Here is a 72,089-nt window from a genome sequence, read left to right as displayed (position 1 = left end):
ACAGATTCATCAACTATTCTGGATTTATTCATCACGAGAACTAACCCTAATTTAATTCACAACAACAACCAGTTCTTATCCTCTTGAGCTAATTCAACCAGAGTACTAACATATGCACCTTCGATTCAACATACTAACAAGCTTCTATAAATTTCTCACACGATAACGAACTCAAATCTTTGATTTGGGATCGATAGGAAAAGAAGAGAGGAAGAACTGAGAAGAAGAGGAAAGAAGAAGGAAATTAATTCTTCTTATCGATCGAGAGAAGATAAGACCAACCAAAATTATTATGGCACCCACCCAAATGATATGGGCAGCCAGGTCTATCTAAATAATGAAAAGACTATTTTTCCCTTCATACGTATCTGATGATTACTTCATCATCCGGTATCCGAATGACACGTTCGAGTATCCCATTTTGCATAACTTTTCGAGATCTATATAACGACACTAGGTCTGTATCTAGATTATTTTAGATTATTACTATTAGTTAATATTCATGTTTAACCAATCAAGTCATTAGCGGATAAATCATCTCTTGATCGTCACTAGGCCGGTCAGATAGTTTTGACGTGTTTACTAGTCCTTACAGTTCAATTGCTTAGATCTCATAAAAGTATATAAGACACAATTGAAGCAAAAATGATTTTGATTCACTCGAATCAATTCATGAACACTATAGCCACGGTTTGCAAATATGCATTCCTTAGTTTATATATGTCTTAGTTCACGAATAAACAGTTTTTAGAAAATAACTCACTCAAGTATGCATACCGGTACGCATACTTAAGTACCCGGTTTGAGTTTATTTTCAGTTCACAAACTCCAGCAAAAATTCACGGTATGTGAACTTCCGGCAGTTCGCGTACGGGTACGCGGACTTAGCTCCGGACTTCCTGAACCAGTAAAGTATGCATACTTTAGTTCAAGGAATTTTGGACTTACACAAGTATGAGTTCACATACAATGTTTATATCCATTCAAGGTTATATATTCTAAACTCTCATTTCAATCATTGAAACATTCTTAGAGGATGTTAAATAGAGGTTATTCACACACTATTTTTCATCATAGCGATTTTCAAGATATTGAAATAATCAACATGACTTTTGTCACTTGTAAAGATGAACTTGGCCAAAGCGAAAGCTTACTAACACATATTTCGAGAAATAGATAAGCGAGATAAACTCTGCTCGAAATAGAAAATGTGTATAATCGAAGTCTATTTAGCAATACGACTTTTGTCTCAAAATAGGAGATAGAGTAGATAGATTTTTGAGTGATAGATAAGTTCAATTCTCCACATACCTTTTAGTCGATGGAGTTCCACCAGTTCCTTGAGTAGTTCTTTATCTTTGTATGATTAACGCCGTGGAGTCTAGAGCTCAACTACACTTTGTATCCTAGTCGTAGACTTAGCTAAGAGTAGAGTAGAAATCAAGACTTATAGTTTTCGCAACTAAACTTGACAAACAAGCTTGAGATAGCAACGCTTGCGAGTTCGACCGAGAAGTGCTCTAACAAAGTTGATGTCATCAAATTGCAAAATGAGACGTTTTGTTTCCTGAAGAGTATGGCGGACCGGCTATGGAAAGAACTAACAAATGTTTTCTCGAGGAATGTCATTGATTCCTGAGAGAACACAAAACATGTTGAATCCTTGTTCAAAGTTTGCGTCTCCGCCCACGACAATGAAGGCAAAGTACACATCCGTATTGAATGGGAGCGGAAAGGGTATGACCAGCTGAGTCTAGCCAAGGATGAAGATCTGGAGCAGTTCCCCAAAGCTAAAAGAAGAGACGTACCAAGTATGTCATAATATCTGCATGACAAGGGTAAGGAACAATATGGCGAAGCTTTCTTGGAAAACATGTATCATCAGACCCTTGCAGAAGTTCAGAGAGAGTTGTCCAACGGTCTGCAACCGCGACCGCCCTAACCTTGCTGAAAAGAGAAATACCTGAAGAAAGAGAAATCTACCAAAATATTTATGAAGATGAGAACTGCATAAACAAATAGTACTTGATTCAGCCACCTCATATTGTTGTTACTGATGCAAGACCTTGAAGACAAGCCGCACTTCAACAAAATTTTCAAATTAAACGATCCGCGCCCATATCAGCACCCAATCAAGTCTCGACTCCACCCTCAAAACGAGCTTCATGTCAAAACCTGTAAGAGCTTCCCCGATAACAACCGCTAACACGAGAGAGACCAGACTCGAAATACCCGCGCTTTCCACTCCTGATAAGGAAAGTTATAAAATTGCTGGAAGTTTGGGTGCGAGACAAGGTTGTTCTACTACCGCCTGTCTGTCGCCCGCCAACTGATCAAGATGTGTTAGATTCAAGATATTTCCACTATCACAGGTTCATCCATCATCCTAACAGCGAATCCAATGGTCTGAAGCACATCATCTAATAAAAGATTAATTCAGGATAATTGCACCTAGGAACTGAAGATTCTCCACTTTTTCGCGGGTCGACGTAAAGATATTTTCATGGCCCCAATCATCATCGTCATCGATAGGAGCTTCTTATTTATCGAAAGAATAATGACTCCATCTGAACTATTTCCGGACGTTGCAGTCAACAGAACAATGAGACACTCACCTGGGGACTTCTCAAGTTTTCCGAATCATCAAAAGGGTCTAGGCTGCGATTCAATTTTGGGACGGCCAGGTCCGTGACAACAAAACGAAGGCCTCCTTCATCAACATCAAAGCCACCCAGAATCTCCAACGTACTAGCAAGACTACTTATTATCAAAGCTGCGCAACGGACTTGGATTTGAAGCAATCACCCGGGGAAAATCCAGTTTTGTTTGGAGGCTACGTGAACAAGTAAGTTTCGTCAAACAATCGTATATACAACCAATTGCTTTGAAATCCACTAGGGACTCGATTCATACATCAGTCCTATGCCAACTAAGAAAAAGCTATAAACCCGGTTATTCTAGGAATAATATTGCTTCCTCTAAAGGAAGATACGTATCTAGTTATTGAAACCTTATTGGGTGGCTATTGCAAGCTCGTTGATATTTGTAAGATAAAAGGCGTAGTAATACACGTCACATGACTCAAAATTTTCCATACCTAAGAGAAAGATTACTCTTGAAGCATTTCCAAAACAAAATCTCAAATAAACTCGAAATCCTCACAAAAACAATCATCTACTAATTCAAAACCAGAAAATCATAAAAGAGGCGTCTCTTGCCATTCAAAAAGAACTTAAGAGTAGAAAGTTCAGAAAAATAAAAGCATTCAAGGGAAATCGTCCAACAACGGCTCATTCTTCTTAGAGAAAGCATCCTTCATGTTCTGGAGAGCAGCCTGCTTCAACTTCAACTATTGGGATAACTTCTCGATCTCTACCTCTTGTTGATTAATGAAATCCATGGAGGGAACTTCATTCATTTCAGTTCGCAGCTATGGATTTTGGAAAATCCTTCACAGAACCATGAGGTGTTAAACTCAAATTTCACACACATATCCGGATGGTACTCCCAGTTTGAGACTACTTTTTCAGAAACGGTGTGTCCAGTCACGTTACACATGTCGCTAATTGAAGACAAGGCCTCTTCAAAACGTTTGGATAGTGAAAGACGACTCGTGGATTTCTTGGTCGTGGACATATGCCCATGTTTCTTCCATATTTGGGTATACAACTCCGCATGCTTAGACAACATACTGAATCCTCCAATCAACACATGGTCTGTAAGGGGAGCATCAAATGGAGGTCAAAAGCAGCTCCTACAGTAGAATGCGCAACTAACGCCATGTCGATTTCAGGAAGCTCCATTGAGGCGCTCGCATCTACAGCCATGGACGCAACATTTTCATTCTCCTTGGAAGGAACGACAATTCCCCCCACATCATTATCCATCTCCATCTCGAGATTATCTTCTGGAACAGTCTCGTCCTGCAACATCACTGGTCAATACTTGTTTTATGTTGAAGAACGAATCATTTTAAGTCAGAAAACGTATAGAAGACTTACCAGTTCATCTCCGTCTCGCTGGAGGAGCTAGATTCACTACTACACTTAGAAGTGCTTCCTTCATCACCGTCGGACCCTGAATCTTCTTCTCCTTCATCTTCATCTTCACCTTCGAGAGGCTCAGTATCGCCGGATTTCTCCTCTGGAGGTGCCATGTTTCGGCTGCGCGCAAGTCTGAAAGGCGTTCGCTCTCTCAAGACCCTGGTTTTTAAAGAAAATTTCGGTGAGATGAGTCCAAAATACTCAAATAATTCGGCTAGTCAGAAGGTAACACATACATACCTGCATATTAGAAAAATTAAAAACTACCGGATCTGTCGGAGCCGTTCGAATGCCACTTGCACGAATCTTTGACCAAGTCTCTTTCTCCTGGGGGACTGCACCCACTTTGTTTAGAAACACGATCTCTCACCTGAATCGGATCACCATAGGGTTTCCGTTTACTCGAAGGAAGTGACTTCACAACTGATGTTTTTCTAAGGTCTTGGGAGAAGGCTTGTCGTGCGGAACTGTCACGACTTCCTGCACAAATTGATGAAGATCAAGAATCTCTTCCTGCCAGAATTCCTTATACTTAGGAGTTACCGCTGGTTCCTTCCTGGGAGAAAGAATGGGAGGCTTTTCTTCGTTACGTAAACACTGGTATCTAAAACAGACTTTAAAAAGTCTTCTGGGAGTGTTGACGGACGAAAAATGGAAATCCCTGGTCAAAACCCATCTGACGAGCGGCCCTATCAATATTATAAGAATTCACAGAAATAGTTCCCATGAAAAAAGACGGAACATATCCAGGTATGCAGCTTCGCATGAACACAGTTTCTCCAATACTCATGTCATCTATGTCCGAGTGCAATGTTATACCTGAAGCGGAAGCGAAAGTATTCGGCTGAACTATGGATAGGTGAACTGGGGCCCAAGGACGGAAGTTTATCCTATGCACATTGTCAAAGAAATCAATAAGTTTTAGGCCAGGTTTTTGGCGTCTATTCAACCAGCAGAATATTCTGGCGCCTCCATATATGCTAGAGAATGAAGTTAAAGGATTAGGAGCATAACCCTCGAAGTGTTCCCATAAACATGCCTGGAGAAAATCAATGTGAATATGTAATTTTATCTTCATATATCCATTGGAAGCATACATGTCTGCTGCTAGCTAACCCGGGTGGGAGTACAAGGAACCAAGAAACATGCCGCCTATATGTAGAACCACACCTTGTGACAGCCTAATAGAAATCGTAACAAGCTTCGGTCTTATTTTCTTCGCACCAGAACCATCATCAAAAACATCTCTAGATAGCCGCAGACACAAAAATGCAGCAACACTGAGCGTGTCATTCAATACCTGACCCGGTTTTGGTTCCATAAGATACTATTCAGACATCCACCAAGTGTAGAAGCATTTTTCATCACTTTCCTTCGAGTTATATTATCCTATATTTTTAACTAGAGTAGCATACCACACCTCTTCTTCATCGGATAATTTGAAGTCAAGATTCCCCACGACTGGAAGGTTCAGCAGAATAGCTACACTCTCTAAAGTGATGGTCATTTCATCCCATGTACATATGGCCGTATAGGTGGACATGCACCATCGAGAAATCAAAGTGATCAAACCTGCAGCATCCTTCCTAATATGAAGCGTTGCAGACGCCTTAACAGCTTCTGCGATTTGTGCTTTGATCAGATTGCCCCTGACACGATCATTGCCCAACATATATCTCATCCATCCATCATAAGAGCGCAACGGGTTATGGAAAATTTTAAAATCAACGGGTTATGGCAGATTTTAAAATTATTGGGGGAAGTTATTACATGACGGAATTGACAGAACAACCTTATCACGCTCTCTGGAGACAAAACCTTATTACGCGCTCTGGAGGAATTGACGGAACATCCTCTTCATTCTCCGAATCAGTAAGGTGAGTTATTACATGACCGGTTTGACTCCTGATAGTTGTATAAGGAAATGTGAAGAATTCATCATCTATGTTCGTCATATCTTTGGAGTCATTCATACTTACTGGCTTAGCAGCAGAAACATCTCCAGGTGACATCTTATCCAAACAAGAATTCCTTACGTTACTGTTCACTTTTGAGTAACTACATGAACAGGACGGGAAAAAAGTCACTACTTCATACTTAAGGGAGTCACGCATGTGACTTCTTATCAAAAATTCGATGTAATCACTAATGGTCGAAACTCATGGATGAAGAAATAAGGGATTACACGCTGGCAAGAATGGTGAATAGAGACACATTCACGTTATAAAAAAAATTGGCCGCAGGATGTACACCCACAACATGGCCAAGTAGGGGTTTACACCCACTCGAACACAAAAGTTTTGTCGTGGGAGTTATACCCACGTCCGAAACCTAAAGCTAGGTTTCAAGGAAAAAAAAGGAGAAAAGAGTAGCGCCTACCTCAATTCCATTTACTCGTCCTGCGGTTGATCCTAACTGATGATGATTACTTCGTTACTGATGTTGCTGCTAATGCTCACTAAAATACTAACAAAGAAGGATCATTCATATTACGATGAGTTTTCAAGATCATGGAGGTCATGCCTACAATTAGTTTTTTTTTTTAAAGGCGAAAGATGCACTTACCTTACCGCCGGCAACTGGAACTCTCAGTGATGGAGCTGCTGGTGACGACGTCAAGGATCAACATCTTCTACAAGAAGAGATACGAGAGGTGGACCGAGCGAACAAAAGGAGTGATGTCCCTTTTATACCAAACACGCATTCCAAATCTGATAAGGGAAGGGAACCCTCGTCCGTACACCCAGGGAAACTTGGAAATTGTTTCGGTTGCTGCTAGCTTCCCTGAGTTCGAGTGGAAGATGATGGAGTTTTCCTTGGTCCGTGCACGAGGCGATTTCCTGGGCCCACAACTATCATATTTGCATCCGTTGGCAACATAGTAGCGGCCAGCCGCGCGCTCTTACTTTTGGATTTGACTAAAGCCTCACGGGTAACATCTTCTATCCTTCCCATTAATTTTATTATTCGTCTATCACTATCTAATGCTTACCCCGCAACAATGTCGCTATTATGTGCTAAGCAAGGGACTTAATGTTGACGGTGGTTTTTAGTTCAGGGATAAAAATGTAAAACCCTGTATTTAATGTGCCATCGTTCTGCAAAGAAATAGAGTCATTTATAAGGTATGAGTACCTACGCCTCTTTGCTTACATATGTGTTGAGAAATTGAGTATACTTATATGTGAAATTTATTCAGAATGGTGCATGTAGCAACAATCCCAAATATTCTGTAAATTTTATTAACATCCCATCTGCATTATTTATTAATGCATGGCTTGCCGAGTATTAATTCATGCTATGTTCCGCAGCTGAACTCTTGATATTGACATGAAATGACAATTAATGTTCGCTCGCAGCTGAGTAGCATGAATTTCCCGAAGTGTCGGGATTAGGATGTGCATGGAAATACTCAGTCGGAGGCACACAAGTTACGCTGCCCTCTGAGATAAAAATTAATAATTTTGTATCAATGCGCAAAATTCACCAAAATTGATTGATTTTGTGGAAGCTCGCAAAATTCAATCTTTCTAACCTAATTTTATCAATTTGATAAAAATTAGGTTTTTTGCGGCCTGCGCAATATCTCGAACCCTGTTGGTCGAGACCAAACCTAGGCAAACTATGAAATTGATCCATCATGGAACTAGTAGGATCAAATCCTACCAAAAAATGGGAAATATGAAGAAAGAGGAAACAGTGACCGACTAAAGCCGTGGCAGAAAGGGCTTGGCCGCGCCACTTGGCCGACAAATTTACCTTAACTCGAGCTTCCTTTGGCCAGCGTTCCTTCTTCTATTTTGTTGCCAGCCGGATCCTCTTTACCATCGACTAATCAAATCGCTCTAAATGCGCAACCCACACTCTTAATCAAAGTTGGAAGTTGGCTGGTCGACACACGTAATTCCTTAAGAAATTGAATACAGGCTTCCCATGTCAGTCTTAAAACGATCACGACCGCACGATTTTGCCAACTGATTTAGCAGGCCTAGTTGCCTCCTGACATGACCGTACAAGCTCCGTGGTACACACCGGTGGGCCCACTTATGTCTCAGCCAATTGGAGCCTTCCTAGCTTGCAAGCAAAGCCTCAAACCGATCACTTAAAGTAGGATGGTTGCGCGGCTTAAAGAAACCCTAGTTTATGTTAGCGGCAACACATTACTGTCGCAAAACGATCTCGGACGTCCAACTTGGATAGACAAATCGACCGTCCTAGATCCAATTTTAGTCGGCCAACGAAGTGTCGGTATGCTCACCAGCGACTCGCCTTTAGCTCTGGCCAATTGAATTGCTCCCAGCCTGCAGCTAACGCCTCAAACCGTTAGCTCAAAGTAGTTTGGTCACACGGCTTCAAAAGCCTCAAGGTCGACCAATGGAAACACATAACTGCCGAAAAGTAATCTCGGCCATCCAACTTCGCCAGCCGAATCGACTGGCCTAGATCTGATTTTAGGAAACCAATGAGATGTCGTCATGATAAGCGACCGCCCCTCTCCTATATGGACCAATCGTCCCATCCTCAACCCGCTCGAATAATTCCTGGTAGCTGCCCAAATATGGCCGACCGCGTTCCTTTTAAAACATTGAGTTCCGCGACCAACCAAGACAGGATCTATACAACGATGCTTCATGAACATCGATTATTTTGAGATGCTTTCTTAAAAGCAATGCTTTATATACATCAATTACAAACGATATTTTATAATATCGACTTCACAAATAACTTAATTATTTAACCTAAGAGCATTACATACTATACCTTGCGATAAGTCTCACAACTTCACTTGTGACATATGACCGCCCGTCGCCTAACTTGCGCGTGATTGGTCAAAATAATTAGCCACTCGGCAACTTGCTACATATTTTTTTCACAAAATACTCGATACATCAAACATGTCACAAACTGGGGGATGTTCATCAGGGTATTGGTCTGGCGGTCTACAACGTGCTGCGTGCAACACGCCCATTATAAGAAAGTGTCAGGAAAGGCGGACAATTAATGATGGTAGATAAGTATTGGGAATAAAACCAACCAATCTTCCCCTCATAATAGGGACGTGTTTTTCACCATTCTACACGATCCCCCCTTCTCCATCACACAACTATTTCCACTTCCTATGAGAACGGAGGGTTCGTTTATGACTTATATAAATAGATTTTCAATCTATTTCAACCAACAACAGTGTTATTAACACAAGTATCTAGAAAACACCAAGAACTTACATCTTACATTCTGCAAGCAAGTTCCACAATCTGATATAAGTCATAAAACAACCACCCCTTCATAGTTTATCATTCTGATCTCAACACCTTCTTCGCTTCCCTCTCTAAGATAAATCCTTCTCCTTCATTTTGTGACCGAAGCAAGAATGGAACGACCATTTCTTAATTTAGGCCAGCATTGTACAGATTGATCTCCCGAATCTAAAGTACTCATGTGTAGGATATTTGTTTAGGGTTTAGATTTGTTTCTCGGCGGCACACCCAATTTACCATTTTCAGCAGAATCAATTTTTACCCTACTACAATATTGAAACTAAATTACTTTGTAGTTTCAGTTTTAATATTGGTTATCTAAAGTGGTATGTGAAACCTTCGTGCTTAACTCTTATAGGTTGTTTACAAGTCTTTTAGATTTGTAAGACCCTTTTGGTTTTTCCTTTATTTTCTCAAACCTTTGTCATTTTTTGACTAAAAGAGGGAGAAATATATGGAGTAAACAAGTGATTTTAATCACTTGGAAAGGATAATTGTGCTTAAACATTATATCTAACGAAAGAGTAAAGCATTGACTAAGGGGGAGAAACATATCATATTGCTGTGTAGTAATTCTTACTACAAAAGGGGAATAACAAAGATGTTCGAATTGAATATTTACCTAGATTGCCTTTAGGGGGAGTAAAAGCTTTTGTTATTCAGATGTCAACAACGACATTTATTGATTGAATATATGCAGGTTATTGTGTCGTTGAAACTTGGAATCAAGCGCATGAAGAATGAGTTATTTTGTAATTCGTTTAGCTCTATATGTAATAAGAGTTTTGTCACTAAAATTGACAAAGGGGTATATTGTTAAAGCGTAGCTCGGTTGAACTCACCGAGCGTTGGTATGTTAAGTTTGGTTGTCATATTTTAGTATCAAAACTCATTTAGAGTCGCTTGATTAAATACTAGAGTCAACTTCGTTTAGGTTAGACTAGAAAGTCTAGGAATGGAAACGCTCCTCATGCCCATAGTGGGTTCAATCATTCATTTGATCGAGTCCTTCCTTAATATGAAAGAGTTAGTCTCCATTTGGGGACCACCCATAGACCTTGCTCTTAGCTGTGACCAAAATCATACAATGGTTCCTCTATTATGGACTCTATCTTCAATAATGTGGTATGTTGGGCCTGCTTAGGTAGCTTCTTGCCTGTTTGAAGTACTTTGGTTATTTTGGAGATACTTAGCCACTCATATAAACCCTTTAATCATAGATCTTCAGCCACTTATCTAAACCATGTTGTTAAATCATAGCTTGGTTGAACTCACCAAGCGTTGGTATGTCAAGTTTGGTTGTCATATTTTAGTATCAAATCTCATATAGAGTCGATTGATTAAATACTAGAGTCAACTTCGTTTAGGTTAGACTAGAAAGTCTAGGAATGTTCAGACATACAAGTATTACTCTGAAGACCTGAAGAATGTGAAGAAGTAACGAACTACAACTACGACATCATCCTTCCACTTGAGGTTAGTAATACTGACTTGAACTTGTTTCATTCCTAACGTATCTTTCAAGTCATGCATATTGAAAACATAACTGCAAAGAAGTATATAATGTATATATATATTGTATATATACTCTTGTGATGTGACATGATCATAATAGTATGATCATAGTATTAAGGAATTAGACTACGAAGTATAACGCTTGTCTTTTGAACTTCGTAGATATGACATCGACATGATCTTATATATATTGTTATGATTATGTGAATGGGTTATGGTGAAGATTTTATCCTAGGAAACAATGTTTTACATTTGTTTAAAGTAAGTACATTCATGTACTTGTTTCGTGAATCGAAATGGAAATCAATAGGATTATTGGTCGGGGTATTCATTGCAAATATCTGGATGACCAATGTGTGAGTTAGTAGAACCGATCTTAACTCTGGTTATGTATCTTGGTATAAATAATCACAATGCCTAGACTTATGATTTGGTATGACTGGTTTTGATAATTGGTATAATCAATCTAAAGTAATCACCTTGTGATGGTATAATCGATCCTTGTAATTGGTGTGATCGATCATGAGTGTTGTGTGCCTGATCCTTGTAATTGGTGTAACCGGTCCTGGTAACTAGTGTGACCGATCACAACCAATACCGTGTGTAGATGGAACCGATCCTTGTAACTGGTGTAACCGATCCTAATGACTGGTGTGACCGACCACAAGTGTTTCCTTATTTAGGTATAACCGATTAGTGATTCGTAGAACTGATTGAACCCATGTACGTGATTTGGTATTTGATCAATCACATAGTAGTCTTGGAAAATGGGCGAACCAATTCTAAACTTGTTTGGAAGTGTGGTATTAACGATTCCAAGAATGCAAATCCATGTAAATATGAAACAAGGATTTATAGTGAAAAATGTTAACATACTTTGAACACGAGGAATAACTCTTATCTTTTACTGTTCAAAGATATTCCTTAGTACTCAAGATGATCCCGTGCCGAAATAAATTAAGAATCTTTTAATTAATGCATATTTCTAGAGAATAAAAATTAGTAATGTGCATTTACTAATTGGAGATTTTCTATTGAGAGATTTCGAAAATATTGGATAAGCATTTATTGGAATTAGGAAAACTGAATTTTGCAATTCATTGCATATCTTAAGAATATCTTCGGTTTTGGAATCCTTGGTGTCCAAACATCCTTGGTCTATAAATACCTAAGTTTGTATTTTTGTCAAACTATCTTAAGAGCCAGGAAAACTTCATTTCTTGTTGTTTCTGATGGAGCTGTCTATTCAGACAGGAAAGTATCCTAATTAGGTGAAATCTCTTACGACCGCTCGTTTAAAGACTTCTGTGAGATCGAGAAGCTCTACGAGTATCGTTTGTGGGAAACTAGATAATTGCAGTGTTATTAGTTTTCGGTTGATTTGATTTACTAACGGTTGTTGAAACTTTGATTGCACCTATTTTGTTTATGCATGAGAATCTTATCTTCTAATATAAGATTCACTCAAACTAGATCAGAGTACCGACGAGATATTTATAACTGTTGTTATATTTAAATACATCTGTGATAATACATTGTTAACAGACTCTATTCTCTGTGTGATTGATCACAAGAGATTCAAGTGGTGTTGTGCAGGTTATTGAAGATAAAAGAAGATTTGAAGACGAAGAATATTTCTTATTAGTTTTCTTATCTTGTGATTGTGTGCACAAACCTTGATCGGCTGGGTGTAACCAGAATTAGTTTATCTTTGATAAATCTGATTGATTAGTTGCGTGAGATCGGCATTCTCTATATTTGTCTTTGAGATTTATATTTATTGAGTGTGAATCTATACTTGACTATTTCGGTAGTTTTAGTTAGATTGATCTAACCAGACAAAGGAGTTTATTAGATTAAACATAAGAGACTTTTTCAACGACTCATCTAAATCTTGTCGCAAGATTGATTAAAGTGGTTACTAAACAGATTCTTCCTTTGCTATTTGGAATAAGATCCAAAAATGACTTGCTATTCACGTGCGTCACTCTAGAAGTCAAAGGCGCAGGGATACTGAGGGAACTAAGTAGCTAGGGGTAGTCTACTTGGTCTCAACTATACGAAGTTGGTATTAGATTTTGTATAACGACTTAATTCTGAGAGTATTCAAAACTGGACTAGGTCCCATGGTTTTTCTGCATTTGCGGTTTCCTCGTTAACAAAATCTTGTTGTGTCTTTTACTTTGATTTTCGTATTATAATTGTTTATTATAATAAAATAAATATACACATATACATTAACTTCGCATTACTTGATAGTGATTCTATAGAGTTTGATTATTACCGAACCTATTATCAAGTAACTCACTTTGTTGTTGTATTATCTCGATCTTGTATACACAGTCAATCACACAAGTTATCTTGTTGTTGTATTATCTCGATCTCATATCCATATAAAATCACACGAAGTGTGAACCGAATTGTCGTATTGTCTCGACTCTTTCCATATACGATCACATTTGGTAGAGGACTTATAGGTTGAAACAAAAAGATGTGGTGTATTTGGGTACCCTCGTCTTTTAAAAAAGTTAAACATTCATGCAAGTAACTGAGATAAATTTTAAATTATCCATAGGTACCTTCGTAGTGATAGAAAATATCCACAGAAGAATCGCGCAAAAAATATACCCATCAATCCCAATGAGAATCCTTCAACCAAAACTGGAGGCTTACACCAAAAAGATACAAATATTAACGTCTCATAGTTGTTCTTGTATTTTCATTCAAGAATAGGGATTGTAGGATATGTTACAAGTAAATATCAAAGGAAGATACTTGAAACTTAACTTCCTTGTGTTCTCTTTGGAATTCACTGCTGCTACTAAGATACACCTGAACAACAATTTATTTGAAGGAAACTCAAGAACCAAATTCGAAATATTATATATTGTTAAGGTCAAAATCATTGCCTTTGTTACTCACCATGGTTATTTTAAGTTGGTTTGGTTTTGAACAATGGCGGCGCTGGTCCATATCCCTGTATAGTTAATATAATTAAGGTCTTTTATTTTGGATGTTAAGATATAATTTTTATCCAAAGGGGAAATGGTGATCGCTTGTTGCAAGGCGTCAAAATTATGTTACTTTCTCACTCAATAAAATATAAATGAAGTATGAAGTAAGAAGGAATTCGTTCCGCGGGAGGCTATTATTGTTATTCAATTGCAACTTCTAAAGTAACCAGGGGGATTTTTTATATTATCTAGCAATAAATACTAAATAGAAATCAAAGTAAATAGTTGAAAGTAATCAATCATAGGAATATATTGGTCAAGGGGTTATATCATTCACAAACATGTATTTCTATCAATAACTAGAATTGGTAATTTAATCTCTCATTTACTAAAAGTCCTAGGATATCTTGATCGCAAGAATATCCCGTTAATTTCCTGATTTCATCACAAACACATTAAAAGATGCAATTGTGACCTACAAAATAACCTAAAGTGTAAAAGCACAATTAAGTTTAACTCCCCAAGAACACTAATTTCTATGAAATAAGACTAATCGATGCAAATGATATGCAGCGTGTAGACAATTTAACGTAGGTTATGATTCATATGTGATTATAAAGATGTATCATTACAAGTAATAACCACACTATGATACTTGTAATCAGAAGTTACCAATTTTTACGTATTGAAAACCCTAATCTAGCTTTAGATATGAAGGCAAATCTAATTGATTCCAGACTCAACCAAACACGCATTCAAATCATACAACAATGTAAAACAACAAATTATTGCGACAAAAATATTTCATTGAATAAATATCATGCTTGAGAAATCAACTTACACCCTTGACCATTGATAAATAAGTTAGCTACTCAGAGCTATGTTACAATGGATGATCACAAGTCAACATCATATCTAAAGACAAATCTGAACTACTGCTAATCACTTGATCTAGTTTGAGTGACCTTATGTCAGAAGAGAAGGCTCTCAAGAATAATCAAACTAAGTGCAATCAAGAATTAACAACCGTTAGTCAATCAAATCAATAATTGAAAACTAAAATAACAATGCAATTCTAGTTTCTCATTAGTAGACGCTTCTTGATCCCAAAGAAGTCTTTAAACTAGTGGACGTAAGAGATTTTTCATAATTAGGTTACTCTCCTCTCCAAGATAGTATTACGAGAATACTACTAATCGGCTACAACAGTGACTACGAAATGAAGTGTTTGCCTCAGGATAATTTTGTGAGAATAACAAACTTCACTATTTATAGACCAAGGTAGTTTGGTCACCAAGTAATTTCCATAACCAAAAATATTCTTAAGATATACAATAAAGCACCTAAATTCAGTTTTGTATGATTCTAACCAATATCCAACTGTATGACCCAAATCTCTTGGAAAACTCAATATTAGTGAGCAGTTAACTAATATATCTTTCCAGAGATATGTTTTGCTTGCTTGTAAAACAATACATATAACTTTGACAATCTCAAAAAGATTCTATACTATTTATTTTTGGGATCTCACCTTGAGTACCAAGAAATATCTTTGAACAATTAAAAAATAAGATATCAGCACATGTTCGAATTATCATTATGTCTACATCTTGAATTTCCTATTTTTCAAACCAAATTTCCAAATCACACAAACACTAAAGTGTATGTGACTTGGAGAAATCGGTTTTGCCTATTGGGACCGGTTCTACCATGACTCCTAAAACAAATTAGGATCGATGCTACCTTGACTCCCAATATAGTTAGGGATCGTTTCGACCTTGAATCCCAACATAAGCTAGGATGGTTCTACCTTGATTCCTATATAGGTTAGGTTCGGTCGAACCTTAAGATCTTCAATGAAAATAGGACCATTAATCCTCTTGATTTCCTTTCAACTACGAAACAAGTCCGGACGTCTACTTCCTTAAACTCATGTAATTAAACATAGTTTTCTAGGTATTAAATCAAACCTATGTTCACTATACAATCTAGTAATACGTTAAATTAAAAAATTATATTGATGTCGCAATTACGAAGCTCAAAAGATATACTTCGTAATGCAATATAAAGCACTCATCACTGTTGATATATTTTACCTTGATACTTTGATCACAATATGATGATCAAGTCTATTATACTAGAGTTTCATGCATATAACTTCGCATGTTACATTTTCAATAAAAAACGACTTGAAATCTTACGGTATATAAATACAAACAGGTGAAGCCATGTATTTCTAACCTCAATCGGAAGGATGATGTCATCGTTAATATCGATACGTCTTCGGAATCTTCAGTTCTTCAGAGTAATACTTGTATGTCTCAAAATTTCTAGACTTCCTAGTCTAACCTAACGAAGTTGACTCTAGTAATATAATCAAGCGACTTATGTGATACTAAAATATGACAACCAGCCTTGACATACCAACGCTTGGCGGGTTCAACCGAGCAATGCTCTAACAATCTCCCTCTTTATCAATTTTGGCGACAAAACTCTATTGCATATGGATAATACACGAATTAAAAGATACGGATATTACGCTACATAAAATTCTCTTAACTCATTCTTCATACGCTTTATTCCAAGTTTCAACAACACAATAACCTTCACATATTCTAAGAATAAATATTGTTGTTGACGCATAAAAATAACAAAAGTTTGCTCCCCCTAAAGGAAAGCTAGATAGATATTCATTCCAAACCTATTTGTTATTCCTCTTTTGAAGTATGAAATACTACACAACATGATGATATATATCTCCCCCTTAGTCTATGCTTTACTCTTCTGTTAGATATATACTTTTCAGCGCATATATCCTTTCTCAGTGATTGTAAATCACCAGTATACTCCATATATTTCTCCCCCTTTTTGTCACAAAAATGACAAAGACGTGAATAAATACAAGAGAAAACCGAAAGGATCAAACAAGTTCATAAGAACTCATAAAGCCTATAACAGTTGAGCATGGAGGTCTAACATACTATTTTACATAAGAAGTACTAAAACTTAAACTACCTAAGTAATTTTTTTAACACCTTATCAAGGAAACAATTTCCCGTAGCAATTTTCCTTTTGATTTGGTAATTCATAAAAATATAAGAATTAACTCGACTGCTTATCAGGATCCAATTATTCATAAATAATTGTACCTCATTTAGGCAAAACGAAACTAGGTTAACTAGTTTCTTATCAAGGATCCGACTGGACTTGGACAATCATACCTCGTTTTTATAAGCCTCAATTAAGATTAGAATTAATTTAGTATTTATTATCAGGAATCAATTGGACTAAAACAATTGAACCTCTTTTTGTTAAGCAAAAGCAAGAATAGGCATTTTAAATTATAGTTTTTCTTAACAGGAAAGCGATTAAAAAACATAAACAAATCGTTACCTTACTCTTCGATATGACAAACTAAGATCCGAACCAATCAAGATTCATATCATGAAAGATTATCAAAATAATTCTTCCCCCAGTTTCCACAACCACTCTCCCCATACATGTATGACGTTTAAGCACCAGTTCAATATAGAACTCTCCCCCCGTGAGTTGTTATTCCCTGCAAGACAAAGGAATAGCAAAGAAGACAACCTTTACCAGAGAAAGGTCGAAAAAGTCTTAGATTTTACGTTTCTAATATAACAATCTAAAACCGAAACTCATATGTATACTAAATACACAATTTATGAAACATAAATCGACAATAGTATAATCGTGACTTCACACATGAGTTTAATCAATATCTACTTATGATAATTTGATAAAGCATCCCACATGGTTAGATCCGAAACCTGCTTATATCAAAGAGTCACAATATCATAAGAGATATACATAATATGAAATCGGAAATATTAGGGTTTGTGAAAACCAAAATAATATCTCATAAATCGAAAGGAAAGCAAAAGAAATAATCATTTAGATAAAGCAATACAATCGTAACTATCAGAAGAATGACACAAAGAATTTTAAAAATAAAAATCTAATCATTCATATTATTTGTAGTTTGTTAAATAGACAATGAGGATCCATACAAAGTCTATTCTAGATTTTCGTGAGTCCTCAAGGGAGTGTTGATGACATCACAATCAAACTCAAGATTCAAATTCTTCCACGCATATCCCTTTTCAGTTGTATGATTTTTTATCTCAAGAAGTTGAGATTGAAGATTAAAAAACATTGTTCATGATGATTGATGCTCTTTCTGACAGAAAAGATCTGTATTCTTAGAGAATCTCGCTGAACCTTAAGTTGTTGATCATCTTTCATTTCATTCATAATTGATTCACAATAAAATAGTGCTAGATTAACCGTGGATGATAAACTCTCTTTCATAGGCTTGTCCATTTGATATCAAGTGAATTCCGAGTGGACAAGGTTAGTATAAATATCGAAAATAGGAGGAAAATAAGGAATAATATATTTAGTTTACGGAAACAGAATATATTCAAATCTCTTCTCAAAATATTTTATTCCAACATAAAAGATACATCAATAATAAAATCAATCCCGAAAAATTGGTACCTTGTCCAAATATATACCTCCTCACAAATAAAATGGGAATGGCGAGGATGCATTTTTCCAACACAATTAATTTGTGTTAGGGTGAGAATTCATCTCACCAAAGGTAACCGAAACAACCCGAGTTGTTTTGTTCTTTCTTTTAGTTTTACATGAATCTACAATCTCTTTTCTAGAACTGGTAAATTTATTAAGATCTGACTCTATCTTTTTCATCTTTTTTCAGAGTTTCTTTGTGAATTTATTATTTCGTTTGGAATCCCAACAGAAATTGACAATGTGGTCATTTCATGTACATGTGTTTCCAGTATAACCAATACCACACATGTTCCCAAAATATTTTTGTCCAAAGTGCATAGTCGAGACTTTGCTAGAACTCCCTGAGAGACCTTGTGAATCACCTTTTAAGATGTCAATATCTCTATCTTTTAGAACAATTGTGTTGGAAAGTTTTTCTGCACAATGTTTACCTCTTAAGTTTTATCAGACAAAGATGTTCTTCCATTGTCAACTTCCTTTACCAATTTTTGATTATGTTTGCTTATAGTTTCAAGATTATCTGGACAGTCTTTGGGAAGTTGGTAAGACTCTTCAACAGGATTACTATTAGCTTCGGAAAAAAATGCATCACAATCTGATGTCCTATCATAGATTCTCAGGAAACAAGGGTAGCGTGATATGCTCTATCACTTTTATATGTTCTTTTTCTAGGACAGTTTTTGGTCATATGCCCAAAACCGCGACATTTGAAGCATTGGAATTTCTTTATCATCATCTGATACAACATCTTTCTTATTGTAAAAAGGAGATTTTTTGGATGATGATTTGTTAAAGATCAGTTTATCTCTCTGTAGATGGTGGATTTTCGACAAGGGATAAAATCGTAAAACCATAATTATACAAGCTTCTGATCCAGCAATCAGATGAGTATTGAGGCTCATGTCTCTCATCGAAGCATGAAAGCTCATGCCACAAGAATCTCTGACTGAGAATACTGTCTCTCAGAGCATATATAGATGTGTAGTCTCTCAGCTGAGGCAACGACATATCTCATGAATACTCAGAAATTTCAGTAATTACTTCTGTGAAGAATCGAAATGATTGGACGGCTCATATATGTATTACTCACTAGTATAGAGCACCACGTCTTCAGGACGTTGCAATGTTCCCTGACTTTATAGAATAAACATTCAAATCGAGCGTTCTGCTTCAGCTAGCTCATACCTCGATTTCCGAATAATTATAATGCTTCTAGACAGCGTGCCTGCTAGTATAGAGCCACCAATTAATTATTTCTAGTCGCAAGATTCATCAATTGAATTCCTAGAAAAATACTCTGGATTCCGCATAATATTTCATTACTTCAATTTATGGTTATTCCCAGCAGAATTCCATGGGTTAGTAATAAATATTCAACGTAGGGGCATGTGAGCCACCATTGAGTAATCCCCGAGAAAATGGTGCAAATGTGTTCAGCAATAAATGCACTAACGACCACCTGAATGCACGAACGAACGTTCAATAACACGAAGGAAGGATCAAACCGCGGAGAAAATAATAATAATAAAATACTTAAAGGAGGCGTCTAAGGAACCCAGCCCACCGGTCGGCCGGTCACGCCGCCGTGGTCGGTCCCACGCTTCTCCCTTTATTTTATCATATTTTATTATTTTTCCTTGATCCCATGAAAATCCCTTCAATTTATGAAACTCCTTCATTTCATGGTATTTCCTTCACATTAAGGAATTGTACAAAAATTACATAAAATTAGGAAAGGTGTCACGGGACCGTGGTCGCTAGCCGGCAGGCCCCACACCTTGTAATTCCTTATTTTATTAATTATTTCCATCATCTCATTGAAATTCCTTAATCCTATGAAACTCCTTCGTTTCATGGTATTTCCTTCACATTAAGGAAATTATACAAAAATTACATAAAATTAGGAAAGGTGTCACGGGACCGTGGTCACTAGCCGGCCCTAGCCGTGACCAGTCCCACACCTTGTAATCCATTATTTTATTAATTATTTCCATCATCTCATGGAAATACCTTAATCCTATGAAACTCCTTCGTTTCATGGTATTTCCTTCACATTAAGGAAATTATACAAAAATTAGGAAAGGTGTCACGGGACCGTGGTCAGTAGACGGCCGGCCATGCCATAGCCATGACCGGTCCCACAACTTGTAATTCCTTATTTTATTAATTATTTCCATCATCTCATGGAAATTCCTTAATCTTATGAAACTCCTTCGTTTCATGGTATTTCCTTCATATTAAGGAAATTATACAAAAATTACATAAAATTAGGAAAGGTGTCACGGGACCGTGGTCACTAGCCGGCCGGCCGGCCATGCCCTAGCCGTGACCAGTCCCACACCTTGTAGTTCCTTATTTTAATAATTATTTCCATCATCTCATGGAAATCCCATAATTTCATGATATTTCCTTCAAATCATGAAAATAATATAAAATTAGGGGAGACTCACGGGACTGGTCCCTAGCCGTCCGACCATGCCCAAGCTAGTCCCACACGCCCTTATTTTATTATTATTAATATTATTTGTTTACCTAATCTCATGGAAACTCCTTGATTTCAACAAACTCCTTGATTTCATGATATTTCCCTAAAATCATGAAAATAATATAAAATTAGGAAAAGTGCCATGGGACCGGGATCATTGGCCGTCCGGCCATGCCTTGGCCATAGTTTATCCCATACTGCATGATTCCTTCATTTTATTATTATTTCCTTCATCTTATGAAGTTTCCTCAGTTTCAGCAAAATCCTTGATTTCTTCATATTTTCTCAAAATGTTGCTCAAAAGCACATCAAAAAATATCAAAATTCTCAGGGCTGAGACACGGATACTTTGGCGATGTAAGCATATTACCTTGACCGACCAAGTTTGGATCTTTGGCTTGCAAGGAGCCGGTCCCACACATTTTCACAATTTGACCTTATTTGCACAATTGCACACATTAGGTCCAGAACTCTTCCAAACGACTTCGAATTTCATAAAATGATCGTCAGTTGATCTCGTGACCAACCAGAGCCGGTTTCATGACCCCTTGGTCGGTCCTTCATCTCTTCATAATTTGTTAGGTTTTATCACCTAAGGTTCACACGAACATGATTTGAAAAAATGATTAAACCATCATTTAATCATCTTTTCACCGACTGGTCAATCAAGAGACTTTGGTATTTTGCTCACTCGAGCATCTGGGCGTTACATGGTCGACTCATCATCCCATGTAGCCGGTCCCTTCTTCACTCCGTGGTTGATTTTCAACGAATCATCAATGATCAACAATTGATCAAAATTAGGGTTTTGGATCCAAAGCTCTGCAAAACATAATTCTAAGAAGATTCAAGCACTAATAATTTTATGTTGATCCCATGATCAACATTCTAATTAATTATACTCGGTTCAGTTACCGGTATTTTAAATTAATATTTTATTTGGTCCCGCTACCACTAATTCATCATACGAGCAACATTTGCTCAGATGAGCAATATGTGCTCAGACTAAGGAATGTCAGTTCAACTATCAATAATCAAAAATTCATCAAATGAGCAACATTTGCTCACCTTAACTATCAACAATTTATTCGGCACCTCTGTCTCAACAGACACGTTCAATTCATGAGTCCCAGAACATTTGTTCGACTCAGAAATACAAAGACTCATCGTCTCAGCAATCAACAACTGACTAACTAAAATCACGAGACATCAATCGTGTCACATGGGGGGATATTAACTAGGGTCTTGGTCTGGCGGTCTACAGCACATGTGTTCATACACACGATGAGAATGTGAGCAAGTCGTGCAATCAGTTGGAGGAGTTAGCAAAGTAATGGATGGAAAATCAACCAAGTCTCCGCACCACGAGCAACTGGTTTTAACACGATTTCCACTAACCCACTCTTTGAATCCATCAATTGTCACACTTCATGGGATCAAGGTGTTTACAATTCTAGCAATATAAATAAATCTCTGAATCATGATTGAAAAACAGGCGATAGACAGTCTTTCGTCTACACGAACTCATCGTCTTGGAAATTACTCTCAACTGAGTAAACTCAATCATTCAGAAACTATTTTCACGCAAAATACACAACACACCATAAATCTTCGATCACCATTGATCTCACACATTTCTCAGCTTTCCTCCTACAGATCGACCCATCCCCTCTTGTGATCGAATTGACTCTGGAACGACCATTGTCTTGGTTTAGGCCGGAGTCCTACAGATTTATCTCTCGAACTTAAAGCACTCCCTTCTTGCAGTGCATCTGTATGAGGTTAAGCATTTCGCTAGGTTCAAGGAGTCTCCTCCCCACGGTCGTCTCCTCAATTCCATAAGAACCAGGAAATCGTTTTTCTCCATCTACAGATTGGCGACCACAGTGGGAGATCATTCTTTCAGTTTCAATCTCACATTTTTAAAAGATGGTCGGTCTTAGGTCTACTTCAGAAACTCCAGGTTTTCTTAAATTCTTTCAAATGACAACCTCCTCATGCCCGTTCGAACGACTCTGGTAACGTTCATTATTCTTACTTCACTACTCCTTTTCTCTCTATTGATGCATCCAATGGAGAGATCCCATCATTGTAAGAATTGGCACGAAGACAAGGAATTTTGGCCAGAAACATCAATCGGTTGAAAGAAGCAATCGATAACCTCTTCACCTGCATGGTGGAATTGACGAGGCTCTTGGAAGCAGAAATGGTGGAACGTCCAAACTCTATTGACGCTCCTCAAACCAACAGTTTCACTACTTATGAGAAGCCGGTGGATCAGGAAGTCACACACTTGATTGAAAATCTATGTGAACCCCTGCACTTCTCAAGAGATCAACGTATGAACATGTTCGCTGCACTCAACCAAATATAATCAGACGTGTAACTAACACCGTCATGCCTAATAATTGAAGAAACATCATTGATGTCTGAGCAGTCGATCAACAACATCACATTCGGAGAAGAAGACCGCATGGCATATGAAGGGGATAATCGAGCCTTGTACGTGACTGGTTTTATCAAAGACTCTCAATTCAAAAGAGCTCTTGTCGACACGGGCGCTTCTACAAATATTATTACTATGAAGACTCTCAAAGCGGCCAAGTTCACACGGAATAAAATTGTTCGCCATCCCATCTTGATGACCGGTTTTGAAGGAAGCCAGATCCATATATATAGATATGCATACATAGACTTGAAGGTAGGTCCTATTCAATCAAAGGACAAATTTCACGTGATCGAACAAGAGCCTGATTATCACATTATACTCGGACGACCGTGGCTCCATGACAATAAAGCGGTTCCTTCGACATACCATCAATGCATGAAGGCTCTTCTTAATAAAAAAATTGTTTGTATTGCGGCTTTATCATCTCCTTACTCCCCGGTCTATGACGCTGAATTCCTTGAGTCTCAAAAAGACATCCCCAAACCTCCAAGAAAGATTTACAGTACTCCACTCCCAAGATGGAAGTCCATTGAAGAAGTTGCTGACAAACCATCATCCTCATCAGGTGCTAAGTCAACCAAGTCATCTGCTACACCGATCAAGCGCCATAAGGATCATGTCTCAACTCCGGGATCTAATTTCATAGCCAGTCATGATGCGGAGTGGAGGATCATTTACCGTCGACACAAAGATTAGAAATTAACAGGGGAGAACGATGAGAAGTCTCCCCGCCCCGAGGAATCATATCAGAGTGAACCATTACTCGATGAAGAAGTTAAAGATGCTCCATGATAATTGCAAGACGGTACTGATTCCACCACTGATGATCTCGAAACAATCAACATCGGGACGGAGGATGATACAAGACCAACTTTAATTAGTCTACGTTGTCACCAGAGGAACGGACGGAACTGATAAATCTACTGAAAGAGTATCAGGATGTCTTTGCTTGGACGTACGAAGAAATGCCTGGTCTAGACGAAAAATTAGTTACTCATCATCTGCACATCACTCCTGGCTCCAAAGTTGTCAAACAATCGCCTAGGAAGTTCGGACACGAAGTCGAGGAGCAAATCAAAGTCGAGATTCAGAAACTAATAGCAGCAGGATTCATCAAACCAATTCAGCACCCAACATGGATGGCAAACGTTGTTCCTGTCAAGAAGAAAAATGGTCAAATTAGATGCTGTGTTGATTTCAGGAATCTGAATAAATGTTGTCCGAAGGATGATTTTCCCTTACCCAACATTAATATGCTCGTTGATGCAACCAGTGGTCACGGTATGTTCTCATTCATGGATGGTTACAGTGGATACTAGCAGATCAAGATGTACGAGCATGATGCAAACAAGACCACATTCCGTACTCCTATTGGGAATTTTCACTACACTGTGATGCCCTTTGGATTAAAGAATGTAGGTGCTACTTATCAATGAGCCATGACTGCCATATTCCACGACATGATGCACAAGCAAGTGGAAGACTATGTTGATGATGTGGTGGTGAAGTCGAAGACTCGAGAATCCCACCTTGAAGTTCTGAGACAAGTTTTTGAAAGATGCAGAGAATACAAATTAAATATGAATCCTCTGAAGTGTGCTTTTGGTGTCTCCTCCGGAAAGTTTCTAGGGTTCCTGGTTACTGCATAAGGAATCAAATTCGATCCAGACAAGAAGAAAGCTATTACTACCATGCCTCCTCCACGCACTGTGAAAGAACTCCAAAGTTTTATGGGGAATGTGAATTATATTCGACGCTTAATTCCTGGATTGGCTCAACTCATTGCTTCGTTCACCCCTCTGCTGAAAAAGGGAGCAAGTTTTACATGGACAATCGTCCAACAAGAAGCATTCCAGAAAATACAGCAGATACTGTTATCACCTGATGTCATGAAATCTCCAGTGCAAGGACGGCTACTAATGCTTTACACAGCTTCAAGTGATGTTGATATCGGAGCACTTCTTGCTCAATAAGACGAAGAAGGTATCGAACGTCCGAACTACTACTTCAGCCGTACGATGAGAGACGCTCAACTCCGATACCCAAAAGCTGAAAGAGCATGTCTAGCATTGGTGCATGCAATCCAGAAATTCAGGCACTACTTGCTATCCAACAGAGTCGTGCTCGTTTCCAAAGACGACCCTATAAAGTTTTTACTATCAAAGCCAACCTTGATAGAGAGACCAGCAAAGTGGCTACTTCAGATGTCAGAGTTTGACATAGCTTGTGTACCACCTAAAGCAATCAAAGGTAAAGCAGTTGCAGACTTACTCGCTGCTTTTCCAGGAGAAGATGCAATAATGTTACATGAAGATGTGCCCGGCGAGTTTCCATAGGTCTTATTTATCAAAGAAGAGACGTGGCTTATATACTTTGACGGATCTGCCACCCCTATAAATGACACTGGAGGAGAGGGCGTAATGATAGTATCTCCATCTGGTGAAGTCTCCTCACACTCGTTCAAGTTAGATTTCCATTGCACCAACAATTCAGCAGAATATGAAGCTTTCTTACTAGGTTTGTCTTTTGGCCAAGCAAGCAGGAGCAACACACCTTGAGATAAGGGGAGATTCAAAACTATTGGTCAATCAAATGAATTAAGCATACTATCTCAAAGAGATCACGTCCTGCCCATTCAGAACTGAAGCGCAGCGGATATTAACTCATTTTGCTGATGCAACGATTGTCCATACTGGACGAACTAACAACAGGCATGCTGAATGCCTGGAAACTCTTGCTTCCAAGCTGCAATTCGAAGGAGCGGGTAAAACAATCACAGTACAAAGGCGTGTTGTGTTATTTACCTGGCTTGATCAAGTTGAAGACTTTCAAGAAAACGATTGGCGAGCCCCTATTATTCATGAACTGAGCAGTTCTCTTTCAAAAGGGAAAGTCAGTCTCAAGGAATTAAAGAATTATTTCTTGCTTCATGGAGCGTTATACTATTGAAATCTTGATGGGTCTTTATCACGATGCCTCGGAAACGACGAACCGGTCGAATAACTCAAACGCATACATGAAGAAATCTGCGGACAGACGTTGGTAGTAACACTTTACAGAAAACTTCAAAGGATGGGATACTATTGGCCTTCCATGGAGGCTCAATCAAGAATTTTCCAAAGAGCTTGTCCCAATTTCCAGACGCCTCCTCATCACTTAAAAGCTTTGACAGTCCATCACACATGGGACTGGAGGGAACCTTACATCAAGTACCTTCGGGACAATGAATTTCCGCTGGAAAAGAAAGAAACAATCAAACTCATTCAGAGAGCTAAAAGATTTGTCTTTCTTGATGGAATCTTATATCGCAAAAGCTTCGGTGGGAACTTACTGAGATGCTTAGCTGAGCATGAAATCCCGACAACTTTAAAAGAAATGCATGATGGAGAACATCAAGGAAAAAGGAAATTATTTCTCCAAATTCATGAGAAATATTATTGGCCGACCATGGAAGACGATGCAGTCGTGCACGTTCAGAGGTGTCATCAATGCCAAGTCCATGGTAATCTCATCCACACTCCTTGTATCCCATTGAATTATGTGAATAGTCCATGGCATTTCTATAGTTGGGGACTGGATATCATCAGTAAAATCAATCCAGCATCTTCGAAGCAGCATGAATACATCATCACTGCAACTGAGTATTTCACCAAATGGGTTGAAGCTATTCCTCTTCGAAGTACCACAGGATACACGATTGCATCCTTCATCAAAGAATACATAATATGTAGACTCGGTGTCCCTAAACACATTGTCACCTATAATGGAACTCCTTTTTCCAAAAAGCACGTGACAGAATTGCTCGAGGAATACGGCATCAAACAAGTTTTCTCTACACCGTACTATCCCCAAGGAAACGGACAAGCCAAAGAGCACCAACAAAACTTTGATCTGAATTTTCATCCGAACAATTAATGATAATCCTCGAACGTGACATGAACAATTGCCTATGGATTTATGGGCCTACCGGACTGCACCAATGAGCTCGATCGGAACTTCACCATACTCTCTCGTCTATGGAGCCGACGCCATACTCCCAGCAGAAATCAAAATTCCTTCAGCAAGGATTGCAACAGCTAGTGGAGTACAATGGGATGAAGCCGAAGTGTCCAACTCAAGAATTGCTGAACTGGATATGCTTGAGTCAAGGAGGGCTAAGGCAGAAAAATACGTGGAAGCATACAAACAAAGGATCTCCAGAGATTACAACAAAATGGTAAGACCCCGAACATTCCAAGTAGGAGATTTGGTATTAAAAACGGAAAAACACATTCAACAAGATATGTCTGCTCTCAAGTTCTCTCCAAAATGGGAAGGGTCGTATGTGATCATCAAAGCGATGTCCAACGGATACTACAAAATCTTAGCAGTTAATGGAGGAGTAGAAGGAAATATAATCAACGGAAAATGGCTCAAGGCCTATTACGCCTGATCATCAACAAGTAAATTAATCTTTTATCATCATTCAACACATTTCAAAATGTAATTTATTTTCCTTTAAAGAGCGTGCAAAGTGCTCATTTGTTCATCAAACATTCATTAATTGAACAAAATCTCTTCATACCGTGAGTTATTCTACCTAACCAAAAGAAACCTACAACCCTCTCAAATACCCACTCAGTGCAAACCATCCAACAATGGATAATTCTAATAGAAATCCATGTCAAGCCTCTTCTGAAAGTTTTTAGTCTTCACTTTCAAGTCCTGAACAACTTTCTCAACCCTTGCCGACTCCAAGGCAAGTGCATTATTCTCCTACAAGATAGCAGTTGTAGCAAAAATCGCGTCAGCAGCAGCCGCTACCCTGTCAATTTTGATTATATCAAGACGATGACGAAACCATCCTATGTTGAATTGCAAGGTCTCACAATTCGAAATCATGACATCTCATCTATGCAGCTCATGATTCTTGACGTCCCGAAGATTCATTTTGATCATCTCTTCAATGATTGGTAATAATCCAGCGACGGTAGTCAAGAGGGTCGGCAGAAAGCCTCTCCACATTTCGGTTGTAGCAATGTGCACGTACCTTCTCCAAATCTTTGTGTACAAAGAGGCATGACATTTGGGAATGACGAATCCTCCAATTACCTCGTTGTTCGGGAAAGTATTGGTCATGGGAGTTTCAAACGGAAGTCCAGCTGTTGGGTACTTAGGAGAGAGAACTCTAGTTCCAGTCCCCACGAAATTAGTAGAATTCTCATCAACATGATTTTTGTCATCATCATCAGCTACGGTCACAGACTTCCTATTCTTCCTCTTCCTAACATCGACAACAACATGAACATCAACCTGCGATGAAGAAGTTTTCAATTTCAATAAGGATTGGATAGGGTGATAAAGCTTCAGTCAAGAGGTCATGGAATTACTTACGGATGTTCCGGCTTCACGAGATGACCTGTGCCGGGCAGGAGCCTTAACAGTCCGCTTGGGTCTCAAACCACAAGAAGAAGGATGATTTCTCTGATTATCCTGCAACAAGTTATTTTCTTTGATCAGTCATCCTGATCAAATGGAGATGGAAGAAAACGTTCAACTCATCGATACGGAAACTTCTGCATCATGCTTTTCCCGATGTTCATTTTGAGAAGAAGCACTAATGCTAGACATGGTGATGAGAGGTATGATCGTGATCAAAATTTCTTACGATAATACACAAGGGAAGAAGACGATGTGCCGTTTAAATAGAAAAACCTAAATATTGAAGGTCTGGATACGTATCTTATAGTGGATAGTCAAATCTGTTGTGGTTTTCATTGAAACCCTAATTCTCGAATCAGAGTGTATCTGGTAACATAGAAGAAGTGCGACAATACTGGGGACTGACGGTTCAGGCGTGTTCAACATGGCAATACTGGGGACTGACACTTCGGATGTAACCAACGTCTTCACTCTTAACTGATGATCCGGCAGGCCGTGTGTCTCCTAACCAGCCCGTATAATTGTACTTCGTGGATAATTATTTTCTACATGGATATTGGTCCATCCTACTCAGCTGGGGTGTGAAGAAGATTTGGAAAATAATATGATAAGGGATTATTGTTCAAAAATAATTTCTAACGCAACATCTCTACATCCAAACTACTCAATCAACTAGAAAATATCTACTGCAATGGAAAATAAATAATCTCAGAAAGACTCGCGAGTAAGACTAATCATCAGATGCATCAGATTCGTTGGAATCGTCAGATTTATCAGAATTATCAGATTCGTCATGATTATTGTCTTTCGAAGAATCCTCATCAAGTTTTTCCTCAGAGTCACTAGGACCATTGAAGAAGTTCGGTCTCTCATCAGGATCACTGTACATCATATCCCTGTACTCTTCTTCTTTACGCTCAGCTTCGAGGTCAGCTTCAACCAATCGCTCAATCTCCCTGGTACGCTGGTGTGGCTTAATTTTACGCTCTAGTGGCACCCACATGGGTTCGTCTTCCGAAGCATCCGAATCCGAAGCTTCACCGTCAGCACGAGATTGAAGTTTCTCCTCAGCTGCTAATTTTTGCGCTGGAATCGGTTCCTCCTTTGTCGATAATCAGTTAACGTCTCATCCTAGGCTTTTCTCTTCAAGAGTTCATCACGAGTAACTTTACGGTCGTTAAGAGGCATGATGTATTTCATTTCCTTAACATGATCCGTCTTGGCTCGAGCTTTGGTTACAGAAGTCTTGGAATCCTCTTCGGAAGAGCTAGAAGAATGGTAATAATCATAATCGATGATGCTGGAAGTCACCATTGTCTGGAACCAGGAGCACCGAGTTACGGATATGCTGATATCGATTTCACTACAAAATGGTAATTCTTAACTCTTACTTCTTTACAATTCCACTAGAGCAGTGAAAATTGAAACCTGATTTTCCGTAAATCATGACATAATTTTCATAGTGTGAACAGCCACAACTGAGTTATAAAACTCACACCTAGTCAATATTTCATCGTAAATGAATTGTCTAGCTTCAAGGGTTGCTCAAAACCTATATTTTGATTTTAACAAAATAATAAAAATGTGAAATTATTCACGTAAAAATTTCAAAAAGAAAACAAACGTGAGCGAACTCACGTAAAAAAAATATTCCATATATTTTTTGGAATATGTCACGGTTTCATATAAAAAAAATCATGGATATTCCACGGTTTTATCAAAAAATCTTTTTCCTTCATACGATCGTCCGTCTTTGAAACGAAGGTTTATTTCAATTTTGTGAAAACTCACACCTTTAAGCTAATTTTTGGTTCTCATGAAAGCTCATAAACAAAATTTATCATTAGACACGGGTCTATTTAAAATAAAAATCTCTCCTAAGTCAGGGATTATTACTAGTTTCTTAAACTAACGATCGAACGAACATACGTTTTCAAATAAGGGTTTTCTACAAAACTCATACTCATACATGCACATGTGTATAACTTCGACATGAACAACTCATGAAATAACAAATCATCAACTTATGAAAAAACAAAACAAATTCGTACCTGGTCGGTGTCGGCTGGAAGTTGGTCGGACGGTAACGACGACGGTCAGATGGCCGATAATGATGATCCCGGTGAAAGTTTTTTCCTTCTCCCGATACTGGCGTGAAGGAGGTAAAGGGATGAAGGTGGTGGTCGTTTATGTAAAGGAGAAATAAAAAAAAGGATTAATCCCTTTTATATCAAATTTTATTTCCAAAACCTAATTTCACAAGGATTTCCTTTCTTAGGACCGGGCCCGTGAATCCTAAATCGACCAAGGTTTCATCAACAAATCAGCGGTTTTACACCACTTTATGCTCGTTAGATTACGCTCTATCATGCCACTGGGATCTTCGTTCAATCCATGGTCTGTTCATGCAATCGAAAAGTTGGTAACATCTTATCTTACGACTAAGTTCAACTACTTATTTTTCGTCGTAACAAGAAACTCACCATCCAGTGTTGACTGAGGAACATGACTGTCCCTCACTAAACAGGGGACTTAATTTAGATGGTGGATTTTCGACAAGAGATAAAATCGGAAAACCATAATTATACATGCTCCTGATCCAGCAATCAGATGAGTATTGAGGCTCATGTCTCTCATTGAAGCATGAAAGCTCATGCACAAGAATCTCTGACTGAGAATATTGTCTCTCAGAGCATATGTAGATGTGTAGTCTCTCATCTGAGGCAACGACATATCTCATGAATACTGAGCAATTTCAGTAATTACTTCTGTAAAGCACTACGTCTTCAGGACATTGCAATGTTCCCTGACTTTACAGAATAAACACTCAAATCGAGCGTTCTGCTTCAGCTAGCTCATACCTCGATTTATGAATAATTATAATGCTCCTAGACAGCATGCCTGCTAGTATAGAGCCACCAATTGATTATTTCTAGTCGCAAGATTCATAAATTGAATTCCTAGAAAAATACTCTGCATTCCGCATAATATTTCATTACTTCAATTTATGGTTATTCCCAGCAGAATTCCATGGGTTAGTAATAAATATTCAACGTACGGGCATCTGAGCCACCATTGAGTAAGCCCCGAGAGAATGGTGCAAATGTGTTCAACAATAAATGCACTAACGATCACCTGAATGCACGAACGAACATTCAATAACACGAAGGAAGGATCAAACCGCGGAGAAAATAATAATAATAAAATACTTAAAGGAGGCGTCTAAGGGACCCAGCCACCGGCTGGTTGGTCATGCCGTCATGGTCGGTCCCACGCTTCTCCCTTTATTTTATCATATTTTATTATTTTTCCTTGATCCCATGAAAATCCCTTCAATTTATGAAACTCCTTCGTTTCATGGTGTTTCCTTCACATAAAGGAAATTGTACAAAAATTACATAAAATTAGGAAAGGTGTCACGGGACCGTGGTCACTAGCCGGCCGGCCATGCCCTAGCCGTGACCGGTCCCACACCTTGTAATTCCTTATTTTATTAATTATTTCCATCATATCATGGAACTCCTTCGTTTCATGGTATTTTCTTCACATTAAGGAAATTATACAAAAATTACATAAAATTAGGAAAGGTGTCACGGGACCGCGGTCACTAGCCGGCCAGCCATGCCCTAGCCATGGCCGGTCCCACACCTTGTAATTCCTTATTTTATTAATTATTTCCATCATCTCATGGAAATACCTTAATCCTATGAAACTCCTTCGTTTCATGGTATTTCCTTCACATTAAGGAAATTATACAAAAATTACATAAAATTAGGAAAGGTCTCACGGGACCATGGTCACAAGCCGGCCGGCCATGCCCTAGCCGTGACCGGTCCCACACCATGTAATTCCTTATTTTATTAATTATTTCCATCATCTCTGAAAATTCCTTAATCCTATGAAACTCCTTCGTTTCATGGTATTTCCTTCATATTAAGGAAATTATACAAAAATTACATAAAATTAGGAAAGGTGTTACGGGACCGTGGTCACTAGCCGGCCGGCCATGACCTAGCCATGACCAGTCCCACACCTTGTAATTCCGTATTTTATTAATTATTTCCATCATCTCATGGAAATCCCTTAATTTCATGATATTTCTTTCAAATCATGAAAATAATTTAAAATTAGGGGAGACTCGCGGGACCGGGCCCTAGACGGCCGACCATGCCCAAGCCGGTCCCACACACCCTTATTTTATTATTAATAATATTATTTGTTTCCCTCATCTCATGGAAACTCCTTCACTTCAAGGAAACTCCTTGATTTCATGATATTTCCCTAAAATCATGAAAATAACATCAAATTAGGAAAAGTGCCATGGGACCGGGCTTATTGGCCGGACGACAATGCCTTGGCCATAGCCGGTACCACACTTCATGATTCCTTGTTTTTATAATTATTTCCTTCATCTTATGATGTTTCCTCAGTTTCAGCAAAATCCTTGATTTCTTCATATTTTCTCAAAATGTTGCTCAAACGCACATCAGAAAATATCAAAATTCTCAGGGCTGAGACACGGATACTTTGGCGACGTGAGCATATCACCTTGACCGACCAAGGTTATCTCTTTGTATTGCAAGGAGCCAGTCCCATGCATTTTCACAATTTAACCTAATTTGCACAATTGCACACATTAGGTCCAGAACTCTTCCAAACGACTTGGAATTTCATAAAATGATCGTCAATCGACCCTGTGACCAACCAGAGACGATTTCATGACCCCTTGGTCGGTCCTTCATCTCTTCATAATTTATTAGGTTTATCACCTAAGGTTCACACGAACATTATTTGAAAAAATGATTAAACCAGCATTTAATCATCTTTTCACCGACTGGTCAATCAAGAGACTTTGGTATTTTTCTCACTCAAGCATCTGGGCGTTACATGGTCGACTCATCATCCCATGTAGACGATCCCTTCTTCACTCCGGAGTTGATTTTCAATGAATCATCAATTGATCAACAATTGATCAAAATTAGGGTTTTGGATCCAAAGCTCTGCAAAACATAATTTTGAAGATTCAAAAACTAATAATTTTACGTTGATCCCATGATCAACATTCTAATTAATTATACTCGGTTCAGTTACCTGTATTTTAAATTAATATTTTATTTGGTCACATTACCAATAATTCATCATACGAGCAACATTTGCTCAGATGAGCAATATTTGCTCAGACTAATGAATGTTGGTTCAACTATCAATAATCAAAAATTCATCAAATGATCAACATTTTCTCACCTTAACTATCAAAAATTTATTCGGCAATGATACCTCTGTCTCAATAGACACGTTCAATTCATGAGTCCCAGAATATTTGTTCGACTCAGCAATACAAAGACTCATCATCTCAGCAGTCAACAACTGACTAACTAAAATCACGAGACATCAATCGTGTCACATGGGAGGATATTAACTAGGGTCTTGGTCTGGAGGTCTACGGCACGTGTGTTCATACACACGATGAGAATGTGAGCAAGTCGTGCAATCAGTTGGAGGAGTTAGCAAAGTAGTGGATGGAAAATCAACCAAGTCTCCGCACGACGAGCAACTGGTTTTAACACGATTTCCACTTCCCCACTCATTGACTCCAGCAACTGTCACACTTCATGGGATCAAGGTGTTTACAATTCTAGCAATATAAATAAGTCTATGAATCATGATTGAAAAAGATACAATTCTCGATAGACAGTCTTTCATCTACACGAAATCATCGTCTTAGAAATTACTCTAAACTGAGTAAACTCAAGCATTCAGAAACTATTTTCACGCAAAATACACAACACACCAACAATCTTCGATCACCATTGATCTAACACATTTCTCGACTTCCGTCCTACAGATCGACCCATCCTCTCTTGTGACCGAATTGAATCTGGAACGGCCATTGTCTTGGTTTAGGCCGGAGTCTTACAGATTGATCTCTCGAACTTAAAGCACTCCCTTATTGCAGTGCATCTGTGTGAGGTTAAATATTTCGCTCAGTTCAAGGAGTCTCCTCCGCATGGTCGTCTCCTCAATTCCATAAGAACCAGCAAATCGTTTTCCCCCATATACACTCTCCCTTTTAGAAGTTCTTTAACTCTGTGTTAGAAAGACAATTGTTGAGTAAAGCTCATCTTCAACAACTAACTTGTCTTCTTTACAACATTCCTCGGCCCAATTTATACTAATTTTCTCCGACGATTGATTAGTATTATTCGAGGAATTATATCCGGCGTTCTTGTATTTCAGCAGAACTTCATGATCAAAGATCTTTAACTTTCCAACAAGGGTGATTCTAGAAAGTGTTGAAAGATTATTTGCTTACATGGTATCATGTTTCTTAGACTCGTATCTTGATGGTAACTATTTGAGAATCTTTCACCTTATATCCTTTTCATAAATAGTCAAGAGAGAAAAAGACATCGATAATATCTGAGAGTTTTACATGAAATTCCTCAAAAGTATCGTTATCATCTATTCTAAGGTTTTCCCAATCAGAAATGAAAGATTGAAGTCTTTTTTTTTTCCTGATGTACTACATTCAAATATAGTCTCAAGAGTATCCCAAGCTTTCATGGAAGTGAAAACGCAGCGGTACCAAGTACACCACCAACTTGTTCGGCAACCTGTATGGAAAAAACCTAATACAATTGCAAGACCAACTGAATGATCCTTGACAATTTTGTATATCGAGTTTATATCCCTAACTTATTTTCAATCAGTATGTATATAGGCAAGACTACGTGAACCTGATTGTTAAGAGAATTACTTGGATGATCTCAAAAATTAATATCCAAGATCAATATAGTTGTATCCAAATAATCCAGTTGGAATTCTGCCATGTAACTAAACTTGTTATCTATCTATTCGAGATACGAATTCTACAAGAACGAGTCTTGTAGTTGATCACAATTGGATGGACGTATCTACTAAATTGAATGCGTACAAATTGCGTAAATCCAATTAATATAATGCGGATAAGAAAATAATACAAGACACCGGAAGTTTTGTTAATAAGGAAACCACAATAGCAGAAAATCCACGGGACCTCGTCCAGATTTGAACACCAAACTGTATTAAGCTGCTACAGACACTGGCCTACTATCAGACTTGGACTGGAATATAGTTGAGACCTAATCTAGCTTCCCAACGATTCGGTTACAGTCACACTCCTTACGTCTCTTGAACCTCCCTAGGCTTTACGCAATTGATTCCCTTAGCTGACGTCCTATACATCCTAAGAGTTGCTTCAGCCGAAGTGAAGACTTTTGATACCAATATGCCTATAACATATAAGCCTATTTAATTTCCTTTTAGATCAAAGATCAAGGTAAGGAAAATTTTTTTTTGCAATAGACAAAGCTAGAAAACCTCACAAATTCAGAACTTACGACTCCCGAAGAGCATCCTAGATTCTTAACTACCTCTCAAGAATAATCGTTGAAAGATCAATTAAGATTAGTTTTTAGATATCTATCTTGAGGAATCACAAAGTCCAAGATGAAGAGAAATTCGTGATTACTATCTATCCTGCCTGAAAGAGATTATGAAAACTTCGATAATACAAAAGCAAGATCGGGATACATGAACTATCAAGGTAAATATAATCGTACCTGGCTTCACGAAACCCAAAAAAAAAATTAGTTGTAGACCTAAATATGTTTCTCAGAGGAAACCTAAGTCTATGTAGGACGACTCTATAATGAACTAGGACACAAAGTGTCAGGGATTAAATTTCCCAGTTCAAAGAGCATCTCTATTTATAGTTTTCAAAAAACAATGGTTTCTTAAAATTCAAGCTAAGATAACTTGAGAATCAAGAAAACACTTTTAAGTCTTGAAAATATAATAGAAGAATACACACTAGGAACCGGTTCTGGAACTGTGTATAATGATTGTTCCGTTCAACAAGTATACCAAAGAATTAAAGCAATTTGGTGTTCATTTAAACACTTAAGAATTTAATCATGATGAACACACATAAGTGTTTGAGTGATCAATGAAATTTTAGAAGTGTTTGAGAAAGTTTTAGCAATGCTAAACATATTTAAAAAATAAGTCTTTGAGCATCTGCTAAAATCTTAAACTGAGACGGTCAGTACAACGGTTCATGAACTGTTAGACTTGTTCACGATAGGTGGAAAGGTTTGTAAACCGGGTTCGCCAACCCTACAAGACCACCGAACTCAGTTTACCACGGTTCGTGAACTGCTAGCCTTTACCAACTTTCAAATTTCAGTTCACACCGGTTCGTGAACCGTCCCCAACTGAACTTGCGGATTGCGAATTGGTTCCCAAACCCTCCTGTATTTATGAAACTTAAATATATATGGTCTGCGAACTGGTTCGCCAACTTACATGAGCAGAAATATCATGTAGTTCAATATTTATCTCTTATGATATCTGAAACATTTCCTCCTGATAAAATGATTTGCGTCGGAAATTTTCAATTGATCCACAAATTAATTCACACAATAAATTATTTAGAACTCATATTTTTAAGGATCGTTGAACATCTTTGCTTATATTTCGAGATTTTTAAAAAGACAACCTTGACTCTAAACTTCTTCTTTGTAAATCTACTAGAATCCATACGACATCGTCTCAAAAAGATAGAATGGTAAGATAGTGATTAAAATATAATGGTTCAGTCATCACATACCTGATATAGAAGTTTTCCAAATGTCTTCGGCGATCTTCAGTCTTCGAGGGTGATGACTGATATTCAACTATCAAATTTTAACCTAGTTCGAGACTCGACTTTGTAGGCTAGAAATCAAGATATGGTTTTAATCATCTAACATTGACAACAATATTGAGATAACAAAATTTGTAGGTTCAACCGAGCATTGCTCTAACACTATCCCCCTTTGTCAATTTGGTGACAAAACTATTCAATACATATAGGTTCAAAATAAATAAACTTTTCAGCTCAACCCACTATGCTTGATTTCCTTGGTTCTTCAATAAACGTCTTGAATTATTCGTACTTCAAGTTCTTCTATGGTCCTTCATGTGTTCGTTTAGCACCTTTGTTGTTTAAGATCCGTAGCGATAACAACTTATGAGAATACTCGAAAAGAGATTTACTAGAATGAGGTAATCACACCCTACTTATCAGTTGTTATACAGAAACATAGTATTTTTACCTTCCTCAAAGTTCAATTGCACCACAACTTCGAAGCAATACTACGGTGATGTTTTCTTCCCCTTAGTCAATACATACTAAGTTTGTAAAATACATAAAACCTACAGATAATAATCCACTCCCCCTTACATGATGCTTCAAAAAGCCATATGTAATATAGTAAGATACTACTTAATAATTTTCCCTGTTTTTGTCAATAAAATTGGCAAAGGCGAAAATTCGGGATCACAATGAATTAAACAAAAGAGTTTCAAGACTAGAGAACACATACCAACATTTATTTTAGATGATTTTACCAAGAATCTCGGTTTGCGTCAAGGAGACATAAAGGTACAACAATCTCCTACAATTTCCACATCCGCTCTTCCCACAAAGATATTACCATTAAGCACTAGTTCAAAATAACTCTCCCCCATTTGATGTCATTCCCGAAATAACAACATGAGCGAACTTAACTCTTATCACAAGAGAAGGACTTTCCTTGTACATACAAATTTACTCGCCAGTTATGAAGAAGTAAATAAGTATCCCAATATTTTTCTCTCTTCTCGTCAGTTATAAACAAAGAAGTTGAAAATAATGATCTTAATGTTAGAGGCACTAAGATACAAGATTTTCGTGAGAAAAATAATCATCTACAAAAACTAATCTCTATGCGAGTTACGAACAAGAGAATAATTAGTGCGATATGACTGACATAATAATTATAACTTATTTAGCATGTATGAACGTAAATATTAAAGTTCACCACTTATTTCGTGGCGGTTATGCAATCAAGGAAATAAGAAGATTCCTAGAGAACATCTTACAGAATCATGTGGTAGTATATTCACAAAAGCATAATCGTGGATATATCAATACTGCCATTCTCAAAATAGTTTACTCCTCTTTTGCAAGAATTAAGAGGTTAACCTATGAGAAAATATGAGATATATGTTCTAATCACTAGAATATGATGATAGAAAGAACAAATCTCACAAAAGAAGCAATACATATATATATATATAATCCATGAAGATTAGGTGTTGCAAGTCATCTTCTAAAATAAAATTTAATTAAAACCTTAAACATGCAAGATGATAGTATTTGGAATAGCTAATGTAACACATAAGAACTACTCCTAAAGCTAGTATTCCTCCTTAAATAATAAGAATAAAATGCCTACAAGGAGTTAACTAGTAAAATAATCTTTGAAGAAGGCTTATTCATTACCAAATTCGTCATCATCAATTGACAAGGAAACATAAGGTTTATGAATAAGAGTGTTAACTCCTTCAAACCTACTCGGTTGTTGTTTAACGAGTGCTCCTAGAATCTCAAGTTATTTCTGCAGAATATCCTTGAGACCTTGCACTTCCATCTTGGTCTTCTTAAGGTCTTCAAGAATATTAGCAAACCTTTGTTGATTTGAGCAGTTAGATCTAGGTTTCTTCACGTTCTTCTTTTTTCTCTTAAAAAGTGAATCCTTCTCCTTAGGATAAGAATTCTCAACACTTTCATTGTTGAATCAACAATTGTAGGAATAGAGGCTTTACCAGAAGAGATCATACTTGAAAATACCATAGATCAGAATTTTGAGTATGAAATTCATGTAACACAAATATAGATCTTCAAGATCACATTGTTTTTGGTAGAATTCCAAAAATAGTGAATTATTAAAAAGGAATACTAACAACCTTTGAGTTCAGGAGCTGACCGACTTCTTGAGAAATAAGTACATTCACGAACCAAATACCAAACCAAAAGGTAAAACACAAGTCTACCCTTTCTTAAAGTTTGTACATGGGTAAGTCTTTAAAATAGAGTGAAGTGAGCGTAAGTAATAGTTTCAAGATAAAATTCTTTGAACAATCAGCCAATATCAGTTTCTTTGCGGATAAAGTGACAATAATGACCACTTAGAATTAACCAAGTCGAAAACCAGAAGATTGGAAAAGATTCAGAGGAGCAAGGCTCAGTATGAACTATTGTTATTCTCGTTATATAATGGCATGACTAAATCAAAGAATTATTATATTTGAGTCTGTGAAAGAGGATGGAAATTCAAGTAATAAGATTCAAGACACAAACTAGAAAGTTTGTCCCAAAGTCCTTGGAGATACACCGTTCTTGTCTCTTTTCATGGCACATGAGACAAGAAAACACCTTTTCAACACAATTAGTTTATGTTGGGGTGAGAAACAGTAGGTTCGATGCTTGGTTCCTGCATGGGCTTGTCAATTCCCATTTTAACCGATCGTTTAGATCTTTATCTCTTCTTTCCTTTTGATTTATCCTTTTAATTTTCCTTGGAGACATTCACACTTTTGAGAGAAGAAGGAGATACAGAGTTACATACCTTAGACGAGTTTGGTTTCTGGAAGAATTTGAGCACATTTGTCAAACGACTATCCCTCCGTTACATTTTTTTGACATACATTACTTTCTGCTTGTACTTGAAACACTGTTTGAGTTCGCGACTTTCAGTAGTACAATAAGGATATGTTTGGTTGAGAATAGGTTCCAGAACACTTGTGATTTCAGCTGAGAGACATACTTGAGATGTTCTTTAAGAATCATTAATAGGTTTTTCATCAATAAGAGAAATATCCATTATATCCTCAAAAGATATGGATGAGGGATCTTCGAACAACTTATCAAGATTGATGAAAGTATCACTACTATCATCAGGATTAGATGTTTCATCTACAAGTGCTAATCGGTAGTTTCATCAAGAGTTACAGCAAGACCCTTATTGCCAGTGTATTTTCTTCGATTTGGACACTCATTAGCAAAGTGACCGAAACCTCTACACTTGAAGCACTGTGGAATATCCTCATCATCAGTTTAGTCATCCACCTTTTTATAGGGAACACGATCATGTGGTTTGGTTGGTGATGATGGACAGTCTCTTGAGAACCGTTTATTTCTCTTCTTAAGAAGATTTCTAAACTGTCAAGTAATAAGGGAAATTGAATTTTCAAGATCTTCATATGATAATTCGTGAACAAGATCTTTTTTAGAGATGCCAACACTATCACTTTTCTCAAGTACATTAGTTTTTTTAAAGTTCTTTGAATGCAATATTTTTATCAGCTTTAGCTTGCTGTTTATGGTCAAAGATCTTTAAATTTACAACTAGAGTATTTTTGGAAAGTTTAGTAAAATCGTTTCCTTCAATGATGGCATGTTTCTTAGACTCGTAAAGAGCTGGTAAAGATCTCAGAATTTTCATCACAATTCCGTTCAGGAATAGTCTTTCCTAATGAATGACAAGCGTTCACTATTTCTGAAAATTTGTGATTAAATTCCTCAAAGGAATTCTCATCAGTCATACGAAGTTTTTCTCAGTCAAAAGTTAGGTTTTGAAGTCGTGCTTCCTTTTTAAGCGAAGTTCCCTTGAAATATGGTTTCTAAGATATCCCAAGCATCTTTTGATCTTGTGCACGTAAACACATGAAATTGAAAATCTTGGTTTATGCCGTAGATAACAGCATTCAATCCATCGGAGTTGTGTTTAGCAGCACTGATTTCAATATCGTTATATGCTTTCATGCCTTTAGCAAACGCATTAGCTCCTTCTCCAACCATTGGAGTTTGTATCCTCTAACAATAAGAACCCATGTCTGAAAGTCACGAGCTTATAAGAAAGAACGCATAACAATTTCGACCAGATGTAATTTGTGCCATCGAAGGATGGTGGTACTTTAATAGAGATTGCACTATTGTCCATTATACAAATCACTTCAAACACAAACTTATTAGGTCTAACAGTGTTTTCCTACTTTGATACCAATTGAAAACGCAGGGGTACCAAGTACACCACCAAATTTTTTGTTCGGCAACCTGCATGGATAAATATAATAAAATTGCAAGTAGTCCAACTGAATGATCCTTGACGATATGTATATAGGGTTTATATCTCTAACCTCTTTTCAATAACTATGTATATAGACAAGAGAGCCCGTGAACCTGATTATTAAGAAGAGTAGTTGGACGATCTCAAAGACGAGTCGCATCCAAATAATCCAATCAGAATTTTACCAAGTAATTAAACTTGTTATATATCTTTGAAGATACGAATTCTACAAGAACGAATATCGTAATCGATCATGATTAGATAGGACGTATCTATTGATGTTGATGGTAGACTTTTGACAAAGACTAAAATCGTAAAATCATAATTTTGCATATTTCTGACATGGCTTCAGACACGTATGTGAAATTCACGAACAACATCTGACTGAGCGTACACCCTCTCAGAGCTCTGTATGAATATGTTATTCGTAAAGCCTCTCAAACTGAGCTTTTCGACACTTCGCATATTTCATCAACACTTCTACGTAGAATCGAAATGATTGGACGGCTCCTAGACATATTGCATGCTAGTCTAGAGCGTTAACGTCTTCAAGATGTCACACTATTCCCTGACTATACAGAATCAATATTCATAAGGAGTATGATGCTTCCATCATCTCATACCTCGATTCTCGAATAAACTCGCTCCTAGACATATTGTATGCTAGTGTAGAGAAATTCATAGATTCAATTCTAGCGCAACATTCATCGATCGAATTTCTAGAATAATCTATTTTATCCCATTACTCCATTTCATGGCTTATTCCTTGCTGAATTCCATGAATCAGTAATAGATAGTCAATCTATCTCATTTCTCTGTTTCATGGCTTATTCCCAACTGAATTCCATGAATTATTAATAGGTAATCAATCTACTTTATTACTCCGTTTCATGGCTTATTCCCTACTGAATTCCATGAATTAGTAATAGATAATCAATCTATTATATTACTCGGTTTTGTGGCTTATTCTCAGCTGAATTCCTTGAGTTAGTAATCATGGAGAAAACCGAGTAAGCCCCGAGAATATGGTGAGAGTGTACTTATGAATAATGCACGAACGAGCACCCAAACGCATGAATGAGCTTTTAAAATATGGTCGAACGAGGAAACATATGTGTCAGAGCACTGCTTAAAAAAGCGGGGGTCTAACAACCACACCCTATATTTCGTTTGGAAATATGAATAGACAAACTCCAATATACTTTCAAGAATAAACTAGATAGTTAGACTCAATCTATAAAAATTATATCAAAGAATTATATCTATATCTCTTGATTCAATCCGCAATCAGCAATTAGGGATTTGCGAGCCCGGTTGAATATAAGAGGATTAACTTGAACGGTACCAAAGACCAATGTTCAAGTGTCAATCAATTCACTCCACAACCCTAAGGCCGGATATAAGAACTGATTGATCTTAACGCACAATCTATGATATTTATATTATATAAATAAAATATAATGCGGGAAAAAATAACACAGACACCATAATTTTGGTAACGAGGAAACCGCAAATGTAAAAAAAACCCGGGACCTAGTCCAGAATAAAAACACATTGATTATAAGTTGTTACACCAATTTCCCACTACCTAGTCGGACTAGATCTAATACCTTCTTCAGCACTTGTAGAACTCCTAGCAGAATACTGATTCTCTTTAGAAATTCTTCACACAAATCTTCTAGCAGAACCCGAGGCTCTCTTTAGAAGATACCACAACACGATTGATACGATTCGATATTTTGTTTGCACAAAACACCGGTTTGATTTCCCTTTATATATGAATCAATGTTTTGGAAATCTTGTGTTTATTTTGATAAAAACAATTTCTAGGTAAAAGTAATATCAAAACAAACTCGTAGATTAGGGATTATTATACTCTTCAAAAATAGGAAGAGAAACATAATAACTCTACAACAAGAACAACTAAAATAAATCTAGAGATATCTTGTTTAAAACTTATCAAGGATTTTAACGAGATGCCTCAATAGAAGTTTTTCTTTCTAGTCTCCGATTTCGACTAACAAGTGTTGGTATACGATCGGAAACTGAAATCTATCAAAACACAGGGTTTATGATCAACAATTCTTGAATGGTTTTATATCAGAAGAGAAAATCTTAGAATAGACAAGAGGTGCAAAACCTAGATTACAAGTTGTATAATCAATCACGAAGATTTAATTCAACTTGGCTTTGTGATCCCCAATACGAAGACTTTTATCTCACTCTTGTTCACGAAGAACAGAAGACATGGAAACAACCTGCAAAACTTACGCCAATTTTCCAAAGGGGATGAAAAACGTGTAAACTCACGAACCCTTTATTTATAGTGAACAATAGCTTGGAAGATAAGCAAATCTATTTTCCTTTTTCAAGACTCTCCTAAATATGGAAGTCTTTCCTAAGTTACAACTCTTGCCAAAATAATTAATTTAGCAAATTGTATTTTTGTGAATAAGTCACAAAAAAAATCAGGAAGGAATCACAAACACTTTAATATGGTAACCAAAGATGTTTGGAGTAATAGCCAACTTGGCTAGATAAGGAAACATCACCAACTTGACCAAAAATGCCTTTTAGTCACGTAATTGGGCCCAAGTCCGCGTACTGTTACAAACAGTCCATGGATTGTTTCCTACTAACGAACTGTAGCAATTACAACAACACTTATAATTGTTACTTTAATAAATCACTCATAACTTCATCGTTATAACTCGGAATTGAGTGATTCTTGGCTCGTTGGATTCATAAGCTCATTCACTGTAACGTGAGATTCTTTATAAGAATAAAGGTTATTGTCTCCAAGGTCATGAATCAAATAACCTCAAGTATATATACATAAATGTACATTTACTGTCATTGAATTGTTCCATAGAGTGAGCATTTATATTTATAGATTAGAAATGTAGAATTGAACAAGAATCCAAATGAAATAAATCACATACCTTTGTTGATGAAGTACTTGTTGATGTCTTCTTGTAGCCTTCAATCTTCATCCTTTAAGGATAGCTTCGATTCAACTTCTTAGATCTAATGCAGTCCGAAACTATCTTTAGTATGCTAAATCAAGAATGCATTTTGGAAACTAAAATTGACAACTAACTTGACATACCAACGCTAGTGGGTTCAACCGAGCAGTGCTCTAACAATCTCCCCCTTTGTCAATTTTAGTGACAAAACCATTTTACATATGGATTGTACTTGTTAAAAAAAAACCTACATGCTTGATTTCTTGGTTCTTCAACTATGATGTGTTCATCCTGTACTTGTTGAAGATCCATCATAGTATTATTACACATCATCAAAGTTTCATTGTATCACAACTTTGATAATAATACTACGGTGATATGTATCACTACCCCTTAGTCAATACTCCATCTCACATGGAAACCACTCGCTCTTACACAATGATCCGAAAACCATATGTATTTGTAGTGTGAACTACATATTAATTCTCCCCTTTTTGTCAATAAAATTGGCAAAGGTACAAGAACGGAATCATAATGAAATTTCCGTAAGAGACATTTCATGACTAAAAAAAAAAAAAAATATATACCATCTTATTTAGATGCAATCATATAGCCGAAGCTAATAGCATTCATCAAGGAGTTTAAAAATACAAGATAACCCTTCTAAAATTCCACATCCGCACACCCCTAAAGATATGACCATTAAGCACAAGTTCAAAAGAACTCTCCCCCATTAGATGTCATTCCAGAAAGAACAACAAGAGTGAACTTACTCCAGAGATAAAAATTTATATATTGGATTTTAGAAAACCTACAAGGAGATACGAACTAAGAACCAATCATTGAAAGTCTCTCATGAGATCAAGTTACTGAACTATATAACTATCTCATGGTAATAATACACAATATGTAATCATGAAGATCAAATATTGTGATCATCTTTTCTAAGATAAAAACTTGTATGAACAAGAATTGATATGCTTAGAAGGAAGAATAATCTTTTTTCATAAGGATTTACACCAAGAATGGTTACCATAAGAGTATGAAAAAAGATTCTTTGACAATAAAAACCAACATCCATGGCTTTGATAATTGCTTCTAACCTGTTATATTTAAGAATTCAATCACAAATCAAGTTAGGTAATTAAGCATACATGTGGTATCTAACCATATTCATCTTACCATAACTAGTTCAAATGACTCAAATGAACTAGTTAGAGAGTTGTTCAATTGCAAGGAAATCTTATGTAACTACACAAGACACAATTGAAGCAAAGATGATTTGATTCACTTGAATCGTTCATGAACTTTATGCCACGGTTTGCAAACTGCATTCCTTAGTATTTTAAATATCAGTTCACGATCATCATCTTTAGATATAACCTACTCAAGTTCGCACTGGGTTCGCGGACTTAAGTTCCCGGACAGAGTTTACAAACTCCAGCAGAAATTCTCGGGTAGAGAACTTCGCCGGTTCGCGGACTGAGTTCGCGTACTTGACTCACGCATAGTTTCAACTCCAGCAGAAATTCTCGGGTATGAGAACTTCGACAGTTCGCGGACTTGGCTTCATGCCATTTTCCGGTTCTCTTGATCAACAAAGTTCGCAAACTTTGGTTCAAGAATAGGACTTATACATATGTGTTTCCACAACAATGCTTATGTCCATCATTGGTTATGTAATCTAAACTCTCATTCCAATCATTGAAACATTCTTAGAGGACGTTATATAGTTGTTACACCATTTCTCGTCAAAGCAATTTTCAAGTGATTGAAACATATCATGACTTTCGTCACTAGGTAAAGATGAACTTGGTTAAGCGAAAGCTTACCAACACATATTTCGAGGAATATGTAAGCGAGTTATACTCAAGCTCGAAACAATAAATTGTTCCACATATTTAGAAATTTCCCAACATAATATGTGCGCCCCAATTCTTTTGCAATCCTCACCGTATTTAGTAGGGCTTCTTGGTGAGGATGCACTTTCAACACAATCAGGTTGTGAGGTGAGCAAATCTTGCTCACAACAGGTATTCGAAACAAATCAAACATGACTCTAGGAATTTAACAACTTCCTTGAAACTTTCAATATGTTCCATACCTTTTTAAGATGTATCCCTTGTCGAACTCTTGTGGAGATCCTTCTTAATAGTACTCGTTGCTTATTGATCTTCTTTGGTACCCATTTCTGAGCTTTTGGAGCAACGTATTTTTTTTTTCTCCCCAATATAATTATGAACTTCTTGGGGGGAATAATGAAAACTGATATTATGAGACTCAGTTTTTCTCCAGTTTGGAACATCAGATCTTGTCTCTTAACAGAATCAGATCTGGTTTTATCTCGTTTAAGAAATCTGCAATTCCTTTGCAAGTGACCTGGTTTTCCACAATAAAAAAATGTTTAGTATATGGAAAAAGTTATGTTTAGTATTACCTGAATGTGTATGTGCTTGCTTTGGATCTTTCAGGATTTCCTCTTTTCGCATCCGTAGTTGGTAGAGATACTTTACTTTTGTCAACCGTGGAAGGTTTTGGTTGAGAAGAACTTTAGCTTTGACAAATTTTACCTCTTTGCAAATACTAGGAGCGTCTATTCCTTCATAGCCCAATCCTCGTGTATCACGATGAATTCTACATGCTCCCAATATCGAGGTAATTTATCTGAGCTGTTATTTCTGACAAACTCTCTTTTAAGCTCGAGTTTTCTTCTTCCAAACTTTTGACCTTCTCAAGCGCAATAACTAGATCATTCTTGGATGATTCACATTGAACTTTGAGATCTTCTCGTTCGAATCAATAACAAGTTCATCCCAATGTTCCAAGTTATCTAGCTTTGCTTGAAGAATAATTTCCCGATCACGACCTTCGGCAATTCTTCTTTAAGCTTTCGTATTTCGTTGAGATAATCTCTTGCACCACTAGAATCAAGTTGGTCTTGCAAGTCTTTATTCGACTACGAAGTCTGTCATATTTAACTTTCTCACTGAAAATGGTGCTATCAGCTTCCGAAATTTCCGATGACATTCTTTAAGAAGATTATTAGCAACTGGATCCATGGAAACTTCTTCGTCAGAATCAGAATCAGTATCCGAAAGAATTTTTCCAGAAGCTAATGCAACCTCGCCTGCAACTCTTGGGATTATAATATTCAGGTCCATCATCAAGAGTAGGCAAATCTGCTGCATATGCCATTGTCTACGGCTCCAGCTAGGACATACTGAAGACAAGTGCCCGAACACCACGATTTATAGCATTGTACATCATCCTTAGGAGATGTTCACTTTTAGAAAAACTCTTTTTCCTGTCTCTCAAGAATTTTCTAAATTGTCGTGGAGTAACATCCTTAGTATCTGGCGAACCAGATTTATCCTTAGAGGATTCAAATTGTTTGCAGCTTTAAGAGAAATCACCTCTTTTCTTGCGTGTTCATTATCAAAGATCTTTAACTTTCCAGCAAGATATTCTGGAGAGTGTAGAAAGATCGTTTCCTTCTTCAATGGCATGTTTCTTAGACTCGTATCTTGATGGTAGAGACCTGAGAATTTTGCACACAATATCTTTCTCCGGAATAGTTTTCCTAACGCAAATGAGGAGTTAACTATTTGAGAAAGTCTTTGGTTAAACTCATCAAAGGTTTCATCATCAACATGCGAAGGTTTTCCCAGTCAGATGCTAGGTATTGAAGCCTTGCTTCTTTCTCTGCGATTCCCTTCAATACGGTTTCTAAGATATCCCAAGCATCTTTAGACTTATTACACGTAGTCTGGTGCTGAAGATCTGGGGTAATGGCATGGATGATCATTTAATCCTTCAGAATTTTGCTTTGCAACAAGAATCTCAAGATCATAATCACCAATATTCTTTTCAACAGTTACACCGTCTACTGTAACTGATGGAGGATCATAGCCATTAACAATACGAACCCATGATTTAAAATCTCGCGCTTGATGAACGAACATAGCAATTTTCCACCATAATAGTTCGTGCCATCGAAGACTGGCGGTACGTTTATAGAGATAGCATCTGTCCATAGAATCAGATTGCTACAAACACAACTTATGAGGTCTTAGCGTGTTGCCTGCTCTGATACCAATTGAAAAAGCGGGGGTCTAACAACACACCCAATATTTCTTGGCAATCTGAATAGACAAACTCCAATATACTTTCAAGAATCAACTAGACAGTTAGACTCAATCTATAAAAAGTATATCAAAGAGTTTATATCTTATCTCTTGATTCAATCCGCAATCAGAAATAGGGATTTGCGAGCCCGATTGAATATAAGAGGATTAACTTGAACGGTACCAAAGACCAATGTTCAAGTGTCAATCAATTCACTCAACAACCCTAAGGCCGGATACAAGAACTGATTGATCTTAACGTACAACCTGTGATATTTCTATTATATAAATAAAATATAATGCGGAAAAGAAATAACACACACACCAGAATTTTGTTAACGAGGAAACCGCAAATGCAGAAAAACCCGGGACCTAGTCCAGAATAACACACTGATTATAAGCTGTTACACCACATTTCCTACTACCTATTCGGACTAGATGTAATACCTTCTTCAGCACTTGTAGAACTCCTAGCAGAATACCGATTCTCTTTAGAAATTCTTCACACAAATCTTCTAGCAGAACCCGAGGCTCTCTTTAGAAGATACCACAACACGATTGATACGATTCGATATTTTGTTTGCACAAACACCGGTTTGATTTCCCTTTAGATATGAATCAAGGTTTTGGAAATCTTGTGTTTATTTTGATAAAAACAATTACTAGGTAAAAGTAATATCAAAACAAACTCGTAGATTAGGGATTATTATACTCTTCAAAAATAGGAAGAGAAACCTAATAACTCTACAACAAGAACAACTAGAATAAATCTAGAGATATCTTTTTAAAACTTCTCAAGGATTTTTACGAGATGCCTCAATAGAAGTTTTTTTTTCTAGTCTCCGATTTCGACTAACAAGTGTTGGTATACGATCGGAAACTGAAATCTATCAAAACCTAGGGTTATGATCAACAACTCTTGAATGGTTTTATATCAGAAGAGAAAACCTTAGAATAGACAAGAGGTGAAAAACCTAGATTACAAGTTGTATAATCAATCACGAAGATTTAATTCAACTTGGCTTTGATCCCCAATACAAAGACTTTTGATCACTCTTGTTCACGAAGAACAAAATATATGGAAACAACCTGCAAACTTACCCAATTTTCCAAAGGGATGAAAAACGTGTAAACTCACGAACCCTTTATTTATAGTGAACAATAGCTTGGAAGCTAAGCAAAGCTATTTTCCTTTTTCAAGACTCTCCTAAATATGGAAGTCTTTCCTAAGTTATAACTCTTGCCAAAATAATTAATTTAGCAAATTGTATTTTTGAATAAATCACAAATTAAATTAGGAAGGAATCACAAACACTTTAATATGGTAATCAAAATGTTTGGAGTAATAGCTAACTTGCCTAGATAAGGAAACATCACCAACTTGACCAAAAATGCCTTTAGTCACGTAATTGGGCCCAAGTCCGTACTGTTACAAACAGTCCATGGATTGTTTCCTACTAACGAACTGTAACAATTACAACAACACTTATAATCGTTACTTTAATAAATCACTCACAACTTCATCGTTATAACTCGGAATTGAGTGATTCTTGGCTCGTTGGATTCATAAGCTCATTCACTATAACGTGAGATTCTTTATAAGAATAAAGGTTATTGTCTCCAATGTCATGAATCAAATAACCTCAAGTATATATACATAAATGTACATTTACTGTCATTGAATTGTTCCATAGAGTGAGCATTTACATTGATAGATTAGAAAGGTAGAATTGAACAAGAATCCAAATGAAATAAATCACATACCTTTTTTGATGAAGTACTTGTTGATGTCTTCTTGTAGCCTTCAATCTTCAATCTTCATCCTTTAAGGATAACTTCGATTCAACTTCTTAGAACTAATGCAGTCCGAAACTATCTTTAGTATGCTAAATCAAGAATGCATTTTGGAAACTAAAATTTACAACTAACTTGACATACCAATGCTAGTGGGTTCAACCGATCAGTGCTCTAACAATCTCCCCCTTTGTCAATTTTAGTGACAAAACCATTTTAGATATGGATTGTACTTGACAAAACCAAAAACCTACATGCTTGATTTCTTTGGTTCTTCAACTATGAGTGTGCTCATCCTGTACTTGTTGAAGATCCATCATAGTATTATTACACAACATCAAAGTTTCATTGTATCACAACTTTGATAATAATACTACGGTGATATGTATACTACCCCTTAGTCAATACTCCATCTCACATGGAAACCATTCCCTCTTACACAATGATCCGAAAACCATATGTATTTGTAGTGTGAACTACATATTAATTCTCCCCCTTTTTGTCAATAAAATTGGCAAAGGTACAAGAACGTGATCATAATGAAATTTCCGTAAGAGACATTTCATGACTAAAAGAAAAAAAAATACATACCCTCTTATTTAGATGCAATCATATAGCCGTAGCTAATAGCATTCATCAGGGAGTTTAAAGATACAAGATAACCCCTATAAAATTCCACAGCCGCATACCCCTAAAGATATGACCATTAAGCACAAGTTCAAAAGAACTCCCCCCCATTAGATGTCATTCCAGAATGAACAACAAGAGTGAACTTACTCCAGAGATAAGGATTTTTATATTAGATTTTAGAAAACCTACAAGGAGATACGAACTAAGAACCAATCATTGAAAGTCTCTCATGAGATCAAGTTACTGAACAATAGAACTATCTCATGGTAATAATACACAATATGTAATCATGAAGATCAAATATTGTGATCATCTTTTCTAAGATACAAACTTGTATGAACAAGAATTGATATGCTTAGAAGGAAGAATAATTTTTTTCATAAGGATTTACACCAAGAATGGTTACCATAAGAGTATGGAAAAAAGATTCTTTGACAATAAAAACCAACATCCATGGCTTTGATAATTGCTTCTAACCTGTTATATTTAAGAATTCTAATCAGAAATCAAGTTATGTAGTTTAGACTCATACATGTGGTATCTAACCATATTCATCTTAACCATAACTAGTTCAAATGACTCAAATGAACTAGTTAGAGAGTTGTTCAATTGCAAGAAAATCTTATGTAACTACACAAGACACAATTAGAGCAAAGATGATTTGATTCACTTGAATCGGTTCATGAACTTTATAGCCACGATTACTGCATTCCTTAGTATTTATAAATATCAGTTCACGATCATCATCTTTAGATATAACCAACTCAAGTTCGCGGACTGGGTTCGCGAACAGAGTTTACAAACTCCAGCAGAAATTCTCGGGTATGAGAACTTCGACAGTTCACGGACTTGGCTTCATGCCATTTTCCGGTTCTCTTGATCAACAAAGTTCGCAAACTTTGGTTCAAGAAATAAGACTTATACATAACTGTGTTTCCACAACAATGCTTATGTCCATCATTGGTTATGTAATCTAAACTCTCATTCCAATCATTGAAACATTCTTAGAGGACGTTATATAGTTGTTACACCATTTCTCGTCAAAGCAATTTTCAAGATGACTGAAACATATCATGACTTGCGTCAATAGGTAAAGATGAACTTGGTTAAAGCGAAAGCTTACCAACACATATTTCGAGGAATATATAAGCGAGTTATACTCAAGCTCGAAACAATAAATTTTTCCACATATTCAGAAATTTCCCAACATAATATGTGCGCCCCAATTCTTTTACAATCCTCACCGTATTTAGTAGGACTTCTTGGTGAGGATGCACTTTCAACACAATTAGGTTGTGCTGAGGTGAGAAAAATCTTGCTCACAACAGGTATTCGAAACAAAATCATGCATAGACTCTAGGAATTTAACAACTTCCTTTAAACTTTCAATAATTGTTCCATACCTTTTTGAGATGTTATCCCTTGTCGAACTCTTGTATAGGAGATCCTTTTTAATAGTACTCGTAGCTCTATTGATCTTCTTTGGTACCCATTTCTGAGTAGCTTTTGGAGCAACGTATTTTCTTTTCTCCCCAATATAATTATGAAAGTTCTTGGGGGGAATAATGAAGGAAATGATATTATGAGACTCAGTTTTTCTCCAGTTTGGAACATCAGATCTTGTCTTCTTAACATAATCAGATCTGGTTTTATCTTATTTAAGAAATCTGTAATTCCTTTGCAAGTGACCTGGTTTTCCATAATAAAAACAATGTTTAGTATAATGGAAAAAGTTATGTTTAGTATTACCTGAATGTGTATGTGCTTGCTTTCGATCTTGCCAGGATTTCCTCTTTTCACCATCCGTAGTTGGTAGAGATATTTTACTTTTGTCAACCGTGGAAGGTTTTGGTTGAGAAGAATCTGTAGATTTGATAAATTTTACCTCTTTGCAAATACTAGGAGAGTCTATTCCTTCATAGCCCAATCCTCGTGTATCACGATGAATTCTACATGCTCCCAATATCGAGGATAATTTATCTGAGCTGCTATTTCTTGACAAACTCTCTTTTAAGCTCGAGTTTTCTTCTTCCAAACTTTTGACCTTCTCAAGCGCAATAACTAGATCATTCTTGGATGATTCACATTGAACTTTGAGATCTTCTCGTTCCGAATCCAATAACAAGTTCATCCCCACGTTCTCCAAGTTATCTAGCTTTGCTTGAAGAATAATTTCCCGATCTCGACCTTCAGCAATTTCTTCTTTAATCTTTCGTATTTCATTGAGATAATCTCTTGCACCACTAGAATCAAGTTTGTCTTGCAAATATTTATTCAGAATACGAAGTCTGTCATATTTAACTTTCTCACTGAAAATGGTGCTATCAGCTTCCGAAATCTTCCGATGATATTCTTTAAGAAGATTATTAGCAACTGGATCGGCATGGAACACTTCTTCGTCAGAATTAGTATCCGAAAGAATATTTCCAGAAGCTAATGAAACCTCGCTTGCAAGCTCTTGAGGATTATAATATTCATATCCATCATCAAGAGTAGGCAAATCTGTTGCATATGCCTATTGTCTACGGCTCCAGCTAGGACATACTGAAGACAAGTTCCCAAAACCACGATAGTTATAGCATTATACATCATCCTTAGGAGATGTTGCAATTTTAGAAAAACTCTTTTTCATGTCTCTCAAGAATTTTCTAAATTGTCGCGGAGTAACATCCTTAGTATCCGGCTAACCAGATTTATCCTTAGAGGATTTAAAATTGTTTGCAGCTTTAAGAGAAATCACCTCTTTTCTTGCGTGTTCATTATCAAAGATATTTAACTTTCCATCAAGATTACTTCTAGAGAGTGTAGAAAGATCGTTTCCTTCTTCAATGGCATGTTTCTTAGACTCGTATCTTGATGGTAGAGACCTGAGAATTTTGCACAGAATATCTTTCTCCGGAATAGTTTTCCCTAACGAAAATGAGGAGTTAACTATTTGAGAAAGTCTTTGGTTAAACTCATCAAAGGTTTCATCATCAAACATGCGAAGGTTTTCTCAGTCAGATGCTAGGTATTGAAGCCTCGCTTCTTTCTCTGCGGCATTCCCTTCAAATACGGTTTCTAAGATATCCCAAGCATCTTTAGACTTATTGCACGTAGTCACGTGGTGCTGAAGATCTAGGGTAATGGCATGGATGATATCATTTAATCCTTCAGAATTTTGCTTTACAACAAGAATCTCAAGATCACTGTAATCACCAATATTCTTTTCAACAGTTACACTGTCTACTGTAACTGATGGAGGATCATAGCCATTAACAATACGAACCCATGATTTAAAATCTCGCGCTTTTATGAACGAACGCATAACAATTTCCACCATATATAATTCGCGCCATCGCAGACTGGCGGTACGTTTATACAGATAGCATTTCTGTCCATAACAATCAGATTGCTTCAAACAAATACGTATGAGGTCTTAGCGTGCTTGCCTGCTCTGATACCAATTGAAAAGGCGGGGGTCTAACAACTACCCCCAATATTTCATCTGGCAATCCGAATAGACAAACTCCAATATACTTTCAAGAATAAACTAGACAGTTAGACTCAATATATAAAAAGTATATCAAAGAATTATATCTCTATCTCTTGATTCAATCCGCAATCAGAAAATAGGGATTTGCGGGCCCGATTGAATATAAGAGGATTAACTTGAACGGTACCAAAGACCAATGTTCAAGTGTCAATCAATTCACTCAACAACCTTAAGGCCGGATACAAGAACTGATTGATCTTAACGCACAACCTGTGATATTTATATTATATAAATAAAATATAATGCGGAAAAGAAATAACACACACACCAGAATTTTGTTAACGAGGAAACCGCAAATGCAGAAAAATCCCGGGACCTAGTCCAGAATAAACGCACACTGATTATAAGCTGTTACACCAATTTCCTATTACCTATTCGGACTAGATGTAATACCTTCTTCAGCACTTGTAGAACTCCTATCAGAATACCGATTCTCTTTAGAAATTCTTCACACAAATCTTCTAGCAGAACCCGAGGCTCTCTTTAGAAGATACCACAACACGATTGATACGATTCGATATTTTGTTTGCACAAAACACCGGTTTGATTTCCTTTTATATATGAATCAAGGTTTTGGAAATCTTGTGTTTATTTTGATAAAAACAATTACTAGGTAAAAGTAATATCAAAACAAACTCGTAGATTAGGGATTATTATACTCTTCAAAAATAGGAAGAGAAACCTAATAACTCTACAACAAGAACAACTAGAATAAATCTAGAGATATCTTTTTTAAAACTTCTCAAGGATTTTTACGAGATGCCTCAATAGAAGTTTTTTCTTTCTAGTCTCCGATTTCGACTAACAAGTGTTGGTATACGATCGGAAACTGAAATCTATCAAAACCTAGGGTCTATGATCAACAACTCTTGAATGGTTTTATATCAGAAGAGAAAACCTTAGAATAGACAAGTGGTGAAAAACCTAGATTACAAGTTGTATAATCAATCACGAAGATTTAATTCAACTTGGCTTTATGACCCCCATACAAAGACTTTTGAATCACTCTTGTTCACGAAGAACAAAATATATGGAAACAACCTGCAATACGCCAATTTTCCAAAGGGGATGAAAAACGTGTAAACTCACGAACCCTTTATTTATAATGAACAATAGCTTGAAAGCTAAGAAAAGCTATTTTCCTTTTTCAAGACTCTCCTAAATATGGAAGTCTTTCCTAAGTTATAACTCTTGCCAAAATAATTAATTTAGCAAATTGTATTTTTGTGAATAAGTCACAAATTAAATCAGGAAGGAATCACAAACACTTTAATATGGTAATCAAAATTTTTTGGAGTAATAGCTAACTTGGCTAGATAAGGAAACATCACCAACTTGACCAAAAATGCCTCTTAGTCATGTAATTGGGCCCAAGTCCGCATACTGTTACAAAAAGTCCATGGATTGTTTCCTACTAACGAACTGTAACAATTACAACAACACTTATAATCGTTACTTTAATAAATCACTCACAACTTCATCGTTATAACTCGGAATTGAGTGATTCTTGGCTCGTTGGATTCATAATATCATTCACTATAACGTGAGATTCTTTATAATAATAAAGGTTATTGTCTCCAAGGTCATGAATCAAATAACCTCAAGTATATATACATAAATGTACATTTACTGTCATTGAATTGTTCCATAGAGTGAGCATTTACATTGATAGATTAGAAAGGTAAAATTGAACAAGAATCCAAATGAAATAAATCACATACCTTTGTTGATGAAGTACTTGTTGATGTCTTCTTGTAGCCTTCAATCTTCAATCTTCATCCTTTAAGGATAACTTCGATTCAACTTCTTAGAACTAATGCAGTCCGAAACTATCTTTAGTATGCTAAATCAAGAATGCATTTTCGAAACTAAAATTGACAACTAACTTGACATACCAATGCTAGTGGGTTCAACCGAGCAGTGCTTTAACACTACTCGGTCGAACTCGCAAGCGTTGCTATCTGAACCTTGTTTGTCAAGTTTTGTTGCCAAAACTATAAGTCTTGATTTCAAGTATACTTGTAGCTAAGTCTTGGACTAGGATAGTAAGTGTAGTTGAGATCTAAACTCCATGGCGTTCATCATGCAAAAACGAAGAACTACTCAAGGAACTGGTGGATCTTCATCGACAAAAAGGTATGTGGAGGCTTGAACTTATCTATCACTCAAAAGTATATTTATTATATCTCCTATCTTGAGATAAAAGTCGTATTGCTATATAGACTTCGATTATACACATTTGCTATTTCGAGCCAAGTTTATTTCGCTTATGTATTTCTCGAAATATGTGTTGGTAAGCTTTCGCTTTGGCCAAGTTCATCTTTACTCGTGACGAAAGTCATGTTGATTGTTTCAATCTCTTGAAAATCGCTTTGATGGAAAATAGTGTGTGAATAACCACTATATAACATCATCTAAGGATGTTTCAATGATTGAAATGAGAGTTTAGAATATATAACCTTGAATGGATATAAACATTGTATGTGAACTCATACTTGTGTAAGTCCAAAATCCTTGAACCAAAGTATACGTACTTTACTGGGTTAGGATGTCCGGAGCTAAGTCCGCGTACCCGTACGGTACTGCCGGAAGTTTATATCCCGTGAATTTCTGATGGAGTTTGTGAACTAAAAACAAGCTCAATCCGGGTACTTAAGTATGTGTACCGGTATGCGTACTTAAGTGGGTTAATTTTTAATAACGGTTTATTCGTGAACTAAGACATTTATAAATTAAGGAATGCAATCTTTGCAAACTGTGGCTATAACGTTCATGAATCAATTCGAGTGAATCAAAATCGTTTTTGCTTTGATTGTGTCTTATATACTTCTATGAGATCTAAGAAATTGAACAACTCTTTAACTAGTTCTTTTGAGTCATTTGAACTAGTTATGGTGAAGATGAATAAGGTTGATATGAAAGTGCTCATATGGCTAACCATTGGTTAACTATTGTTGAACCAACTAGGTGTACACGTTTAGGTACGGTTACTCAAACCTAAATGAAGTTACATTTCATTTGTGTGTAACAAGCTAAGTTCGATCTAACAGTTGAAAGATATTAGCTTGAATCTAATCAGGTTTTCATCTAACGGTGAATATTGAATTTTTTGTTACCAAGGTAACTTAGATTGCAAACCTGATTTGGAGACTATATAAAGGAGAACTCTAGCAACTTGGAAACCTAATCCCCACACCTCATGTGTGATACTAGTTGTATAAGCTAAAGTCGATTCTCCTTTAACCTTAGGTTTCTATCGATACCCTGTAGGTTAACGACTTCAAGATTTCATTGGGATTGTGAAGCCATACCCAACTATTTTCTCTGTAGTTGCGTGATCTGATCTTGTTGTTTCTATCGTCTTTGAGTACAATCGTAAGATTGGCTTGAGATTAATTTCTCCGATAGGCAAGATAGAAAAGTAGTCACAAACATCTTCATCTCATCGTTTGTGATTCCACAATATCTTATTTCGCTAGTCGAATAAGATTATTGTGAGGTGATTAATTTTTCTAGGATGTTCTTCGGGAATATAAGTCTAGTATATCAATTGGTTCCTGTTCATCTTGATTTATCAAAAGACGGAACAAAACTCGTAGGTATTTATGTGGGAGACAGATTTATCTATTCCTGTAGAATTTTCTGTGTGATACAGATTTATTTATGAAAAGGCGAGGGTACCCAAATATGCCTCAAGATAAAAAAATTCCTACCTATAAGTCCTTTCTCCGAAAGTGATTGTCTATGGACTGAGATGAGACAATACAACTAATCGGTTCACACTTAGTGTGATCGTCTATAGATACGAGATCGATACAATACAACAACGAAGTATGTTACTTGATAAAAAGTTTAAGAATTAACCAAACAAAATAGGATTCACTTATCAAGTAAATAGGAATTAACGTTTGTGTAATTTACTTTCATTATAATAAAACAATTATAATGCGGAAATATAAAGTAAATGATACATCAAGATTTTGTTAACGAGGAAACTGCAAATGCATAAAAACCCCGGGACCTTGTCCAGAATTGAATACTCTTAGGATTAAGCCGCCACACAAAATTACACCTAACTTCGTATAGTTTAGACCAAGCAACTAAACCTATATTTCACCTAGTTCCGTCTGTATTCCCATGCCTCCAACTTATAAATAAGTCACGTACTTGGAACAATTATTTTGGTTCGTATTCCAAACAGTAAAGGAACAACAAATATGTTTGGTATCAACTCTCTTCAGCCAAGTGATATGAGTCGGACAAACGCTCTTTCGTTTATCTTAACATAAACTCCTTCGTCGAGTCCTTAGATCTATCTTATGTTCAATTACCGAAGTAATCGTTTAAGATTAAGCCAACAACATTCTTAATCCAAAGAATTGTGTTGATGCCGATCTACTCAATTAATCAATCCAATCTACCACAAGGATAAACCGATTATTAATTGGATCCTCTTTTACCGAAACAAGTATTGTGCACACCAAAGATTATAAACCCAAGTCAGATCTTCAATATCTTCTTTGTCTTCAAATCTTCTTAAATCTTCAATAAAATCCTGCACACAATCACTTGAATCTCTTGTGATCAATCACGCACAGAACGGAGTCTGTTAACAATGGATTATCACAAGATCGTCTTTAGAATAACAACAGTCTAAAGATCCTTGTCGAAACTCTGAACTAGTTTGAGTGAATCTTGAATCATAATAGAAGATTCTCAAGCATAAACAAACCAGGTACAATCATATTTCAACCACCGTTAGTCAATCAAATCAACCGAAAACAAAAGATAAACCGCAATTATCTAGTTTCCCACCAACGGTACACGCTAGAGCTTCTCAATACTAGAGAAGACTTTAAACTGAGCGGCCGTAAGAGATTTCACCTAATTAGGTTACTCTCCTCTCCGAATAGGCGGAAACACCAGTAACAACAACAAAAGAGGAAGTCTTTTGTTACGAAGGATTAGTTTGCTAGAAAGGCAAACTTCAAGTATTTATAGACAAGGAGGTTTGGACACCAAGGAATTTTCAAAACCGAAAATATTCTCAAAATATTCATTCAACCACAAATTAGGTTTCCATAATTCCTGGAAATGCTCTGTCCAAAAATAAAGATCGAAATCTCTCGGAAAATCTAATTAGTAAATGCATATTACTAATTCTGGAATTTCCCTACAAAATGAAATTAACAACCTTAATTAAAATGTTCTTAACTTACTTATGTTTTGATCCTGGGATTCTCTTCCCTTAGATGTTAAGGAATATCTTTGAACAATTAATGATAAACATTCACAACACGTGTTCAAATTATGTCTACATCCTATCTTTGTAAGTTCTCTTTCACACTTACAACCTTGAAACCGATTTGCCACATTTCCAAACAAGTTTAGAATTGGTTCATCTGAATTTCAAGAACTATGTGATTGATCAAACAAACATTCAATGACAATCATAAGGTTAACGGTTCTACCAAAACAAGTTTCGGTTCCACCTCCATGTGAGTACTGTGCATACTCACACTAGCTTTCCAAAATTCGGTTGACTAGGTACTAGGATCGGTCCCCACATATATATGGTATCTAACTTATATGTGTTTCACATGTTCATAGGATCGGTTCCCCTTTTCCTAAAAACGTGTTGCACATGTTCATAGGATCGGTTTCCCTTTCTCTTATAAACCTTGATGCACCTCATACAAGGATCGGTTCCCCTTTGTAATGTACTGCACCTGTTACTAGGATCGGTTCCTCTTTCCAAAAATTAGTCAGACAAAACACAAACCCGATCATATCATATCAGGTGATTACTTAAGATCAGTTTCACTAATAAAAGTCATACCAATACATAAGTTAGGCCTTTGTGAATAGTTCTACCAAGAACACAAACAAGTTGTGAGCGGTTCTACTCAATCACACATATTGGTTGTTCACAAGATATGCAATGAATAACAAAACCAATAACACCTGTCAATTTCCTTTTTGGTTCAGAAACAAGTTTATGAACTTACTTCCTTAGAACACATGTAAAACATTGTTCCCTGGGATGAAATCCTCACCTCATACCCATACATAATCACAATAGCATTCAAATGATTATGGCGATGTCTTATCTACAAAGTTTAATGGTTAAGAAATAAACCTCGTATTGTATTCCTTAATACTATGTCTATCTAGAGTTCAAATAAGCTTCGCAGTTATGTTTTCAATATGCACGACTTGAAAGATACGTTAGGGAATGAAACAGTTCAAGTCAAATATCACTAACCTCAAGTGGAAGGATGATTGTTGTCGTTGTAGCTCCTTTCTTCTTCACATATTCAAGACTTAGCAATACTTTTAATGTCTCATATCCTAATACTTTCAAGCTAACCTATACGAAGTTGACTCTAGTACATAATCAAGCAACTCTTAACATGAGTTTTGATTCATTAAAATATGACAACCAAACTTGACATACCAATGCTTGGTGGGTTCAACCGAGCTATGCTCTAATAATCTCCCCCTTTGTAAATTTTAGTGACAAAACTCTTACATCATATGGATAAACAAATTACAAGAATTCATTACACATACGCTTGATTCCCGAATTCAACAACACAGTAAACTGCTTACATTCAATCCTTGAAAATGTCGTTGTTGACATTATAATAACAAAGCTAATACTACCCCTAAGGAAGATATGCATATATTCAATCCAAACGTCTTTGTTATACCAATTCATATGACATGTTACCCCCCCCCCCCCCCCCTAGTCTGTGCTTTCACTCTTTCATTAGATAAACGTTCAAGCACCAATGTTTTTTTCCTTAGCGATACCAATCAATATAAAATCAATGCTAGTATCACTTGTTTACTTCATATATTTCTCCCCCTTTTTGTCACAAAATGACAAAGAAACGAAAAACTAAAGGACAAGACGAAAAGAATCTTACAAATCTCAATAGAATTGCAACTTGTAGAGTTAGGCACGAGGGTTCCATACATCATGTTCTGATAACCAATATCAAAACTGAAACTACAAGTAGTTTTATTTTGATATGTTATCAAGGAAACAATTGTCCGAAATAATTTTTCCAATTTAGTTTAGCAAAACAAAAATCAACTAAGCACCTTAGTCCCTTTGCTAAACCGATTGTTCAAAAACAACCGCTTAATTCGATAAGACCAAAATAAATATAACTCTATTTTTCTCATCAGGTTCTAATTATCCATAAACTTAGACCTTTCAATTTTAAACAAGACAAGTACTAGGTTAGTTAACTAGCATTTCTTTTTAAGGCATTCGATTAGACTTGAATAACCGAAACCTCACTTCGATAAGTCTAACTAAGATCATAATTAACTTAGTTTCTCTTATCCAGAATCGAATTGGACTAAACAACTCATCCCGTACACCTTTTATTTCGTTAAGCCATAAATAATTCATACAAACCAACATAAATCAACTTGCATAATTATTCACCTCAACTGGAAGCAATTGAAACAACATAGACATTAAAAGAACCGCAATTGCACCGAAATTTTGTAAGCTTAAACAATTGATACCACACAATAAAGCAAGATAACAATAGTTTTTCTTAACCGGAACCAATTGAATCACACACATCCACACATGCATCATGGAATAAACATCAATTAAACCGAAATTTTGTTAAGCAAAAGTAATAAATATATATAAAATATAAACTCAGGCTTTTCTTAAACAGGAAAATAATTAACTAACAAGATTGTTACCTCAAATTTCGCATCCACTTCTCCAATATGTTTGCATCTTCGTCCAGGGAGAACTGATATCAAAATATCATCATGTTGTCATCCTTATGCTAAAACAAAAGAATAACAACAACCTTCAACCTTTACCATAGAAAGGTTGAAAACCAGTTTTAACAATTGTAAGCAAAAGTTGAAAACCGTCGAAACACATATGCTTTTATGCTAAACCAAAACCGATTCAACATATTGTGACTTTTTCACATATTGTTTCTGCCAGAACCCCTCATGATTCTTTGATAACGCCTACCAACATGGACTAGAACTTAATCCTGCTATACCAAAAAGTCAACCAAACCATAAGGGTTCAAAATATATGAGATCGAATATTAAGGTAGTAAAACCAAAATCAAACATCCCATAAACATACATAGCATAAGATAAAAGCATTCAAGCACAGGCTATGTAAACCGAAAACTATCACAAGAAAAATTATAAATCAAATAATTTTATTCATAATAGAATAATACAATCAATGAAAGAAATCAAAAATTGATGTCTATTTTTCTAGATTAAGTATTACAGCATATAGCTTAATCTCTAGTGGTGCCCTTGTTGTTCACTGAAGTCTCTTCAGTGTTCAAACTCTTAAAGCATGTCTCAAGAGACTTGTCTGCACCCACTTCTTGTTTCTCAAGTCTTTCAACTTGAATCTTCATATTAGCAATATCAGCTTTTGTTTCCTCAGTCTTATCTTTGAGACAATCTTGATTTCGAACTGTTACAATGAGATTAGTTCTTAGTTCCTCAAAACCTTGGATATAGTCAATCATACTATCAGAACGGATCCACTTGGTTTTGGTTGGATCTTGTAGGTTGTAAGCCAACACACATGACTCATCTTGTGATCCAACTGAACTATCAGAGTTATAATCAGACATGATATTTGATATGCCTTTATTCTTCCTCTATATGTTGATTCATTGACAGTCCTTAACCTTTTGGGCTTCCTCTTTATTAGTCTTTGTGACACTGCGAGTTATTGGAGGCATACTTGCTTATATATATATATATAAGGATTGATCAGAGTATCAGAATACAAACAGGAGATAGTTTCCCTTTAAAAGGAGATAACTTTCATACCAGAAGATATCAGGGGAAACCGAAAATATTGAACAATATATTTCGTTTCCTTTGTTCAAACTTCCCAAGTTGGAAGGTTTATTAAAATTCGAAAGTTCCAAATATAGCCAATTTTTGGAAGATCATGTTGAACATGAACATTTTTCTAACAACCATGGACTCGCAGCTATCCATATAGTGTCACAGAATTTTCTGATAAACAACTACACAAACACATGTGCTTCCGTTTTATTGTTCCTTTCCCATCCAAGATTATGAGCACGAAAGGATGAGAATGCACAACTTATGATACAACTAAGTTGCATCAGAGTAAGCTATTTCTAGCTTACAGTGAATATCAGAAACATAGTTCATGTTTCTTTTAGGGAATTTCTGCCCAAAATATTTTCTCCCAAGACGATGATCTTTTCTAACTCTAGAGATATGATCATGTGGAGAAAATGTACTTATGTGAGAATTCTCAGAGATAGATAAATCTCTCTTAATTATTTCAATGAGATTTTCATAATATTTTCTCATTCTAAGGACTTCCTTATTTTTCACATTAGTGTGATCATCATCAACAACTATTGGAAATTCCAGATTGTTTCTTTTGGAAGAGATTAGCTCTTTCCCTTCCTTCTGAAGTCGTTCCTCATAAAAAATAGAACGGTTTCGATATGGGTGAAGAGGAACCTTTTTCCAGAAGCGATTATCAACTCTTTCCTCCGACTCCTTTGAGTTGATCTTATCGGGATGTGGTATAATCTGTCTTTCTACTGAGGAATAATATTTCAGTTTTTTAAGACAAGAAACTTCCTTCAAAATTTTTACCACCGTATTTTGAAGAAGTATAAGTTTCCTGTCAAGTGACTGAAAATTATATTCCTTACAATTACCACGGAATCGGTTCAAAGTTTCCTTTGGACAAGATTTTGTTTGATCATCAGTAGATCTAGAAGCTGGTTTCTCATCCTCTTCTTACTTGATGTAGTTAGGCAAACTACCATCATCTTAATCTGTTTCAGATGTGATTAAACCGGTTTTATCACAATCTGTAAAAGTCGAGCAAAGGACTTTTAGTTTCCTCATCATAAGAAATCACAATAGTATCATTAGTCAGAATCATAGGACGTGTCTCTTTATTTGTAAGAGATTTACCAAGAGCCTCTAGTTTGACAATGAGGTCCATTTTCTTTTTGGCTAGACAATTCAGTTGAATGTATTTTTCTCTGATATCCCGTTTAAGAAGATTTGACTCTGTCTTTAAAATTAGTACTTTAGAAGACAGAGATTGTATGGGCTTTAGGAGTTTTACCAACTCTTTATCAGCATCTTCTCTTTCATCAGAGATAGACATAGATGTTTTCGTAACTCCTGGATCATGAGTCAACGAAGTAGTAACATCTTCAACATTTGAGTATTCGTACTCTAGCATAACGTTAACTTAAAAGGCGAGGTTGGATCGCACCAAACAAAGATTGTTAGATCTTTTCGTGTTTGCCTGCTCTGATACCAATTGAAAAGGGGAGGGTACCCAAATATACCTCAAGCTAAAACTTTTCCTACCTATAAGTCCTTTCTCCGAAAGTGATTGTCTATGGACTGAGTCGAGACAATACAACTAATCGGTTCACACTTCTTTTGATCGTCTATGGATACGAGATCGAGACAATACAACAACGAAGTATGTTACTTGATAAAAATGTTCGGACTTAACCAAACGCAATAGGATTCACTTATCAAGTAAATAGGAATTAACGTTTGTGTAATTTACTTTAATTATAATAAAACAATTATAATGCGGAAATATAAGTAAATGACACATCAAGATTTTGTCAACGAGGAAATCGCAAATGCATAAAAATCCCGGGACCTTGTCCAGAATTGAATACTCTCAGGATTAAGCCACTACACAAAATTACACCTAACTTTGTATAGTTGAGACCAAGCAACTAAACCTATAGTTCACCTAGTTCCGTCTGTATTCCCACGCCTCCAACTTATAAATAAGTCACGTACTTGGAACAATTCCTTTGGTTCGTATTCCAAACAGTAAAGGAACAAAAAATCTGTTTGGTATCAACTCTCTTCAACCAAGTGATATGAGTCGGACAAAGGCTCTTCCGTTTATCTTAACATAAACTCCTTCGTCAGGTACTTAGATCTATCTTATGTTCAATTACCGAAGTAATCGTTTAAGATTAAGCCAACAACACTCTTAATCCAAAGAATTGTGTTGATGCCGATCTACTCAATTAAGCAATCCAATCTACGACAAGGATAAACCGATTATTAATTGGACCCTCTTTTTCCTAAACAAGTATTGTGCACACCAAAGATTATAAACCCAAGTCAGATCTTCAATATCTTCTTTGTCTTCAAATATTCTTAAATATTCAATAAAAACCTGCACACAATCTCTTGAATCTCTTGTGATTAATCACGCACACAACGGAGTGTGTTAACAATGGATTATCACAAGATCGTCTTTAGAACTAACAACATTCTAAAGATCCCTGTCGAAACTATGAACTAGTTTGAGTGAATCTTATATCAGAACAGAAGATTATCAGGCATAAACAGACTAGGTGCAATCAGATTTCAACCACCGTTAGTCAATCAAATCAATCAAAAACAAAAGATAAACCGCAATTATCTAGTTTCCCACCAACGGTACATGCTAGAGCTTCTCAATCCCAAAGAAGACTTTAAACTGAGCGGCCATAAGAGATTTCTCCTAATAAAGTTACTTTCCTCTCTGAATAGGCGGCTACACCAGTAAAAACAACAAAAGAGGAAGTGTGTTTTTATGAAGGATTAGTTTGCTAGAAAGGCAAACTTCAAGTATTTATAGACAAGGAAGTTTGGACACCAAGGAATTTCCTAAAACGAAAATATTCTCAGGATATTCATTAAACCAGAAATTCGGTTTCCATAATTCCTGGAAATGCTCTGTCCAAAAATAACGATCGAAATCTCTCGGAAAATCTAATTAGTAAATGCACATTACTAATTCTGGAATTTCCCTACAAAATGAAATTAACAACCTTAATTAAAAGGTTCTTAACTTACTTATGTTTCGATCCTTGGATTCTCTTCCCTCAACTGTTAAGGAATATATTTGAAAAATTAATGATAAACATTCACAACACGTGTTCAAATTATGTCGACATCCTATCTTTGTAAGTTCTCTTTCACACTTACAACCTTTAAACCGATTTTCCACACTTCCAAACAAGTATATAATTTGTTCATCTGACTTTCAAGAACTATGTGATTGATCAAACAAACATTCAATCACAATCATGGGTTTAACGGTTCTACCAAAACAAGTTTCGGTTCTACCTCCATGTGAGTATTGTGCATAGTCACACTAGCTTTCCAAAATTCGATTGACTAGGTACTAGGATCGGTTCCCCACATATGTATTGTACCTAACTTATATGTGTTGCACATGTACATAGGATCGGTTCCCCTTTGCCTAAAAACGTGTTGCACATGTCCATAGGATCGGTTCCCCTTTATGCTATAAACCTTGCTGCACCTCATACAAGGATCGGTTCCCCTTTGTGATGTACTGCACGTCTCAGTAGGATGGGTTCCCCTTTCCCAACATTGGTCAGAGAAAACACAAACCCGACCATCTCAGGTGATTACTTAAGATCGGTTCTACTAATCAAAGTCATACCAATACATAAGTCAGGTCTTTGTGAATAGTTCTACCAAGAACACAAACAAGTTGTGAGCGGTTATACTCAATCACACATATTGGTTGTTCATAAGATATGCAATGAATAACAAAACCAATAACACCTGGAAGTTTCCTTTTCGGTTCACAAACAAGTTTATGAACCTACTTCCTTAGAACACATGTAAAACATTGTTCCCTAGGATGAAATCCTCACCTCATACCCATACATAATCACAATAGCATTCAAATGATTATGGAGATGACTTATCTACAAAGTTTAATGGTTAAGCAATAAACCTTAATACTGTATCTATCTAGAGTTCAAATAAGCTTCGCAATTATGTTTTCAATATACACGACTTGAAAGGTATGTTAGGGAATGAAACAGTTCAAGCTAAATATCACTAACCTCAAGTGGAAGGATGATTGTTGTCGTTGTAGCTCCTTGCTTCATCACATCTTCAAGACTTCGCAATACTTGTAATGTCTCATATCCTAATACTTTCAAGCTAACCTATACGAAGTTGACTCTAGTACATAATCAAGCGACTCCTAACATGAGTTTTGATTCACTAAAATATGACAACCAAACTTGAAATACCAACGCTTGGTGGGTTCAACCGAGCTATGCTCTAACAGTTTATTAAAGTCTTTGACTTTGGGTCGTAGCAACGCTTAGTTATGGGTGAGATCATCTAAGGGAATCAAGTGCGTAGTATCCTGCTTGGATCAGAGACGTAAGGAGCGTAACTGTACCTTGGATCAGTGTAAGATTGATTGGGGTTCAACTACAGTCCAGACTTAAGTTAGTTTGTAGTAGGTTAGTGTCTGTAGCTGCTTAATATAATGTGTGTTCAATCTGGACTAGGTCCTGGGGTTTTTCTGCATTTGCGGTTTCCTCGTTAACAAAACTTCTGGTGCCCGTGTTATTTCTTTTCCGCATTATATTTTGTTATATAATTGAAATATCACAGGTTGTGCGTTGTATCGATCAAATGGTAAATCCAACCTTTGGTTGTTGATTGAAATTGATTGATCCTTGAACATTGGTCTTTGGTACCGGTCAAGTTATTTCTCTTGTATTCAATCAGACTCGCATATTTCTATTTGTTTGAGTTCGGATTGGATCGAGAAATTGAGATATAACTCTTTGATACACTTTTTATAAGATTGAGTCTGACTGTCTAGTTGATTCTCTTAAAATTATATTGGAGTTAGTCCATACAGATTGCTAAGTGAAATATTGGGTGAGGTTGTTAGACCCCATCTTTTTCAATATGTGAAACAAGAGAGAAATAATAATAAAATAAAAATAAAAGTGAGGCGCGCGGGACTAGGCACACCGGCCGGCCGGTCATGCCGTCGTGGCTGGTCCACGCCTCTCCCCTTTTATTTTTTATTTTATTTTATTACTTACCTCATCTCATAAAAACTCCCTTGTTTGAGCAAACTTCTTCGTTTGAGCAAAACTCCTAGTCTCTCCATATTTCCCTCATACGATGAAAAATAATAAAAAAATAGGGAAGTGTGTCATGACCTAGCCGTGGCCGGTTCCATATTTTCCTAAATCTTTACTTTATTATTATTTCTTCCCTCGTTTCATGAAACTCCTTCGCTTGAGCAAAAAACCCTGGTTTTTCCATTTTTCTCAAATATTGCTCAAACTATCAAAAGCCAAAAAGTCAAATGGTCACACGACCATCCGGGCTTCTCACGAAAAATATTAAAATATCATTTACTTTAATATTTTCAAAATATTGGTCGCACGAGAAAACTTCTGCTTGCTCATTCAAGCAAAATCGAGAATTTCAATCAAGATCAAACTTTTCTGAAAATCCAAAACATTGCTCAAACGTGCGCCAGAAAATACAAAAATTCTCAGTATTGAGTCACGGATAATATGGTGACACGGGCATGCCACCTTGACCGACCAAGGTCGTCCCTTTGGCTTACATAAGCCATTCCCACATTCTCTTATGATTTTGACCTAATTAACATTCCATAATTCATATTGGGTTCAAACTCTTTCCAAACGACTTGGAATTTGATCACCCGGTCATCAGTTGGTCCCACGACCACCAGGGATGGTTCCATACCCCTTGGTCGGTATCTCTTATCTCCATAATTATCTTTTACCACCTAATGTTCAGACGAGCATTATTTTAATAATGATTAAACAATCATTTAATCATCTTTTCACCAACTGGTATACAAAGGACTTTGGTGCACGCTCATTCGAGCACCTGGGTGCTACATGGTCGGCCATCATCCCATGTATCTGTTCTCTCTCTCACTCACTGGTTGATTTTCAGTAAATCATCAATTGATCAACAATCAATTAAAATTAGGGTTTCAAATCAAATGCTCTGCAAAGCATAATTCTGAACACGTTCAAACCCTAATAATTTTATATTGATCCAGCAATAAATATTCTAATTTAATGTTTGGTTCTGCAACCAACATTTTTGCTCGACTGAACAACATGGTTCGGACGGACGACCATCCAATATTTTTATCCCTCTGTCATTTGATCACTCATTACATATTAAATCAGAAATGAGCATTCTGCATAATTCAACAATATACCTGATTTCCTATCGAACATATTAGAATAAGTCCTTGATCGAGCAACCTCATCAGACGATCATCCAAATTCCCAAAATATCATTATTACCTCGGCTGGTAAAATGATATATCACAGTTCATCAAAACTCAGCGTCTGAGCGTGTATCAGCAGACACCTTATGCTCAATCCATGAGTCTCAGAGCGTACCACATTCGTTCATTATGCTCGACACATCAATGTTAAGACTCATCATCTAGTCACGTCAACAATTGACTAATTAAATACACGTTTGACATGCAGACTCCACATTCTTGAGACATCAATCACTTCACATAGGGGATAATCACTAGGTTTTTGTTCTGGCAGCCTACGGAACGTGTGTATATCCACAATGAGAAATATATGTAAGTCGTGCAAGTGGTTGAGGAAGCTAGCAAAGTAGTGGGTGGAAAATCAACCAAGTCTCCGCACGACATGGAACTGGTTTAACCACGATTTCCCATTTTTGCACTCTTTCACTCGAGCAACCGTCACATTACTGGGATCAATGTGTCTATTATTCTTGCAATATAAATAAGTCTCTGAATCTACTATTGAACAACCAAGAATCATCTGGTAAACAACAATTTCAACTGACAAGGAAATTATCACTCAATCGATCAGAACCTATTTCACCTGAACACGACAGTTCATCTTGCAGAAATCTTCAACACATCTATAATCCTTGATCATCATTGATCTCACACACTTCTCAGCTTTCCTCCTACAGATCGACCCTCATCCCTCTTTGTGAACGAATTGACTCTGGAACGGCCATTATCTTGGTTTAGGTAGGAGTCTTATAAATTGATCTTTGAATTCAAAGCATTCCCGTGCAGTGCATCTGTTTGAAAAAGGTTTAAGCAATTTTCTCGGTGGAGGAGTCCCCGCCCGTACGGTCGTCTCTTCACTTTCCTAAAAAACCAGCAAATTGTTTTTCCCCATCAACAGATTGGCGACCACAGTGGGAGATTAATCTCTCGGTTGCAAACCCAATTTTCACAAAAATGGTTGATCTTAGGTCAGGTTCAGTTACAAATCCTAACCCAAACAATGCTAGCACTAGTAACAATTATGGTGCTCCAGTCACTCCTCTCGTTTCCAACAGCGGTGCTACTGATATTACTCCTCCTCAAACCAACATCGGAAATAACCCTCTCTTCGGACAATCTCCTGAAGAAGTCAGATAAAATCCTCCTACCATAACTGATCTCATGAAGATTCAGGAAATTCTCGCCAAGAATCAAATATACATGACTGCAACACAAAAAGATTTATGAACCTCATCTCAAGAATCTCATAGACAAGTTGTCGCCTGAACAAGATCAACCCTAATGTCGTGCAAAAAAAGAAAAATGAACATCCCAACCATTACGTGAAAAGGTTCAGAATCCAATCTTTGGATTGTGGTGATCTTAATGTCATAGAGCAACAACTTGTAGATCCGTCCATCGATGGAATGATCCCGGTCTACAGAGCCTTACTCAAAAAACTATGCTTCCATACTTTCTCATAACTTCATCAAGCAGTGAAGCGATCAGCAACCACCGCGCCTGCTTTACTATAAAGAAAAAAGTCTATAAATATTGAGGAACCTCGTGGAACTCGTGACAGCCGATGCTTGGTCAACGAACAATACATTCTCCAACCTTCCACAAACGTTGTTGCTAAAGGAAGAAAAAGGAAAGCCGAGGCACCAGAGCACAAGCATGCTTCTCCAATCTCGCAATCTATTCCGAAGGCACAAAGAAAGGATAACCAATCCTGAAATGTACAAACAAGGAATGATCAGACAGACTCAAACTTCCCTCCTCCCACTGAAGAAGTGATCGAGTTACCGGAAGTCTGGATTCAAGATGGTGCAATCAAGTTTCCATTCATCAGGAAAGAGCCAACTGAAGAAGAAATGGAAAATTCCTGGTATTATCGTCTTCATAGGCCATCAATCATCCAACAAGTGACTACAATGTTTTGAAGCACATCTTCAAAGAGAAGGTTGATGTAGGAGAGCTTCAACTGGGTACTTAAGGAGTGCACAAGGACCCTCTCCCAATCAGGATATCAATCTCTCCGAAAAACCTTTCAACGAAGCAGTTCAATCCTTGGTGGAGCTTATATGAAGACGTCTATCCATCCCGGAAATACTCCCTGAGCCTTCAGCCACAGACAAAGAGATGTACGCCCGGGGAATGCTTACCGTAGTCAATCTCAAAGGAAACGAATTTGGAAGAACGTTGATCGATGCTAGTACTG

This window comes from Papaver somniferum, chromosome 10 (assembly GCF_003573695.1).
Source record: "Papaver somniferum cultivar HN1 chromosome 10, ASM357369v1, whole genome shotgun sequence".
NCBI lineage: Eukaryota > Viridiplantae > Streptophyta > Magnoliopsida > Ranunculales > Papaveraceae > Papaver > Papaver somniferum.
Note: the sequence above shows the minus strand (reverse complement) of the source record.